General features: G+C 35.4%; 1 protein-coding gene across 1 annotated transcript; it reads right to left on the bottom strand.

The window, feature by feature from the left end:
- Positions 1-32,926: 32,926 nt before the first annotated feature.
- Positions 32,927-63,545, bottom strand: LOC150109654 (tRNA methyltransferase 10 homolog C-like). Its single transcript, XM_090409552.1, has 3 exons — positions 62,599-63,545; positions 56,113-56,212; positions 32,927-33,161 (listed from the first exon to the last, which is right to left on the bottom strand). The coding sequence occupies exons 1-3, from the start codon at positions 63,479-63,481 to the stop codon at positions 33,032-33,034; spliced, it is 1,113 nt and encodes a 370-aa protein (XP_090265678.1). The 5' UTR covers positions 63,482-63,545; the 3' UTR covers positions 32,927-33,031.
- Between the last annotated feature and the right edge of the window lie 8,544 nt (positions 63,546-72,089).

Below are 72,089 nucleotides of genomic sequence, written 5' to 3'. Positions count from 1 at the left end.
ATATTTTGAATAATTAGGTGTTATGTACAACCTTTATTATTAGCTGGATGAGGACCGCCACAATTGCCACACTTTGCTGGTGTTGTACGAGGCTTCTCACAAGAAACTGTAGGATCTTATCTCCACACTTTAGGCAGCGGAACTCTGCCTTTAAGTTTTTGTCACTTTTTAGGGCAAATGTGTGGTAAGGGATCAATACATCGTCTAATACTACAGAGTACTAACGAAATTATTAATTTCGTTAGCACTCTGTAGTCTGTCACTGACTCCCGCTGAATCAGAACACATTTCGTTGTTGTTTTCGCAGTAGTAAATTTGATGCGATTGTTTTTCATGATGCAGGCCCGTTCTGGCCATTTCTCCTTAGATCTGAGGATGACCGGAGGGATATGCTCTGTGCTTATGTTAGCCGATGCATCCATTGGTGGACATCAGGTTCATTGGCATCAATGACCTTTCTTCTTTTTGTTTCCCTATTTGCTACTTCAAATTCTTTGGATTTCTCTTCAGCATCCTAATGTGGGTCTTGTAGGAAGGACCGTGGCTGTTCGAAATCAATGTCTGTAGGACAATAGGTTGTGTCGGCATTAACTGGCAACTTAATGAGTTTAATTCTACGTAAGCATCTTGTTTCGAGTTCCAATCCTATCTTTCTGAACAATGTGAGCAGTTGATTATAATCAAGATTTGCAAATGATAGGTCTTCCATTGTTTCCGATATTTAAATTTAGACAAAATAAAAGATTAATGACAGGAAACGAATAGTTACAGCAATCGACTTTCTTTCAATTCATTGACACCATTACATCAGAACCTAGATTCGATTAACAAATATAGCAAAAAATAAATTGCACACTCGTACACCCACTAAGTTCGAAAACTTCAATCATTTATCATCACAATAATAATGTAAATGATGTATACGATGAAGTCCTTATAAGGACTGGCTTTTCATATTCCCCGTTATCTGTAGAGGACAGTGTAAGGATAAGGTGTTATTGAGCTATTGAAACTCTGATCATGGCAGGTAGGTAACAGTAACAGCCGAGCCTCAGTTAGAACTTCATTGCAATACGTATATTGACAATTGACATTTATGACTTTAGGGGTGAAGCAAGATGCTTTTCATATTCCCCGCTATCTGTTGTGGTTACTGTGAAGGTAAAATTTATGAGCAGATTGCTCGCCCTGAAAGGGCATGGAGATTATGCATCACTAATGGAGGCTAATATAGCTTTTGGTCTTCTATATTTGAATATGTCCGTTGGATTGTATGCTGCAGCTTGCTGAACCAAATCGTTGGGGGGTGTGGACGTCTTTAGGAAAAACTTGGATGCTAAGGATTGCAGAAAAGAGAAAATATAGGGAATATTTGTGTCTCTATGAAGTTGTGATTGTTTCTAACATACCATGGGGTGTTCAGAATCATTCTCAAGCACTTGTTCTGCACTCGCTGTATTTTGATAATGTTAGCATTAGAGGTGTGGCTCCAGGCCGGAGAGGCATAGGTGATTATAGGACGAATCGTCGTCAGGTATAGTTGCAATTTGATTCTGTTGCTGAGCTTGCTATTTCTATTAATTAGCGGATAGATCTGAGCTATGGCTTTAGATGCCTTTGTGCATGCAGACTTGGTGTGTTGGTTGAAAGATAGCTTTTTGTCGAGAATCACACCAAGGTATTTTGTTTCTGTCTGCCAGGGAATTTTAGTATTGAATAGTAACACATCTCCTGCAGGAGACATTGGCCTTTTCGAGAAAAGAACGGCTGAGCTTTTCTGGGGGTTGACTTCCAATCTCCACTTAGAGAACCAACCCTCCAGCTTTAGAATGTTTTCTTGAAGCTTTCTGGTAATTAAATGGGGTTTGAGAGATCTGGTTAGTATTGCTGTATCGTCTGCATACAGGGCCAAAATGGAAGTCATCGGATTGTGTGGGATGTCTGACATGTATATAGAGAACAGCAATGGAGCCAGTAGAGATCCCTGCGGCACTCCAGCAAAGATGTGGCGCTGGGAGGATGTAGAACCGTTGATTTTTACTTGCATTGTTCTATTCTGAAGATATAAATGGATTAAGTGAACCATTTTTAGTGAGGTACCGGCTGAGATAAGTTTGTGCAGGAGTCCAAAATACCAGATTTTGTCAAATGCTTTGGATAAGTCTAGGAAAACAGCGCCTGTGCACTGGTGCCAGTTGTAGCTGGTGGTGATGTATTCCACAATTCTGTGGATTTGCTGGGTAGTACTATGGTTGCCTGAAACCACTGTTCTTTAGGGAGGACGTTTAGCTCATTTACTGAGGTTTGGAGTCGTGAGAGGATGACCTTCTCTGCAACCTTACCCAGATTTGAGATAAGACTGATTGGACGATAATTTTGCGGTAGGTGTGGGTCTTTGCCTGGCTTATGTATAGGAATTACGTCAGCCCGTTTCCAGGTGGGAGGAAAATAGAAATCGTAAAATTGCATTTATTTTACTGGTCAGGTGCACTACTGCTTTTCGGGGCAGAAGTTTAATCACCCGATTAGTAATGCGTCTGGCCCAGGAGCTTTTTTGTTCTTTAATTTTTTAATAATGTCATATAACTCAGCAGGTGATGTTGGTGCAATATGGTCAGTGCTGGAGATAGGAAGTTTGAGTGAGTGTCTGACCTTGCTGTGAATCTCATATATGTGGTCAAAGTCAAGGTTTCCATACGAAGGCCTGCATTGCTCCTCTAAGTTGAGTGCTATAACTTCTGCTTTGTCTATATCTGTGTGAGCAAGGCCCTGGTCAGAGAATATTGGGGGAAGGGATCTGTCTTTGTTTTTGATATTTTTCAGTAGTCCCCAGATGGAGTGATCAGTAGGTGAAATGGAGGATAACTTTTCATCCCATACTTGGTCTCTATGGGCTTTCAGTGCATCTCTTACTGCCCCCATTTAATCTGTTTAGATTTCTTTTATCTTGTGGCGCAAACGTGTTATGGAATCTTTTCCTAGCTCTGTTTTTGTCTCTGATCAAGTTCATGATGTCTTCAGGCAAACGATCTGGCTTGCTGGCAGATTTGTAGGAGGAAGCTACCTTTATAGCAGAATTAATTTGTTGTGTGAGATTTGTAACTGCAGTTTCTACTTCTTTTGTGCGTATGTGAGGAACAGGTCCAATATAATCCTTCAGTGCTGCTGATAGTCTTTCCCATGCAATGTAGGAGTGAGAAGGAGGACATAGGTATTCTTGATTTAACAGCTGTAGTAGAATTGGATTGTGATCGGATGATAGTTCATTCATAGATATGATGCTGAACTGAAGTTTAATATTCTGAAGGATAGCTATATCCAGGATGTCAGCAGTTCCGAACGTACTGAGATGAGTTGGTTCGGTGGGGCCTGCCACAACAGCGTTGCTTGATCCTAAGTAATTATAAAGGATGCAACCATTCTTGTTTGTGGTTGTACAATTCCACGCAGGATGCTTGGAATTCAGATCCCCGGCAACAATGGTGGGCTCTCTGGTGCATAAGATGGCATTCAGATCAGAGTGAAGTAGAGATTTTTGGGGAGGGTTGTAAGCTGAGTAGATTTTCAGTTTGCCAGTGGAGCTGGTGACTACTTCCACTCCTGTGATCTCAAGGTTAGTGGTTGAAGGAATGCTCCCAGAGTGGTGCTTAATGTAGTTTTTAATAAAGATGGCAGTGCCGCCGCCTCTGTAGAGTAGTCTGTCATTTCTGTATAGGTGATAGTCCCTTATTGTAGGATTGTCTTAGGGTTTTAAATGAGTTTCACTGATTAAAATAACATCTGGTTGATACCTAGATGTGAAGTGTCGGAGTTCCAGAATTTTGTTTTTAAGGCCATTTGCGTTCCAAGCAACTATCTGAAGAGATGCTGGAATGAGTTTGTTACTATTCATTTATGAGATCTGTGAGGATGACCTGTGTTTCACGAAGAAATCTTTTAGTGGAGGTTTCAGTAGGGTTTGATAGGCTGAAATTTTGTAGCATGTTTGCTAGTGAGGCCGTAATAACAGCTGTTAGGTTTTTAGTTGCTGTTGGTTGATTATGTTCTGGAATTGGTCTAATTGTACGGGTAACATCGGCATAGCTTCTTGTTTGCTTTCGGGTGTCTCTATTATTGGAAGTTTCCGACTGTGGCCGCTGAGTCTCCGGTTTTGATGTCTGAGCCTCTGGTGTTCTTGTACTGAAGGAGGAGGGCTGATTGATTGCCTCCATCCGTCTGTTCTTTGGGTGCTGAGAACATCCTTTGTATGCAATACGTATATTCCTTATAAGGACTGGCTTAAAGGGGCGAAGCAAGAATGCTTTTCATCTTCCCCGTTATCTGAAGAGGACAGTGTAGGGATAAGGTGTTATTGAGCAATTAAAGCTCTGATCATGGCAGGAGGGTAACAGCAATAGCCGAGCCTCAGTTAGAACTTCATTGGCTACAACATTGCCATCCATTACCCTCCAAGGGTATTGGATTGAATGAATCAATCACCGCATCTCACGGTCGATTGATCCCTTCTTTAACCTCGTTCGCAATACGTATAGTCCTTATAAGGACTGGCTTAAAGGGGCGAAGCAAGAATGCTTTTCATCTTCCCCGTTATCTGTAGAGGACAGTGTAGGGATAAGGTGTTATTGAGCTATTAAAGCTCTGATCATGGCAGGAGGGTAACAGCAATAGCCGAGCCTCAGTTAGAACTTCATTGGCTACAGCATTGCCATCCATTACCCTCCACGCAATACATATAGGATTATAACACACTTATAACACACTTTTAAATAATTACGTTATGAAAATTAAAGAATGGTGTAATCATAAAAACAGTATTTAACATATTTGGAAGTTTTTATAATATTTGTTTTTAAATTTTTGTCTAATTATTTTGTAAAACTTTTGCTATACCCAGAAATATTAAATATATTATTATGTAAAAATTCAGTAATCATTTAATTCATTTACATAACGAAGTAATATATATATTAAAGAACCTTTCGAACAAAAATTAATTCATCAGTTTAGATTCATTATTATAACGCTACGTTGTCATCCGTGGGTTTGTTAAAAAGAAATTAAAAGAAAGAATTTCTGAATGCAATAATCCAGTAAATTCTGAATGATTAACATTAATAATCAACTTTCTGAAAGTTCCTAAACTTTGTAAAGCTATTCTAAACTGCTTAAAAATTGTATAACTTTCGATGTGTAAGGAAGCGAATGATAATTGAATTACGGTATTTCCTATTCTGCCATAAAATAGTGTTAATTAATAGTGAATATGTTGAGCACTATTTTATATCCCGAATTGACGTCTCAATGGTTTCATTTTAGCGACAATGTTCTGTTCTTTACTTGAAACAAATTTCTCATAGAAAATTGAATTGCGAGGTCTAGGTGATTTTTTTTTTTTTTTTTTTTTTTTATCGCGCAATTGACAACACGGTCGAACCGACGATGGCGTAGTACGTTAGAGTGTTTCCTGCTTTTTGCGTCGGTAGGATAAAAATACGTCCACTGATTGGTGTTTATAATAAGTGTATGTCTGTTGTATTCGTCACGAAAATGGAGAAGCGAAATTTTGAACACCATTGAAGATTAAATCTTCCGTTAAACACGACAGTGCCACCGAAGTGTACGATAAAATTAAGGGGAAGTATGGTCAGGATTCTTTATCACGTGCTAAAGTGTTTAAATGGCGTGGAAGATGAAGGACGTGTAGAGCGGCCTGTCACAGCAAGAACGTATGACAACATCGAGCAAATAAAGCGCTGCATCCGCGAAGATCGGCGTTTAGCGCTGCAAATAATCCAAGAAGCATTTCATATGAACCGTTTCACTGTTTCCAAGAATCTAATTGAGGATTTGAACATGCAAAAGATCTGTGCGAAGATGGTTCCAAAAAAAAAAATAATAATAAATTCTTTTTTAGATCGTCTTAATTACTGGGAACAAGAGCTATTTGTTGTTTTATTTTGTTTTTGAGTTCAATTGATACGAAACGACAAAGTTCGGAGTGACACACACAAAAAATTCTCCAAGTCATTAGAAGGCGCTAGTGAGCAAGTCTAAAACCAAAACGATGAATCTCACCTTTTTTTTCGGTACCCATGGCATGGTCTATGGCTACCGAAAATTGAAGCTATTTAATTTTTTTAGAAATTTGAATAAACTTCTCGCTCCAATTCTCCAACTCTTCGATTACCTTTCCTTACTACCATTCACGTGTTTATATTCTTCTTCAGATGCAAATACGTATGAAAGATAAATACAAAATTAGGCATACAATTGAGTTCCATTTGAAACTGTTGCTTTCACACACACACACACACACACACACACACACACACACACACACACACACACACACACACACACACACACACACACACACACACACACACACACACACACACACACACACACACACACATGTTCCAGATGTAATCCGGTATCAAATGTATTTATTTATTTATTATTCGTGACACCTCCAAGGAATCCGAAGACTCATCGCGGATTTACGTGAATCCTATCCAAGAAAGATTGTAAGCTGATTGTACATTATTACGATGGGTTACTATGTTAAATATTCCCAAAAACCTGCTCTCGAGACCAAACATTGCACCTTTTTAAGGCCACTTTAGGCCACTGTTATATATAACCATAAAATAATAATAACAATTATACACAGTTGTATAAACTACGAGTTATGACATTCCCTCAACAAGTGTTTGATAAGTTCTCCAAGCAAAGTTGTGCTTCAATAAATGTCTCCTTTTATTTGTACTCTGCACCTGAGGAGATATTCGATATGGAGGACGAAACTAGTTGAGTCAATTAACAACAGCAATGATCAGTTCTGTTGTGGTTTCCTTCTAGATAGAATAAAAATAGCCACATAAACAGTGCTCCATTCAACTATCGATAATGGTGTGCGTCAGTGAAGGACTTGTACCTTTCCCATGCAGAAATCGATTTTAAGCTGACCTATCCTAGCAAAACATTCATTGGTGTAACGAAAATTTTTGCAAATAAAATTAGCCACGCAATTCAGCGTTCCTATCGCTGTCGTGACAACCCCAACGTTTGCCATTATCGACGAATCCAGTCTCCCACTCTTGATAACTATTCAACGGCTTCATAACGCACCTTCTAGTCGGATAATTCCAGCAGTAAACTCTTAATGATAGAAGACACAAAAGGTACAGTTTTAGCTGGTATTGAAATAAATGTATTCCTGCTAGTTAGTGTTGCTAGTTCTACTGTGGATGTGTTACGTGTAATCACATATACCGTTTAGATATAACATTGTATCTACACAGTATATATAATTGGCTCCCGTTCATAATCCTATTCATAAAATAAATACATTTTTTAAAAGAAAATGCTATGATTTTTATGATCTGATTAGTGGTAGGTAGAAACTTTGTAGCAGAGAAGCCTGAATTCGAAATTATTGAAATACAATTAAATATTAAGTTATTAATATTGAACAAATTATTGACTGAATTAACATTTTGTGTATTTAAAATGTTGTCAATTAAAAACCGAATAATGTTGTTTTAATATGGTGATTTATAATACAAAATTAAATATAAGATTTTATTTTAAAATTATTATTATTATCAATATCTCAACAATCCACTTCCTAATACAGCAAATGTTAGACACTACATCATAAGACGCTACTTTTCTAAAATAATAATAATAATAATCATAATAATAATAAAATTTAAAAATAGCCAACCTCTTGGGTGTAAACTACGTGTATTTGGCATGATAAAAACTCGTTTACTTCTCTATGAGATTGGCTAACTCACCTTCAAAAGCACTGATCAAGTTTTTTCACATCCTAAACGGGAGTCGAACCCAGGCCTTTCCAACCCGAGGGCTTTGTTGAAACCAACTGCGTTAGGGAGTGCTATCTAACACAACCACCCAAATGAAATGAATTCATCATCATCAAATTCCTGCCATGTACCCTCAAGGGGTGTGCAGGATATGATAGTACTACATGAAAAAAATTACATCCTTACTAAGTTCCTATCTACAATTTTCCTCCAAATAAGTCTGTTACTTGTCAGGACTCCAACATTATCAGATCTTATATTTCTATCGTCTAAGGCACTTTGTACCGTATCAATCCACCTATATCTTGGTCTTCCTCTGGGTCGTTTTGCTGCCAACTTGTCAGAGAACACTTGTTTTGCTAATCTTTCTTCGCCCATTCTGTTTAAGTGACCATACCACTTGAGATTAGCTATTTTTTGCATCTTGTAACACGATTCTAAGATTTCACTACTTACGGCTATGGTAGAAAGTACTTCAGAGCTACTCCAAGGAAAAGCAAGTGTCGTAAAACACATTGTGGGTGGGATATTACTGGAGGCAGCACAATTTTCTTGGACATTGCTAAAGCTTTCGATAAAATATGGCACCAGTTTCTTTTCGAACTCCTCAAGATAACTTCCAATTACGACCGATCAAACATATGATTTTACCCTCAGCGAACGTGAGCTCCGAGTTAAAATGTAGGAAATCAGAACGTCTGAACGCAAAATAAAAGTAAACGTACCACAGAGAACCCTGATATCACCTTCCCCCAACACACACACACTACTGCTTTTCGCTATTTATGTAGCTTTCTTCCCACGAACAGTTGCAGTGACGATAGCCGTATGCATAAGCTAGTATAAATGCTACAACAATAATCACTCACGCTAATGTGTAAGAGGAGAAAATCCATATCTAGAAATAAGAATTAACTAAATTTATTTAGCCATTAAATTATTGGACCCAGGGCCTTATTCATGAGTATGCGAACTGTGCGGTGGCACAGGGCCCCGCAAAGCGCAAAAAATTAAAAAAAGAAAATCAATTAATATTTTTAAATTATTATATAAATTAATATTATAATTATTATATAAAAAATATTATTATATAGAAAAATATATGTATATAATTTTACAACCAACTATTGTTGTTATAGTAAGCGAAATAAGATCGCAGCGCTAGAGCGGTAGTATTTGAAACTACTCTAAGATATATAGAAATATCGTACGTACAACATAGTGTTAAATAGGGAAAAGTGCATTTAAAAACAGGTGTTTTTAGTAAATTTAAGGAGTTTTTTGATTTTAGTTTATGATTTTATGAACAATTAGGTATATATACGTACACTGTCATGGCAATTTGTTATGTAACATTACTTGCAAAACATCTTAAAAAATATATTTTGTAAACTGGTTTTTTGTTATCCGACATCAGAATTTTTCTTCAATAGAAGTATTCAATCTATATTAGATTTATTTATTTTCTAATATTATCTATTTTAGATATATTTTATTTATCAGGTAAGTAATTTTGTTTTAATTTATTAACTTATTTTATAATTAAATCTATCGTATTTAATTCTAGAGTATGACTAGTCGTGAGAGAGATTATTATGGAAGAAAATACCCAAGTGGGCATGAAAAACGAAAGCGAAAACAAGAAAAAGAAACGGCTGAGGAATGTCAAAGAAATTCACTGTTTAAATTTATGAAGTTGAACTCATATATTTGTTCAGATATATCAGTTGATAACGGGAGTTCTGAAATAACTACAAACAGTTCTTCGGCTTCAGCATTAATTAATAATGAGAGCCCTGAAATACTCAAAGGAGCGAAGAACATGACGCGTTTGGTCAAACAATGAGTATTGAAAATCATAAAGCTGAGCCAGCAGAGGAAGGTGAACTATTTACTATTGATGATCCAGCAACATGGTCCAAAATTTTGAACAACGCAACACTAACACAAATTGTACAACGTGATCCACCGTCTCCTTCGACTGAAAATGATTTTCCAAAAGATGACAACACTATGTTAGGACAATTGCAAACGGAGAGAAGCAAAACAGAAGATGGCTTGTATATTTAAACTCTTTCAACTCTATTTTTTGTTTTTGTTGCAAATTATTTTCTTCTGATGATAATTTTTTTATCTAATAATGGCTTTTCTGACTGGCGACATGGAGTGAAAGATTAAAGTCTCACGAACGAAATGCAGTGCACATAAAATGCATGTATTCATGGACACAAATGGAATGTAATTTAAAAATTCAAAATACAATTGATCTGGCAAAACAAAATGTCATAAAATTTGAAGCAGAGCAGTTAAGAAATGTTTTAAGACGAATAGTAGCAGCAATTCTTTATTTATCCGAACATAATTTAGCTTTTAGAGGTAATTTTGATACTTTGTACACAGCCCATAATTGTAATTTTTTTGGAATCATAGAATTAATTGCAGAATTGGATCCACTTTTAAAAGATCGTTTAATGCGATGGTCGGGGAAAAAAATTATAGGTAAGAAACAAAATGCGTATCTATCACCCATTGTGCAAAATGAATTAATTGTTGATGTGGGAACCAAAATTCAACAAAATATTGTAAATATGATACGACAGGCAAAGTACTATTCAATAATTCTCGATTGTACTTCTGATGTTAGTCATCCATCAGGAACAAATTTCAGTAATTTTTAGATTTTTACATATATTTGAAGCAGATATTGAAATTCGTGAACACTTTTTGACGTTTTTAACAACTAATGACAGTACTGGTAAAGGTATATATATGAAAATATAAAATCACTTTTGAATAAATTAAACCTTAAATTGTCAGATTGTAGAGGGCAAGGGTATGATAACGGAGCGAATATGAAAGGAGTATATAAGGGAGTCCGTGCTTAGATTTTAAATGAAAACGAAAAGGCATTTTATACTCCTTGCACTTGTCATAATTTAAATTTCATTTTAGGGGATGTCGCAAAATTATAGCAATAAATTTTTTTAGTGTTATACAAAATACTGTATATACATTATTTGCTGCCTCAACTTCACGTTGGGACATATTAAAGAAATTTGTTAAACAATTAACTCCAAAACCGTTATGTGATACAAGATGGGAATGTAGAATAGAATCAGTTAGAGCTGTACGTTTTTAAATGCACTAAAAGAATTATTTAAAACTGCATCGGATAATATTATTATAGTAGAAGTGATTTCAATATATGAACAAATAGATTCATTTGAGTTTATACTAAGCCTTGTAATTTGGTATGAGCTTTTGTCAAAAGTTAATGTAGTAAGTAAAGTATTACAAAATGCAAAAATTCCTATAGACGTAACCAACTAAGCATATTAAAGAGTTAGTGCAGTACTTTGAAGAGCAGAGAATATCAGGATTTGATAGGTGTTTTGAGATTGCTAAAGAACTGTCAAATCTATTGGAAATAGAAATTAAATTTAAAGAAAGTCGAGTACGTCGAAGAAAAGTATTTTTTGATTATGAAACGCCTGATTAATCACACATAGGCAATAACAAAGATAATTTTAGGATAAATTTGTTTTTTGTAATTTTAGATACTGCTCTACAATCTGTCAAAAAAAGATTTGAATGATATGAAATTCACCAAAAATCACTTGGATTTCTTGATGATATGAAACTAATAAGAAAAATGACAGAAAATGAATTAAAATTTTGCTGCAAACATCTGTATCAAAAATTAAATACAGATATTGATGAATCTGAATTTTACAATGAATTAATTATTTTTAGAAATATTGTTCCAGAAGATGCACCCATTAATATTTTAAAATTCATAATTGCAAATAATTTGTCGGATATTTATCCAAATATTACTACGACATTTAAAATATTATTGACCAGTCCAGTTACGGTCGCATCACCAGAAAGGTTCTTATAGTTCTTATAAGAACTGGGCGATGGACTGAGTCCTTGACTCTTTATCCCGTCATCTGAATGAAAGGTCATTTTCTAAATTAAAATTAATAAAAACCTATTTGCGATCTTCTATGCCTTAAGAACGTTTGTTGTCCCTGGCAATAATATCAATAGAGCCTGAAATTGCAAAAACTTTGAATTTTGATAGCGTTATAAATGATTTTATTGATGAGCACATTAGGTTAAATAAAATTTAATATATTAAGATTTCTTTTAAATCTTATAAGTTGTTATACATATATTTCATTCTTTATAGTAAAAATGGATATTTTTTCATATTTTATATTATTATTTATATTATTAAATAAATCATTGTTCTGCCGTATTTATATGATAATGTGTACTGACCTAATAAAATAATATATCATGTACATACAAACACGTTTATTTTTTAACTAATTTTTTCCCTTTACTTAAATTGATGCTAAAGAGCATACTTGTTTATTTATGTGCATAAATATTTTTCATATTTGATTTAATTAATTAATTAACAAGATATCCATTTAAAATTTCCATAAAAGTTACTAACTTTTAGGGGCCCCGCTTTTCCATTTCGCACAGGGCCCCGCAAAATGTAGAAACGGCCCTGATTGGACCAATATTCTTTCCAAAAACTTAATCTATAATTTTTAAGCCTCCCGAATTTATGGATTACCGAAAATACACAAACAGAACATACTACCCTTGAGATCTAACAGTGGAAAGTATTGATTACCCTACATATAAAGTGTTCAAACACTTAGCCCAAGAGATCTCTCATCACCTGCCATTTCCTCTCTTTGCTTGTCAAACTTGATCCTCAAAGATATTGACATTATAATTAGTTTTAATATAGCCTCCCTATTTACTAACGTATCCTTAAAAGAAAACTCAGAGTTTTCCGACTCGGCCCCACCCCGACATTCAGGCTTATTCCCTTTTATTATGCACTCTGTGTTATTTTACTTGGCAGGGAAGAAACCTACACGTGGATTGAGGGTGTAGGCACGGATTTTCCTTTCTTCGCGCCCCCTCTCTCCAATCTTTTCATGAAACATTTTGAAAATAGGGTTTAAATTCCACCCCTCTCAAACCCACTAATATTGCTAGGCCACACTGACGAATTGTTCTCCATTTGGCCAAATGACAGAGATATGTTAGAAATGTTTTTAGCACCAAGAATATGCTTCAGCATTGAAAAAGAAAATAATAGCTGGGTGCCCTTCCTTGACACTCTTGTCATCCGACTACCAAACGTATCCTTTTATTTCTACAGAAAACTTACCCACACAGGAAGGTATATTCATCATCTGTCACACAACCACCCCTCCCTGCAGCATGCTGTTGTAGTGTTTAAGAGTTTCTTAAAGAATGTGCAGCAACACCAAGAAGCCGGTATTCCCGAGATCGAAATCTACACGAATCGGCTTCGAAATTCTTTGGCAATACCGCCAACTAGCCTAACTGTTAATCCTCCAAGCGTTAAGATACAAGGAAAGGATCATTCGAAACAGGTAAGTTTTAAAAGCACTGTCAATGAACCAAAACTCAATGATAATCCTAACCCAATAAATTCCCATGCAGATCTCATAAAGTGATCGATAGAGATTAACCATAATCCAACTATCCAATAACGCTAACGTGATATATTTGCTTCGTATATGCAAACATAGGATAAACAGAATTCAATGTTTATCTGTATTTTATTCTCACAAAGTGCTTTAGATAGATGATGTATACTTTTGCATTATATGATAAATTACTATATGGAACTACTATCATTAGTTACATTGGAAACCTTTTAAATGAATTAGTCCAGAAAAATGAAAACTTATGGCATTTATTATGGCTCATGTACTTCCTTTGGACAAATAGAAAAACTGCGTGCGTTGATTCAATCGAATTCATCGTGCGACAGGAAATGAGGCCCAGCATTGAACCTATGGTCGATGATAAAAAGGTGTTTTAGCCTCGCAAAAGGGGCCACTATCAATTTAGAAGAATCTCTTATTAAATACAGGGTGTCCCAAAATTCACGCAAGAAGTAATTTTGATAGAAAACACAGGTTTTTAATTAAAAATTGTAATTTCTTATTGATTCATAAAGTATACAGTATAGGGTTATGCATGGAATAGCATATCGGGTAAATGGCCTCCACGGCTTTGCTGGCACATACGCACTCTTTTGTCGAAATTTTCCATGACCGTTTTGCATAAATTGGCTGAATTTCGTTGATACAGCGCTCAGTTTCCTCCTTCAAGGCGTGGGTAGTCGTGGGCTTGTTGGCATAAACCTTAGACTTCAAAAACCCCCAAAGAAAAAAGTCCAACGACTTTAAGTCACATGATCTGGACGGCCAATTCTGATCACCAAAACGGGAAATTACACGACCAGGAAATGACTCATGCAGTAATTGAATTGTTTCTCGGGCTGTATGGCATGTGGCACCGTCTTGTTGAAACCACATGTCGTCAACATCCATATCTTGCAATTTAGGCACAAAAAACTGGATTATCATGTCATGATAGCGAGCACCATTAACTGTTATTGCCTTGCCAGCCGCATTTTCGAAGAAGAATGGACCGATGATGCCTCCAGCCCAAAATCCGCACCAAACAGTGACAAGTTGTGGATGATGCATTTGTTTCTCAGCAATCACGTGTGGATTTTCTGAACCCCAAATGCGACAATTTTGTCGATTAACGAAGCCATCAAGATGAAAATGAGCCTCATCGCTGAAAATGATTTTGTTCGAAAAATAAGCATCCACTTGTTGTTGTTCCATAATTTATTCAACGAACTCTCTTCGCTGTGTGTGGTCAGTAGGCTTCAATTCTTGAGTCAATTGAACTGTGTAAGCATAAAGATGCAAATCTTTCGTGAGAATACTCTGTAGAGAGCTTCTCGAAATGCCCAATTCAAGAGCACGGTGCCGAATTGATGTTCCTGGACTCTCAGCAACACTCTCACGAACTGCTTCGATGTTTTCTGTTGAACGACTTATTGAAGGACTGCCAGAGTGTATAAGATCACTAATTGATCCAGTTTCCTTGAATTTTTTAATTAATCTTTTCACAGTTGATGAAGTTAAATCACTATTCCGACCATATTTTGTACGAAAATTGCGAACCGTAGCTGCCAAACCTTCATTATTTTTAAAATATTGCTCAACAATGAAAATGCGTTGTTCTTTCGTGTAGCGCTCCATTTTTAATAACCCTGAACTGTCAGCTGTCACGCTGTCTCTTTTTTTTCTTGTTGGCAACACTTTACCGCACAAAATGCGCTGAATTTAAATCTTGCGTGAATTTTGGGACACCCTGTATATGCTTTGCATCTTGTGAAATACCATATATCCATTTTATACTTTCCCGATTTATTTTTTAAGAATGCTGTTTAAACTGAAAACAAAAATTGTGTGGGCTTTAAGGTAAGAGTCCCTCTATTGGAATAAAAGAGACCTGGGTTCAATTCTCATGATGCGAGGATTATTATTATTATTACTGTGTAACACCTCCAAGGAATTGAAGATCATTTTGGATTATAAAATATTAGCGTGGCTAAGAGGATGGCTCACTAACAGATATCAAAAAGTAGTATATGGGGAATGTGAGTCTGTAAGATTTAAGGTAACGAGTAGTGCACCACAAGGATCAGTCCTTGGTCCACTGTTATTCAATCTGTACATTAATAATATTGGGAAGTATTTGACAAGCAACATACAATTATTTGCTGATGATGCAAAGATAGGTAGAGTAATCAAGAATCCAATGATATGCAGTACTCGCAGAATGATTTGAATAGGCTGGAATTGTGGGCCTGGAAAAATGGATGTCAGTTCAATATCAGTAAATGTAAAATCATTCACTTCGGTGTGATTAGATATCCAATGTCGTATTATATTGGGGGATGAGGCTAGGGATCTTGGAGTGTTAACAGATAAGAAGTTGAAGTTCAAGGGCCATGTGGAAAAGATTGCAAATCCAATTCCAAAGATAATTGCAATGCTCAAACGAACGTTCACATGTAAAGATATTATTTTGCCTCTTTACAAGGCCTTGATAAGACCTCACTTGGATTATTGTGTGCAGGTCTGGTCTCCTGATTTCCGTTGTGATTCTGATATTGTGGAGAGAGAGAGAGAGAGAGAGTGCAAATGAGAGTGTTAAAAATGATATCAGGATTGTTGAATATTGATAATGAAGACAAATTGAAAATTTGTGCACTACACATTAATGATATTGTGTAGGATTTTGCAGTGACACACAGCTATTTGCAGATGATGCAAAGATAGGTAGGGTAATCAGGAATGATGCTGATATGCAGTACTTGCAGAATGATTTGAATAGGCTGGAACTGTTGGGAATGGGAAAATATATATTCATTGTCGTATCATATTGAAGGGATTATTCTAGACGATACTGATCAGGCTAGGTATCTTGGAGTATTAGTAGATAGCAAGTCGAAGTTCAGGGGCCATGTAGCATATTGCAAATACATCTCAAAAGATAATTGCAATGCTGAAATGATTTTTCATGTGTAAATATAAGGATGTCATTTTGCCTCTTTACAAGACCTTGATAAGACTTCACTTGGACTATTGTGCGCAGGTCTAGTCTCCTGGTTTCCATTGTGATTCTGATACAGTGGAGAGAGTGTTAAAAATGATATCATGATTGTGGAATATTGATTATGAAGACAGATTGGGAATTTGTAGACTGCAGGCACTAGCCAACAGGAGATAGAGGGGTGATATGATTGAGACTTACAAACCTCTGAAAGGGTCATACAGGATTTCAGTTGATAGAATTTTTCAAATTATAGAGGGTGGGGAAAGGACATCCTCAGAAGCTGAGAATGAATGCTGCTAAGAAGGGAGTGAAGGCTAGATTTTTCTCTTAGGGTGGTGCGTGATTGGAATGGGTTGCCATTGGATGTTGTGAGTGCAAGCAGTGTGAATGAATTCAAGAATAAGTATGATAGCTGGTGCGTGTAGTATGTGACCTCCTTTTATGAATCTCTGACTCTCTGGAGGGGCTTCTTAATAATAATAATTATTAAAATTATTATTATTATTATTATACACTACAATCTTTATTCTATCTTTTCTCATTTTTATCTGCATATGCAAGTTTGTAAACTATAAATTTTAATTATATATTAAATATAACTGTATATGTGCGTTTTTCGCTATAAGTATGTTAATTTCTATTTCTCAATTTAATTAAAACTGCCAAAAACTGACACTAAAATACAAAAAATAAAAAATAAATAATAATAATAAAAAACTTAACCGCTAATAATTTCGTCTAATAAAAATGGGTGTCAGATAAAAATCGTTTAAGAACCTACGAGGTAGTTGGTTATTTATGCTGAGTGGAGCGTCCTACCATGGTGAATCGTTGGAGATATCATATCATATCATAGAATAATAATAATAATAATAATAATAACCAAGTGACCCCATATGAGCTACGAAAAACAGCATTACTTGGAACAGTCCATATTTTACGACGCTACCTGACAGACGATTCTTAGATTCTTGGGTAAAATCTGAATTGTTCTGTATCACCTGTCAAATTGTTGTTTCAGTGGTATCTTGTTTTGACTGTGTATCAATTATGTGAATAAATAAATAAATAATAACTAACAATGAAGATTCCTCGCAACATGTTGAGAAAACTGAACCCATGTTTCTTTTGGAATCGAAAAACACTTGTTCCGTCTTGGTTCTTTATTTTATTATTGTTTGCAAGTCAGATTGAAATGACATTTCCCTCCTTAATTCCAGACTGTTAGAAGAAAGTAATAAATTTGATTCTATTCGCTGAATAGACCAACTTTCTCGTTCCGTTCAAATAACGTAGTTGTGAAATTTTTATAGGCACCACCTGGCGTTGCTAATGGGTTTTAGAATAGTGCAATGTATATTTAAGCATGCAAGTCATGGTAGCGGAGTTCGTAGGAATAAGAAATTGAAGCACCCTATATATTTCCAACATTTAATCGAACTGCTACTTTATCAAGTTATTTTCATTGGTATATTATCTCTGTTTATTGTAGCCTCCATGTTCAAGCAACTACCTGATCTGTACACTGTATCTTCTACTAAAGATGTAGTAGAGGTAGAAATCGCAGAAGACGAGGACGAAGAATCTGAAGATGGTAAGCAGGCTAAATTTGATTTGTCATAAAAACACAGTAGCATAAAATCACATCATATATTATAAAATTCGTTAATTGTGCTCTTATGTGTGCAGTTCACCTCGTTATCTTTTCATTGATTATTATTTTTTCGCTCAGCCTGTACCAGTTTCTCATTAATCAGGTGTCCTCTTAATATGGGAGCCTTCGTAGCTCAGTCAGTATAGACAAAGTCCTTTGGTCAGGACCTGGGTTCAATTCCCGTCAGTGACGTGAGGAACCTTTATCTGGTCTCTTCCGACGAAAGGTGAGCTAGCTGGTCTCCTATGGAGATAGGGATTTTTTTTTCACCCGGAAACTCGGATTTTTTGTCGCCCAGAATAGGCAAATCGGTTTCATGAACACACACAAGGATTTATAGCCATGAATACTTACAATATGTGGAAGAGATAGGGTCCTTACCTAATGTTACGCTCGTAGTCAACTATTACATCAAGTTGCCCAACCTCTTGGATAAGAGATGACACATGAAGTGAAGGGGAAGAACCCACGAAAATACCAGCGATGTCAAAATTAATTTTTCTTTGAGACATGCGTTATTTTCGATTACTGTTTCATGAATGTTGATTTCAATTCCACGAAATACCTTGGTGTTATATACCTCCCTCTTATTTCTTACCAGATATGTGACAAAATAGACTTAGAGGTTGGCATTGAAATATTTGACTGAGAGATTATTTCATTTAAAGCTTCTGTAGCTCATAAACCTGTGAACTTATCAGTAGACTAATATTTTGTCCCAAATTCTCAGTTAAGTGAATAACGACCTTTGGTTTGAAAAATCTTAGTTTGAATACTAGCTTTCAGACACAAAGAATTTTCCACTGAACTTGCTGGTGGTGGTAATAGCAGTATTTTTTCCTTTCTGAAACTCCAGTTTATCATATCGCCAAACATAGGTGAGTCGGTGTAAGAATGGATTTCTGGTCACAGCTATGAGGTATGTGTATTATGTCTATTAATTAACTGTGTTGTTGCAAAATGCTCGGTGAACATACAATTAGCAGCCATGATGCACTGGCCTCATATGAGCCTCTGTAGGTCAGTCAGTGTTGAAGATGCCCTTTGGAAAGACCTGGATGTGAGTGCTCTCTAGAATATCGAAAGCCTTCATAAAGGGCTTTTTAACTGAAGCTAGGTTAGCTACTCTCATATGTCGATGGTGGTGTTTTTCATCAGGCAAAACACAAACTGCCCAGAAGAGTGCATGCACTTAAGAGACGTAATACACTAGCTTCATAACAATAGGAGCCTCAACAGCTGTTGGAATCGACCATCTTTGGTTGCAAAGGCCTAGATTCGAATCCAGTCTAGAATACAAAGAACCCTTATATAAATGTATTTCAAATGAAGGTGAGTTATCCAATCTTATACAGTGGTGAAATGTTTCGATCTAAAAAAATCAGGTAAAGCCAGAAGAACACACACAATTAGTAGACATAAAACCTGTTTTATCTGTAACCGATATCAAGCAACCAAACCTCCTGGAAACGTGGCTTTTAAATCTTACAGAAGCAGCTAAACCAGCCAGAGAATGCATACATGATATATTACAGTAGCCTCGGTTTCATATGGCACAGATACATATTAATCAAGACTAATTCATTTCAAATCAAAAGATCTTTAAATTAAGATATGTATATACACTGCTCGGAAAGAAGTCGCGGACACCATAGAGTAAGGAACAGCCATGGCACCCACCTTAATAAGATGTAGGATCTTCTTTTGCTGCAATGACTGCGGCAACACTTAGGTGCCTACTTTTTACAAACGTACGAGAGCGATCATTGGGAATTTTGGACCCTTCTTCCTCTAGACATGTAATGAATTATATTGTAGGTCAGAAGTCCCTTAACCACAATCAATACTCCAGTTCATCCAACAGATGTTCAATAAGGTTGAAATCAGGGCTCTGTGGAGGCCAGTCAAGTCTGGAAAAGGTCTTGTCCACAAACCACACAGTTACAGTAGCAGCCTTATAACATGGTGCATTGTCTTCATGAAAGAGACAATAGTCAGTTCCATAGAAACACTACAAAGTAGGAAGCATTACATGTCCAGAAATCTCTCAGACTTCAATGTTCATGGCAGCACAAACAGAGATCTGAGGACAAACCTGAAAACCAGGACCATACCATCACACTGTCACATCTGAATTTCACAGACGGGGTTAAGCACTCTGGTAAGAGAAGTTCACTGGAAATCTGCCACAGGCACACCCGTCCATTTGCTCGGTGGAGGATGTACTGTAATTTGTTGCTCCATACAGCTTTCCAAGTTTTCACGTCCCACTGCATATATTCTTCATGCCTTCATGCCATGCAATGTGGGGCTTGCATATTGTGGTCCTACTAGAAACCTATGTTACTAGCCTTAGTTCTGAATGTTTTTGTGCGGATTCGTGTTTCTTGTGCAGATTAAGTTGATGCCCAGAACTCCACATTCAACATGTCACTCGACGAATGGTGAGTTTTACATATTATCATTTGTAGAACCCTATGGTCATATTCAATGAGTGTGGAGGGTCATCCATTGCAGGTTACACATGCAGTTGCCTCTCTGCACTTTCATCTCAGTATGGTATCACTGATTGTTGACTTGGGATGGTCCGATTCATCAACAATTTGCTGAATGGATAGGCCTGCAACATGGCATCCTATCACAACATCTCTTCTGTCAAACTGTCAAAAAAAGTCGTGCAACTGCGTCTGGGTGAAAAGGCTGCACGGAAAGAACAGATGAAATTTGCCAGAGGTGTTGTGATAGGATGCCATGTTGCAGGCTACATGATGAATTGGACCATCCCAGGTATAGTGATTTCAAATTACTATTTGAAATCACTGATATTATGGTAACCATTTTTTTAACCAATGAATTATAACTGTCAATTGACTGCATGAATTAGCTGCTTGAGATCTCAAATGTGTATAACTGAATACTAGTGAAAGCCATATATTTTAAATTAGTTTAAATAATTAGATAAACACCCATTTAGCACAGCATGCCATTATTCATATAGAGCAGATTAGCAAAGAATACAGTTTTTCTATATAAATTTCAGAAAATTATTTTTATTAAAAAATTACTTTAGAAATTATTTTCTACAATTTATCAGTTTATTTTTTATGTGGGTGTTTATAATCTTAATGATAATAAGCATTTTAACTAATAGTAGTAAGCAATAAAGTTAGAATGAAACTTTGTATCTCGATCAGCTAATTTTTATTACTAATTAAAGGTCTAGGTAAGAACATTTTATTTATAAATATTAATAAAACTCCCTGCCTGTGAGCAAAGATTCATATTTTATGTATATTATATATACTTTTATATTATATATAAAAGATTTTATATTATATATTATATATATATATATATATATTTATTTATAAAAATAAATTTAACTGACTAGAACCCGAGAAATAAAATTTTATTTTATAAATGTATACATCCCGAGTAAGTCCTAATTTCAACAATATATATATATATATATATATATATATATATATATATATATATATATATATATATATATATATATATATATAATATATATATAATATATATATATATATAATATATATATAATATATATATATATATAATATATATATAATATATATATATATATAATATATATATACATGTCATGTCCAGATTGATTTGATCTTTACTGAGGTCTTATCAATGGGGACTAGCCTCATGGAGAATGGAGATACTGAAATCTTATTTTATGTAGTTGTAGTTCTAAACAATGAGCTCAATATTTTGTAATACAGTAATTTTTTGCTGAAAGAATGCTTTGTAGCAGCAAGCTTATAGCATTTTTTTTTTCATTTGTACATTTTGGCAAATTAATTTATATCATAAAATGTGATAGAAGCATTCATGTTAGTAAGAGAGCTCCAGTTGCAGCTCGTAAAAATTTGTAATGGTGGGAGTGCAATGCTACCAGCCCAAACTGCACGTAAATCATGCGTTATCCCCACTGGGTGGCGGTTTGGTGCAGTCTGCATTGAATGCAAATAACGGTTTTTAAATAAATATATAAAAATTTAAGACCGCCGATAATGAAACAGGAACTTTCATTTTACACTGGAGGGACTGCAGCCCTTATGGTCAAGCCACCACTAGGGATCTCAGTTTTACGTGTAAGACTGACCATCATAAAGCTGGTGGGATAGAACTTGAGATCAATATTCTGGAACCTGCACGAGTGTGCTTAAGATCCACAAAGTTCAGGTTCTTCACATAGCATGCAGAATGGAATGCCATTAGATGCTGTGAGTGTGTCCAATGAATGTGTTCAAGGATAGATATCATACCATATGCATTAAAATCAGTGTCTAAAGCAAACCCCCAGTGAGTCTTCAGATTCCTGAAGGAGCATTCATAATGATAATTACCAATTCATTTTCAAAAGACAAACTGTGGTATCTGGTAGATGCAAGACAAAAACAGCAGTGCAGCAAAGATTGATTTCTTGCCACAGCAATGCTCCCATTCCATGTGCTTTATTTCATGCTCCTTATTCCCCAGATATGGAACCCTGAATTTTTTTTCCAACACTCAATTTGTCAGAAAGAAATAAAATATAACAGTGTCATTACAATAATTTAAAATTTTGCAGGTGTACCTGACAAATTCAAAATAGGACGTTCTTTAAATTTCTTCAAAAGGCAAAGTTATTATTACGTGACACTTACAAGGACTCATTGAGGTAGGGCACCTATCCTAGAATTCTCCCTCTCCACCACTCAATCCACCAACTACAGCGAACCGCATCATCTACTGCCCAACATTACCACTAGTATTTTAACAGACAATCACAAATATGTCTATGGAGGATTCGAACCCGCAGCCTTTTTTCTGGAGAACGGATATGCTAACCTCTCGGCCAACCAGGTCAGTTATCCAGGCACAGCTACTACTTCAGAGAGAGGACAACATAAAATAGAGAGCAAATAATGTTTATTTTCCAGAAATACATTATTCTTCACGTTTAAGCTGAGTTCATATCAATCAATGGATTGATTTAAATTACTTAGTTATTTAAATGAAGGGGATATTAAATCCCACATTATTTCTAAGCCGAATAAGAAACTCAAAGATCGGAATCAAAGAGTTTCACGCCGAATATAGTAAACTATAAAAGTATCGGCGGATACTAGCCTATTGGCTCTTTTATTTAAGTACTTAGTGAGGTTTATCAGTCCCGACCTGTTTCATGAACTACACTTTTGCCAAAGAAATATCAGATCTTTGATGTTTCAATACAGTTCAATTTCTTTCAGGCTTCTCATGTAATTCTTTTTTGTTTGTGTTGTTTGTTTTTTTACTAAAATTTCACATACAGATGCAGCTTATTTACTGGGTTGCCACACTTTTTTTTTTATTTGATATTCACAATTTAGAGAGCATATCCTCTATATATGCCATAGAGTATGTGTCCACATAATGCAGATTATACTGCATTTAAAGTGCAGCACTGCACATACAACATATAAACTAAACATATAAGAACAAACATGCCATTCTCCATTAACTGAATTTCTGTACTTCAAATGACAAAATTAGATTTTTAAAATCAGTGTTATTTGAATATTTATTCTAGTAACACTACTTTACGGCAAATACCGGGTGATTATAAAATAACGTCAAGTGTTCAGAGCCCTCTATCGAGTAATGTATTGGATGAAACACACCAATATTCGGTAGACGCACAGTGGAACATCGTGATTCGATTTAACGTTAAAAAAAAAAAAAAAGTACCAAAAGTCGCCAACAGGGGATATTTTGGCGCTGTTTGCCGAGTAAAATGTATTAATTTGTATTATCGCGTTTCTTGTGAGCGATCATGCAATAAAAGGAAAGCCTGTGAAATTTCTCATCATTCGTAGACGAATTGCTATTCGATGCCTTACCTTACGTCAGCGTGCTTTGTTAGTCAAACTCTATTATCAGCGGAACAATAATGCCAGTGCTTGTCTTCGTGATTTTCAGCGTATGAAAAATTTATGAAAAGGACCGATTAGCGTAACAAACTTACGAAAATTGATTCGGCAATTTGAAACTACTGGAACTCTAGCAGTACAGGTAGGCAGGGGACGCAAACCAATCAATCACCAACAAGTTGCAACTGCTATTGTGGAACAGGATATGATGAATGCGCAGAGTACCAGCAGTGCACGAGCAATATCCCGGCCAACGGATATCGCATACACAACGGTGTGGAAAATCCTACATCAGATGTTGAAGTTTTGCCCCTATATAATCAGTCATGTTCAAGAATTGAGCCCTGGTGATGCGACTACACGAATCGGCTTATCTTTGAGATTCTTAGCGCGCATGGAAGTGGATGACATGGCCATGGCAGATTTTATGGAGTGACGAAGCGCACTTTTATTTGAACGGCGATATTAACACACGCAACTCTCACATTTGGGCTGCAACTAATCCGCACGTGTGTCTGCAGATGCCTATCCACTCACAGTGTGGTGCGGATTTACGGCAACTTTTATCATCGGTCCATACTTTTACGAGGAAAATCGCCAAAATGGACCAGTGACCTGTTCCGTCAATGCTAACAGGTATGCCAATATGCTACAGAACTTTGTTGTTCCACAACTGCAGCAAAGAAGATGTCTCGATTCGACCATCTTCATGCAGGAGGGTGCACCACCCCACATCGGACTTCAGGTATAGCATGTTTTGCGATATTTCTCTGTCAGAAGACTCATTAGTCGTGCATTTCCCACCGAGATCGCTTGATCTCAATCCTTGTGACTTTTGGCTGTGGGTATTTCTTAAAAGCATTGTGTATCAAGGACATGTACCTGATATTCCAACTTTGAAAGATCGAATAACGTTACACGTAAATTCAAATACTTCTGACTTTTGGCTGTGGGGATTTCTTAAAACCATTGTGTATCAAGGACATGTACCTGATATTCCAACTTTAAAAGATCGAATAACGTTACACGTGAATTCAACAAATCAATTCCGATATGTTGCGAGCCACTGTGGAAAATGTCGTGCACCGTATAAAGTTCCTAGAACATCAGAATGGTGGTCATATTGAACCTCATTTGTAATTAACAATAAACGTCATGAAATTGATGTGTGCTGTCTCTCATTTGCCATTTAGTCATTCATTAATCACACCTACTAAAATTAATTTGGCAGCGTCAAAATTTCCCCTGTTGGCGACTTTTTGTACTATTTTTTTTCGTTAAATCGAATCCCCATGTTCCACTGTGTACGTCTGCACGAATATTGGTCTTTTTCGTCCAATACATTACTCGCTAGAGGGCTCTGAACACGACGTTATTTTATAATCACCCAGTACATTAACTATGACTTTTCTGCTCTTCTCTACATGCTTTATTATCCATCTGCATTCCACACTATGTAGTGACCTGTTGCAGTGAACTCTGCTGCCAACTGGCAATGATTAATTCTGAATGTGATTATTAATTTGAATTCATTTTTATTAATTTGAAATACAATACAACCTCATCAGTAAATCAAATTGAAATATAGTATAAAACAGCATACAAGGTTTTCAAAATTTTTCGAAAGTTTTACTTCTAAAAAATCAGAAGTAAAACTTTACTAACAGAACAACAATAATGTCCCCAATTTCAAAAAAAAAAAAAAAAAAAACTTGCATTCGTGGGCAGTGACTCTCACTATAGCAAAATTATAGGGACCACAGGATTTGCCATAATAAACAATTTACTATACTAAATTTCCCTTAAAACATTTGGTTATGACTTTTCAGTGATTTGTTATAATGTTATTGCAATAGCAGAGGTTGATTGTATCTTCAAATTTAGGATTGCCAGATTTAATGGATTTATCCTATGGCTATTACATTGCAAGGAAAAGATACATATACAGTGTAGATAACAAATATAAAAATATATATAAAATTAGAATGCAAAATAGGCTGGAATTGTCTCATTTAGCTTACCTGGCGTTAAAATAGCTATTATTTTTGATCTTTTAAACTCTGAAGGTAGATGTCCAGTCTGTAAAATATCAGAGTAAAACTTTGATAGCCAAACACGTGCATATTTACCACAGTAGCATAAAATCTCAGGGTGCATTCTGTCGAACCCCAGAGCCTTACCCAGCTTCCAATGCATCCGATACTTCGGTAAGTAACAAAAAAGGGGAGAGAATAACAAGATTCTTGGTTGCACATCTCTTTCAAATTATCGAGATCTCTTTTAGCTTGGGTGTCATGGTTATTATTCTTGGGTGCTCTGGATCATGATAATATTCGATTTGCAACTTCATTAAGAAACACTTGGGATTCATGGTGTACTGTCGATTCATGATGTACATCGCCCAGTTTTTGTAGCAGACCACACTCTTTGCAGCTAGAGTGCTTGAAATCCAGAGACTCGACAGTCTCTGTCCACTTCAGCCGACGAGCATCATTGAGGCTATGCAATAATTCATCAGCAATATCTTGGTCTCCACTATCCAGAAATTCATCGGCAATATCTTGGTCTCCACCATCCAGAAATTCATCTCCTTTCATCCCATCCCGGAACATACTCTTTTCTGAAACTTCTCGGGATATATTTTTTGGCAACTGTAATAACAGCATTTATAAATCTGCTATAGTTCCTAGCTGTGGGTGATATCCAACCACGACATTTGTTCAGATCTTCAGTAAAGGCATTCCAGTTTGCTTTGCCGAAGTTCCAGCGAGAGCGAGGACATCAACAGTACTTGCAACCCCACTTCGATGAACACAGGTCGATGCTGGCTATAGGGAAAGTCCTCCAAGACTTTTCTTTTAGAGATCAGTGGCTCTCCGTTAATACCCTTAGAATCAAATCTGGATTGCATTCTTGATTCCAGGCCGCAGACTTAAAGGTACTCCTATCTTTTGTGTCAGATCAAATGGTAGTTATGATCTTCAGCCCAGTTGATGAGATTCACCATTCAAGTCATTAGTCCCATATTTCCAAGTTTCATGGTGGCTGTTGAAGTCTCCTATATAAATTGAAGGGTAGGCTTGATTCTTTAAAACATGTGTTGGCCACACCACACTCGGAGGTTTATATACATTGATGACTGTGATTTCTCCTATTTTTATAGTCACAGTATGGATATTTCCTTGGGTTGACATTGATATGAGACAAGCATTATCAATCTTGCTCTGAACATATGTGGCAGCACCTTATACTTGGAGTATTGCACCTACTAGTCATACATTGGAATTTTTCCCTTTTTCTGAAAATCCTGTTCCTTATCAATGCGCGTCACCTTGATAACAACTACGTCTATATCAGGGTTTCCCAAATTGTGTTCCGCAGAAAGTGAATAAGTGTTCCGTGATGTCAGTGACCAAGCCGTGTATTTTTAAACATGGAAGTAATTTGGGAAAGGGAATACCATTGTTTATGACCAGTCTTAAAAATTGCCTGCAAAGCCAATTACAATGGGAGATGTATCCTCTGTTCTCAAAACTGAACGAAATAACATCTGTGTTGCAAATGTTAGTGACCAATTAGCAAGGAAGCATAAAGAAAATTTTTCTACTGCAATTGAAGATCAAGGTAGTCTGTATCCGGTTCCCAAATCTAGTAATACTGAATACTTTCTTCGCAAGTTCATATTGTAGGGTGAAAGTGCTTGTTTTGAAACCGTAGTTTTTTAAAAGTAATAGGCCCATAGATTTAAATTTTAATATGAATAAGAGACAAGGGACTTTGTTTAATTTTGGTGTTAAGAAATCTCCTCTTGAAGGTGTTTGTGACGCAACAGATAGTGATTCATCCACCTCCAGCCTACAAAGTGATCTCCAGGATGTACAAAAGGAGAGGAAAACTACCAGCACACAGGAGAAAGTCTCCTGTGTGCTGGTAGTTGTCCTGTCCTGAGGAAACTACAATATGCTACAAGATTTCATTAGTCCAGTGATTGATAACCGACTTTAATGTAATTTAATATTTGTCAACATGTCACACCCAGCGGCATAGCTAGAGCTTTTGCCACCTGAGGCAGTCCCTGAGTTTGCCACCCCTCTCAGTACACACCAAAAATATTACAAAAAGTCAAAACGACATAGGGAAAATTTAAAAAAAACTATGTTTATTTTAGTTGTAAGTATAGTTGTTGAAAACTAATTATTAATTAAGTAATAAAATTACTAAGTTAACATAAATAGAAGAATCGTCGAAAAATAAAATTGCCACCCGGGGTGGACAAGTGAAAAGTGCCACCCGGGGTGGACCGCCCCTCTGCACTCCCCCCCAGCTACGCCACTGGTCATACCGTATACATAAGTATACTAATCCTCTTTATGATTATGCCATAATTAATTATTAATACATTACAAAATAACCAAGGTGTTGCGTGAAAATTTCAGGATTTGTGAAGTGTTCTGCCATAGGAAAAATCTGGGAAACACTGATCTATATCATTTTTTTTTTTAATATTTTAGAAAGGCACTGACATTTGGACCAGCTGATGCTTTCAATATTTATTTTGGAAGATACGGACTGAAGGTCCAAGTTGCCGCATCTGCTGGTTCTGAAAAGAACCTGAACTTCTCTTCTGGTTTGACATTTTGAATAAATGCGATGTAAACAAATAGTCAGGAGATCCTATAGGATTGTCTGACTGCCAGATATTGTAGACTATTTCGCTGTGAAAATCACATTGCCCGGGGTGCACCACTAGGAGGTTAGTCTACTTTTACACCCTGATTTAATGAAATAAATAGCTGACTTTTTTTTTTTTTTTGTGATTTGGCTACTGACTATTTATTCATTGGTTGATTGTTTAATTTTGTGTTTTCTTTCTCTTGCAGAGAATGCTGGAAATAATTTTTGTCAGGTTCTCTGTTGTCCACATGAGGGCGAGTCATCTGCAACAGAAGAAAAGACGTCCATAAAGAATGCTTCACGTCCACAGTATGCATGGTTTTGTGCTGTGGGTACCAGTTTCATGATTACAGGAACCATTCTGGCCATTGTTGTATTTAGTACTCCACCTAGTATACAAAACAAAGATTTTCAACTACTCCAAGAGACTATGATTGTAATCTTCGTAATGGGAGGCCTGTCACTCACTTTGGGTATCATTCAGTTCTTCCTTGAAATAACAAAAACATCTGCAAGTGATGAGAAGAACGAACTTTTTAGTGATGACAAAGAAGATTGTTCCATCATACCAGTCATGATGATGCAGCCACAAGCCACAGAAAAAGTGATACAACCACAGTAGATTATAAAGACTGTTATCAGTTAATGTGAGCACAAACCAGAGCAGTACTTCCCAAATTAAAACTATACCTACATGTTATATTATATATCAATGTTTCTTATTGTTCTCCTCATGTAACAATTTATTAAAGTATTTGGTATAAGCTTTCTCTTCTTCAGGAATTTACTGTAAAATTAAAATAAACTTGAATAAATTATTTTAAAGAATTTGTACATTTATTTCATTATGTTTAACTGATTCAAGACAGTACAGAATAAAACCTAATACTATAACTCGTAAATTAAAATAGATTTACATGTAACAGCAATAATTCCTCCACTCAGTACTAAGCTTGTTGGAACACGTGCAGCTGCTGCTTATCATCCCTTCACAGTACACCCAGAAACAAACAGAACAAGTTTCTTTTCCTCCTCCTTCATCCCTGCAGCTGCTGCACTGTGTAACACTCTCTCCCCTGCTATGTTTCCCAAGGAATACAATTTAGTCATTTAACACGTTCGCTGCCAACTATGAGTATACTCATAGTTGGTAAACCAGCCACACAAGCCAGCTACGAGTATACTTGTATGACGCTTACCGCTGGCAACGAGATTACCGTACTGACCTTGAAGAAGTGAAAATGCTTGGCTTGTGGAGCTAGCATCAAAACTGTGTTTTCTCATAGATGGTATATGCTCTGCACAAGCTAACTACGAGTATACTCGTATGACACTTACCGCCAGCAACAAGATTACCGTACTGACCTTGAAGAAGTGAAATTGCTCGCGTACGGGAACAGACTATGCCGAAGTAGCGTGGCAGCGAACGTGTTAAATCAAATGTAAACAAGTTCCTCCTCTCCCAACCCACTACCCATACATGGTACTAATGTGCTACAGAATGATCAACCAACCTCTTGTTATGGGCACAACATATAAAAAAAAAATAATAATAATAAAAAAATGTAATCTTGATTTTTTTTTTTTTTTTTTTTTTTTTCAATTCACAGGCTGACAATTCAAAATTTATTTCTGGAATAACCTTAAAATCAGATGAACATGCACTCCACTCTTCTATGACCCTTCCCTTCCTTAATCGTTATCGTCATCATAAATTGCTGCATGTCATCCAAGTCTTAGTAATGCCCAAAATAATGATTTGATCATTTCATACAGGTTTATCCAACTTATAGTCTATATACCATTTACACTTTGAATAGTTATTATTATTATTATATGGACACCTCCAACAGAGACCGAAGACTCATTGCTGGTGACCCAATCTATCATACCTCTCCTTGAACCCATTAACAGAAAAAGCACTCACAACTGACTGTGGCAACCCATTCCACTCATTCACCACTCCCCAAGCAAAAAATCTAGTCCTCACACCCCTACTGACCACACCTTTATTCAACTTCCAGGGATGACCCCTTGTTCTGGTTCCTCTAGCCAAATGCTGAAACATTTCCCCTGCATCTATCCTATAAAATCCTTTAAACAACTTAAATGTTTCCATTATATCCCCTCTTTTTCTCCTATCAACCAACTTCTGCAATCTCTCCTCATAGAGCACATTCCACAGGCTAATCACAATCTTGGTCACTCACTTCTGAATTCTCTACACTGCTTCTTTATCCCCAAGAAACCCAGGGGGACCAGACTTGAGCACAGTAATCCAGATATGGGCATATCAAGGCCTTATAAAGAGGAATTACAACTTCCTTATCTTTACTTGTTAATGTGTTCTTCACTAGCCAAGTAATCATGTGTGCTACCATAGCAACCTTAGCAATGGCCTCTAAACTTAACTCTGTCTACCACTACCCCTAAATTTCTAGCTTCATCTACAGTGCCATCAATGTGATATAAGGCTTGTAATCTATTTATCCCAAAGTGCATAACTTTACATTTCTCAACATTAAACTGACATCCATTATCTTTTGCCCATACTGACAGCCTATTTAAATTGTCCTGCAAGATCTCCACATCACTTTAATTAACTATTTCTCTACCTAATTTCGCATCATCAGCAAACAACTGAATATTTCCTTTCAGGTTATCTCCTATATCATTTATGTATAAATTAAACAGCAATGGTCCCAGCACTGAACCTTGTGGCACACCACTAATCACCTGCTTTCACCTAAAAAGTTCCCATGTGATCTATCACACATTCTTTACATAGCAAACTGAACAAAACTATTAAACATGACTGTAAATCATTCTAAACTGTCATCTCAAAAGAATATTAAAACAATTTTAAAGGATACTCTATAAAAAAATAACCTTGCTATTTTTGTGTGACTTTATCTTAAGTATTGCAAACCTCAAGATTTACAATCCTACAAAAGAAATTTATATTTCTATAAATTAAAATAATCTACATAGATATCTCTTTCCATCAATATTTACTTTTATTTTTTTTATACTGATCCATAGATGAGAGTAAAAGAACCTACAGCACATCAGTGCCATGTGTGAATGTGTAGGTGAGGGTTGAGAAAGAAGAAATCTACTGACATTTTTCTTATTGAGTCAGAGGTTGGGAAAACACTGGCTGTTCCAGAGTATAGAAATAGAATAAAAGAGAAAGAGAAGAAGCAGGTTTGATGTGTGTTTATGTTAACAGATGTATTGAAAAGCTATTGCAAACATAAAGTGGAAGCATGGTGGCTGCAGTTTAGTGGAGCAGGTCTGTGGAAATACCTATAAAAAAAGACACATCTGAAACAGTGGGTCCATGAGATAGAGATTAAAGTGAGTTAGTAATGGGGAAGAGGTTATTTATTTCTTAAATCACTCTTCTCTGGATGGTGTCAAGAATTTGTAGAGAGATTTGTGCACCAAACATGTGAACAGGATTCTAAGGATGGAGATATTTGGAATTTGTATAGAGTTAGTAGTTGTGGGTGAAAAGTAGCATCAGAGCAGAAAACAATGCCTTTTTTTTTTTATAAAGGCAAATGATGCTGCTGATGGCATGTGGTAGTGAAATGAGAAATTAGAGATAAGCATCAGTCCAAGGAGAAAGATCTCTCCCAGTCTGGTGATGTGTGTACTATTTAGAGTAAGGAGAGGTGAGCTGAGATCCCTTTTGCAAAAAAAAAGCAAAACTTCATTTTGGTGGCATTGAAGGTGACCAAGTTATCATGTCCATTGAAGGATGGTACAAAGTTTAGGTTTAAAGTACTAGTGTTTAGGGCATTAGTTGCAGATGATCTTGAAGAATTATTATATTTCCATATTCAAATTTTCATGCATGTTAGCAGCAATATTCACATATAACTTTCTACAAAGAACTAAATGAGATCAGGATTTTAAAGCTTAATTTAATTTAACTATATTAAAATTAAATATTTACAATCCAACATATGGTTTAGAATTACCTAACACACTTAAGAGGTACACATTCAATGCAAACACAAACTGAAATAATCTATAGGGAAGAAATGGTAAATGACAAGTAAGGGTATGTAAATTTTAAAGCATCCTTCTCATAAGATTAAAAAACCCAAAAGAGAAAAGTACTGTCTACCAAAGAACACATACCTCATTAAAATTAATATTGGCAAAACAACTTTTTAGACATCAACATATCTAATGTTGGACCCTAATAAGTTATTTTGCTTTTGGCAGAGAATGTTTTCAGTAAACTGTGGATCTTCTATCCTGTTTAAAAAAGTAATTATATGTGACAAATTTTTTTTTTAAAAAGTGCAAAAAAAAAAAATCCATTCTAATTCCATATCAAAAGTACAGGCATTTAATTTTCAAGAACTTTACAGGTCACGTCTGAAATTATTTAACAGCTTTTGTATACAGTAGTATTTAACCCTTTTCTTTTATTAAAATTCCTGTTTAAGAAATCTTTCAGGAATACGTTTGAAGGCTTGGTTCCAGTCACCCCTATTCTTCATCTCTAACATTACTTGAATTAGAATATGCAGTTTCAAAGACTTTGAACCATAATTCCATCTGCAAGATATAAGTTATATTAATTTTTTGCATAATAAAAGAATTAAAGTGTATGTATAAAAACATACAGTATATTTAAGCTTTTATTTTGCATAGTCTCTATCCTAGTGAGTATTATAAATGAAAGATGCCAAGTAAAATTATATTCTCGGTTTTACCTTTTATCCATGCATTAATAAAAAACGTTTGCACCTGAAGTCACTTTGTGACTGGCTACTTATATATAGAGGCTAAGGCTTCACATCAATTGCTTAGTATCTCATAATGCAATGCATATATCCTTATGGATATCTACAATGCTATGAATTATGGGAAGGACCACTACCCAGACTGGTAGTGGTTCTTTCACCCTTTATTGAGTTGAAAAAGTAAAGGATTGCTCATCATAGGCCTAGAGTAGTTAGTACAGGAGTGCAAGAAAGCCTGATTAGGAGAAAGAAAACATAGATATATAGCATGAAAGATAGAGAAAAGGCCTCAGCTCTTTTATATCACCATACAGCCAAAGGATATCAGTTTTCCTTTTTTCACCAATCTCATATAGATTAACAACCAAACCAATGAAAACTAAAGTGCAAAGATGACTGATACCCAGGTAGTTAGCCCCATCTGGGTTAAATGCGTTGAGGGCCTTTTCTTGAGGGATAGATCTTCAGTCATCCTTGCAATTGACTATAAGGCCACAGTGAATTAAGAGAATGAAACTATTTAAAAAAACCTCTCATAGCAAAATATACAGAATTTTATCTCCCCATGGTGAATACTGCATAATGTGGGTGTTCTACGCCATTTAGTCATAAATTTGATATCTCCTAGGATTCTTCTTTCTAAATACAAAAGTCATATCTCCATATGCAAGTAGTCAAAAGGCATCAAACCTTATTACTGAATTAGAGACAAATGTTGAAAATGTTACTAAATATAAAGAGCCAAAGGCTCAAGTCGGAGATGTAAAATTATTTAAATTAAGGGGATATTACATCCCACATTGTTTCAGAGCCGAATAAGGAACTCAAAGATAGAAATCTAAGAGTTTCATTCTGAATAAACCAGGTATTTGGCTTACGCTTGGACTCGCTGAACATTATATAGTTTCTATATTCGGCATGAAACTCTTAGATTTTTATCTTTGAGTTCCTTATTTGGCTCGTGGGATGTAATATCCCCTTAATTTAAATAGTTGAAAATGTTTTTTACTTGGTTACGCTATAAATTAAAGATGCCAAGAAATTGAATTCTTGGTTTCATCTTTTATCCAAGTGTAAGCAAACAAAGTTTGTACATGAAGTCACTTCACAACTGGGCTATTTGCATATAGAGGCTAAGCTAAGCCTTCACATTAATGACCTTAGTATCCCAGAATGAAATGCACATATACTTATGGACATGTATAATGCTATGCATTATGGGAAGGACCACTACTCAGACCGGTTAAAATGACTTCGTGTGCAAACTTTGTTTGCTTACACTTGGATAAAGGATGAAACTAAGAATATAATTTCTTAGCATCTTTAATTTGTAGTATAACCAAGTGAAAAAACTTTCAACATCTGTCTCTAATCCAGAGTATTTTGACAATAAGGTGACACCTTTTGACTACTTGTATATAAAGATATGATTTCTGCATTACTTAAACCTTGGTATCACTTCTGGGTCTGGCTGACAATGCACTGATGGAACCTCAATAAATGTCAAAACTGGTCTGGATATTGGTCCTTTCCCATAATGCATAGCATTATACATGTCCATAAGGATATGTGCATTGCATAATGGGATACTAAGGCAATTGAGCGAAGTCTTAGCCTCTATATACAAGTATCCCAGTCGCAAAGTGACTTCATGTGCAAACTTTGTTTACTTAGGCATGAATAAAGGATGAAATCAAGAATATAATTTTATGGCATCTTTAATTTATAGTGCAACTATGTGAAAAAATGTTCAACTAGTGAGTACTATCCACCAAGTATGAGCAAGTCATGAGGGTAGTCATGAAAGTGGAAAGTCATGAGTGGTATGATATAGGCATCTGTTTTAGCATAATTACCGTTTAACTTATGTGTAAATAATATTGGAAGAAGTTTAACTGGAGATATTTAATTCTTTGCAGATGCAAAGTTAGGGAAAATAAAGAAAAAGGTTGATGTATCACTCCCTAATGGAGTGATACAGGAACACAAATTTGAACAGATTGTAGGGGCAATGAATAAGTTACCAATTCAATATTGCAGAATGTGAAGTTTTGAAATATTAAAGGCAAGTAATGGATGCTGTATATTCAGCATATATATTTAGAGAGTATTGAAGGGAATGGAGAAGATAAGAGATGAGGTTGATAGTAGACATCATCAAATTCCTGATATGTACCATCAAATATTGGATAATATAATACTACTACATGAAAAGTTTACTTTTTCATGTAGTATATGAAAGGCTTATACAGCATATAAATGCTACAGTCATAAAGTGCTGAGTTTAACATATTAAATTATAAATTATATTAAGTTAAATGCTACTTTCCTTCATAATGTGAGTCGCTAAACAAATGATGAATAATAGTAGAGAAAGTATGTATCCTTGTCTAACACTTAATTTTACATCAAACTATCTCCTTCAATTCTAATAGCTGACTTACAACCTAAATAGACTATGTACTGCTTGATATAATGTCAATTTATGCCATATAACTAACAGAGACAGGGACTATCGGGGCTCTACTCCAATTATTTGGAATATATATATATATTTTACATAGTGCAGCCACTGTTATTTATTTAGCATATGGCTCACACATGAGAGCTATATTACATTAATCCTTAATATATATAAACATAATAATAGACATATGTACTATAATAATACATAATACAGTCATAAAAGAGACACTGAAGAATAGACTATAACTGTATATCTAGGTTGATTATCCAGTCAATTGCGCTTGGGGAGCATGGGTGATATCCGACAGGTTTCCATTGTTGTATATGATTAACTGTCTGGCGGGGAGGATCCACAGTCGCACCCTCGGTGAGGCAATCATGCCCCATTTGTAAAGGTGGTCTGCACATCTGCCATGATTGGTGCAGATTCTGTTAAGGGTAGACCAAGTTTTCCGAGGTAGGTCAAAACCCGAAGGAATCTGTGTTGGGTCCACTAATTCATGGAGGTCTCCTGTTGAAGGACTCTTTCCACTTCTCCTTCATGTTAAAACTTGTCTCCACAAGATTTTTTGCTGTGAAGATTGGAGGGTGCCTTGACTTCAGCCTATTTATTTCTAGGGGTTGGATGTCTTTGTGGATTGGGAGATCTTGGATTTTCATGATTTTGCTGTATTCCTGTAGAAGAAACTTTGATCTGCAAGAGGTGTGGTGGCATGTTGCTTAGCACTGGGAGCCAGTAGGCTGGGGTTGAAATAAGGCATAATGGTGTTAAGCTGAGCAGTGTTCAGATGCAGAGTAATCAATACTAAGAGCAGTACAGAAGCATTGCTGCTGAGGCACCCCAAGTTGTTCTGCACAGTTTTTGCAGTACATTGCTTTGTGTTTTTAGCTTGGATGCTGTATTAATGAGATTTGGTTTAAAAGATAGAATTCTATCCAAAGTGATACCCAGATATTTCGGGAATCTGCTGTAGCATAGCAGTTTGTGGTTAAAGTAGACCACCAGGTCTTTGCTAGCATGGTTATTGTTCAGGTGGAAGTATGAAACTTCTGTTTTGCTAGGATTTGGGTGTAATGTCCATTTGCAGAGGTATTCATCTAGGAATGCAAGATCATTTGTTAGTATATCTTCCATTGTAATAAAGTTGGTGCGTCTGGTGGTTAGAGCAATGTAATCAGCATAACAAAACTTCTTGGAAACCGTATTAAGCAAATCTGCAATGTATACGTTAAAAAGGAGCGGAGCCAGAACTGACCCTTGTGGTAATCCATTATCCAGTGTTCTTTGTTTACTTTTGTTCTCATCCATAAACACTTGGAACAGGTGGTTGCTTAGCATGTTTTCAATTAGTTATGCTACTGTTCTGCATGGGACTGCATGAAGTAACTTGCAGATTGTGCCTTGCCTCCAGACTGTATCATAAGCTGCAGTAAGCTCTACAAAAGCTAAGCTGTTTTCAAGCATTGCTAATAGTCTGCCTCTATATATGCGGTGAGTGACAGAACCTGATCACAGCAGCTTTGTTTATGTCTGAATCTGCCCTGTTCCACTGGGGCTTGTTCTATTATCTTAGGGGCAATTCTATTGAGGATGAGCCTTTCTAGGAGCTTATAATAGGCACTAAACAGGACGATTTGTCAGCAATTTTCTGGTTTGTTGTTGGTTTTTCCTGGTTTTAAGATAAGGATAATTTTTGTCCTCTTAAACTCTTTTGGAAGTCTACCAGTCTGGAGGATGTCAGAGAAAAAGCAAGCGAACCACTGCTTGGTCTGACTTCAACAGGAAATCAGGATGAATTCCATCGAAATCTGGAGCTTCGCCTGCAGCCACTGTAAAATTTTTATACCTGCATATTGAGTATTTCTAATAGAATGTTATCTATTCTAGCTACATTTCCACATTTTCAGTGATGATGTACTCCTGACTACATTCCTCTTGAATATTTTCTACCACTATTCTGCTACTTCTTGTTTCATTCAACAATCTCTCAAAGTAATTACTTCAAGCATTTAGGATATCTTTATCTTCATTTTTCATGTCACCTTTGTCATCTGATTCCTTTCAGTACTGTTTCCCCCATTTCCAAGTTTTTTGATGGTCCAGAACACTTTCCTTATATTTATCTTCTATATTCTTACCAAAGTCTTTCCATGACTTTTGTTTAATTACTTTTACACAATGCTTTGCATTCTTACAATTTTTTCTGTATACTGGAGCAATGCTGACTTATATGATAGGAACTTTCAATATGCTCTCTTCCTTTCTATGACCTCCTCTTTAATTTCCTCAGTCCACTATGAGTTCTGATTTTTCTATTCCTTCAGGCAACTTCCACACTTCACTGGCTCAACCAATCAATGTTTTTGGAAAATTTTAGTCGTCTTCAAACATTAAATTGTAGGGATTTTTTCTATGCTAATAACAAAGTTTTTCTTTCTTCCTTATCTAATGTTTTATTAGATTAATGATTAGCTGATTAATGTCTTGAAGACATTAATCAGCTCTGATAGAAAATATCAATTGGGGCATCATGTGCACAGTATATAGCAAATATGGGGAGTGTCTGGAAAATTCTGATAACACCTACAACAAAAATAATATTAAAGCAACTGATATAACCACAAGAAAGAACAAACTAGTACTGGAGTTATGAAGGTTACTTATGTTCTTATTCTTATATCCTTGCATGTTCTTTCTTGTGGTTATATCAGTTGCTTTAATATAATTTTTGTTCTAGGTGTTTATCAGAACTTTCTAGCCCCCCCCCCCTCCATATAAGTATGAGGGTGGTCTGATAAGTTCTTGGCCTCGACCATAGATGGCAACACTATCAGCAAGATTTTTTTTTCTACATTGGTACATCTGTCATAAGCATCCATATGAAATTGCAAGTCATTCTATCCAGTAGTTTGTTTCATACAGCTGTCTGAAGCAAAAGTGCTGTCTGTACCCCTTAAAATGGATAAAATTGAGTATCATGCAGTTATAAAATTCTTTGTAAAAGAAGGTTTAGCGGCAAAAGAAATTCATTCGAAGTTCATAAAAGTTTATGGGCCCTCTTCTCCTTTGTTTTCGACAATTAAGAAATAGACTGCTGAGTTTAAACGTGGCCGTACCAGCTTTGAAGATGATCCATGTGAAGGACATCCAAAAAGTGTAACAACACCAGAAATCATTGATGAGTGCACAATATGGTATTGGATGACCGGCAAGTCAAAGGGCATGAAATTGCTGAGACTATAGGCATTTCAAAAGAACGTGTAGGATATATTTTCATGAAGAATTGCAAATGAAAAAGCTTTGCACAAGATGGGTGCCGTGCTTGCTCACAGCAGATCAAAAATGCACTCGCATGAAAATCTCTGAACAGTGCTTGGAGCGTTTTAACAAGAATAAAACTGATTTTGTGCATCAATTTATTACTCTGGATGAGACTTGGATTCACCATTACACACCAGAATCCAAACAGCAGTCAAAACAGTGCACAGAAACCAGTTGTTCAGCACCATAGAAGACAAAGTTGGTTCCATCAGCAGGAAAAGTCATGGCATCGGTGTTTTGGGATGCTAAAGGCATTTTGTTTATTAATTATCTTGAAAAGGTAAAACAATAACCAGGGAATATTATTCTGATCTTTTAATCAGACTAGATTAAAAATTCAAGACCCGGTTTGCAGAAGAAAAAAATCATCTTTCATCAGGACAATACACCCACCCACAAAGGAGTTTTGAAAATGGGAAAATTAAGGAGATGATCTGCACTATGAATTGTTGGAACATCCACCCTATTCCCCAGATTTGGCTCCCTCTGACTTCTATCTCTTGTCAAAACTAAAACTCTTCCTCGCTGGTCAGTGTTTTACTTTGAATCAAGAGGTGATTGCAGCTATAGATGGGTATTTTGCAGATCTTATTGAGAATATGCATTATCAATAAGACTAAGACTAATGCATATTCATATGGAATATGCATTAGTCTTAAAGAAGATTATGTTGAAAAATAAAAATAATTTTGAAATTATAAATTCGTTTTTTCATTGTTAGGCTGAGAACTTTTCAGACCACCCTCATATATTCATTACTCTGTCATACATCACACTTTCTGCAATGTACATATTTTATTCCAGTTTATGAAATTTATTAAAAGTATTTTTCCTAGAATTGCAGTACAGAATTAATCTGCATGAATGATTATAAGCACGACAATCATAACATATGTCATAAATAGTGAGAGAATAACAATCGATTTCAAGCTGTTTAATCCATATTTCTATATATGGTTCGATTTCTGAAAAAAGTAAGACTAAATTCAACAAAATTTAATTAAAATTATCAAAATTTGACCATAACAACCTAATATTTAAAGGATATAAGTTGGCGTTCTTGGATGAATTTGAAGTAATAGATTGAAAAAAAAATTTTTACAGAGGTTAATTTATATAGTTTTTTACAATTGACAGTAGCACCAAGATCTAAGTTTTCATAGGTGGCATTAAAATTTTGCTGCCTTCTTTGACTGTTTGTTGAGGTGATCAGGTATTTTTATCCATATCACTGTTGTGTCGTCATCCTTTTTCATGAACAATTTACCATCTCTTAAGGTGTCCAAAATTATGATTATCATTTCCGATAAATGAATTTTTAATCAAATCAATGCATTCACTGAGTTCAATATTTACCTGATGCAGATGTACCACACTCATAACATATGTAATAGACAATCTATCATTTTTTTTAAATGTACTTTTCTCACAATATAATTTCATTAACAAAATAAACTGGTAATTATAAAGACAAAAATTAACATTGGCACAATCTATTTAAATACTGTAGCACATCCATACATCTTATTCTTCCAACACCTTTACCCCTTAAGTAGGTACACAACTGTAACATAATGTTATCCTAGGCTTATTTTCACAGCTTACACCACAAATTAGCTTAGTGTAATTAAATGCTTGAAAATTTTACATAACGAAAATGCTTTTTAATATAATTATTTAAAAAATACAATTATCTTACAAAGACAACTTTAAGATTGAATCACGTGACTGAGTGCATCACAAAAAACTAAGTCTAGTTCCATACGGAGTACTATCTCCTTTCTTGTTTTCATGAATTTTATTATTTGCCTTTCCTATTAAATTATTATTTATGGGGAATTTATATAAATTCATCCTTCATGGTGAACAATAAATAAAAGAAAACACAAACTGAGTTGTGATAAGCTGAGGTGTGGTTTACATGTTAAAGGAAAACATATTTCTGCAAAATTATGTGTAATTTATAATAAGAATTAAAGAATGTATTACTTCATTTTGTCATTATAACATTCACTTTTTAAAATATCACCTATAACAATATTTATACAAAGTAGACCGATGCCCTGGGTGAATAAAATTGTTTTGCAGCCAGTTTTAAGTTGTATTTCTGAAGCTCTGTATTTCTACAAGGACTAACTTTTCCGTTTTGTGTCAAAAAAATTCTTTCACTTCTTCTTAAGTAGAATTTTCTGTGGGACTAGGTACTAACATGTCTCATTGTCCAATTCAGCATTCTGTTGTTTGTCCACATTACTCTACTTGAAATTTCCTACCATTCAAGAAGATTACTGTCATTCATGTTTAGTGTCAGATAGCATAACTACTCCTCGCTTTTTCTGATAATTATGCCTGAATATAACATCTTGTTGGTGAGATTCTTTTCAACTACAAGATATGGTTCTTCTGTTATTCAGAAGAATATCACCTTTTTATGTCTTTTTTGTTTTGGCAACACCAATTTTATATCAGCATGTACTTCTCTAATTTTTTTGTCCATCCACTTCTTTTCCATTGATAATTTTTATGTTGATGGTGCCTATTTTGAATCAAGTTTGTTCCAATAGCTGTCTTTCCACTATTCACCATGATGAAAACAGCAGTGGATCTTGTTTAATTAGTTGACATCCCAAATGACTTGACACTTCAACTTACTGTTTTGGGTTTAAGCCAATAGAGAAAACAATTTGTTGGTAAACTACAATTGTAGCCTTGTTTGTTTGTGTTCAGTATCCAGGTAGATACATATTTACAAGTTTGCACTATGAGAATGTCAGGACATCAAATCAGAAGCCCTAGTTGAATCTCTGCATTCCTTAAAAGGCTATATTGGAGGCCTTCTTCCTGTTAAATAGGTCTGATCCTTTAGGACACCACAATGGTAGAAAGGATCTAAGTTTTGGGAACATATTACAAAATCTGTGAGGACACATTACAAAAGCAAAATAATGGCAATGATGATTAGGAGAACATTAGCATGTAGAAATGTTCAGGGAATAGTGACTAAGATGACAGATCTCTGGAATAATAGATATGAAAACATACTGATAGAATTCATCTGCAGAGCTTGTAGACAGGAAAAGAAGAGATATGATTATGACATAACTGGGAAGGTTTGTGCCAGATTAACTTTTCTGAATTAATCTGGAACAAAATTCAGCATCTGAATTTAATATAGCACTCCTCGCTTTTTCTGATAATTACTGCCTGAATATAACATCTTGCTGGTGAGATTCTTTTCAACTACAAGATATGATTCTTCTGTTATTCAGAAGAATCTCACCTTTTTATGTCTTTTGTGTTTTGGCAACACCAATTTTATGTCAGCATGTACTTCTGTAGTGCAACTGGAAGTACAATGGGACATTGTGCCCTTTGACTGGAAAAGATGACTTCAATTTTCTTCATGACAACAGGAATCTTTATATGAGCTTTTTCATTTGAAGGTAAGTTAGCTGATCTCATATAGAGGTAACAGGGTTCTCTCTTTTGGAAACTCAGGTTTTTCATTGTGAACACAGACAAAATATACTATAAGTTAAAGATGCAAAGAAATTATATTCTTGGTTCAATCCTTTATCTAAGTGCAAGCAAACTTTGTTTGCTTGCACTTAGATATCAAACATGAAATATCTTCACAACTGGGCTACTTGTATAAAGAGGCTAACGACTTCATATCAATTGTCTTAGTATCCCATAATGCAAAGTACACACATATCCTTTCAAGTGTGTATAATACTATGCATTATGGAAAGAGCCAATACTCAAACTAGTTTCAGCATTTATTGAGGTACTGTGAAGGTGGGGGGAGGATACCTCTCCCCAAAAACTCTGAACAATACAAGATCACTCTAAATTTCAATGAGTAACCCAAAAGGATCACTCTTAAACTCATCAAAAGCTCATCATTGGCTCAGTGACAGACTAAAGCCTAGAAGAACCACTCTACTCCTTGGAATTAAGCCCAAAGATGAACATCATTAAAATGTCATTGCTGGGAGCCAGATCCAGAAGGGATACCAGGAATGCCGAAGTCAAAAATTTCCCATATACAAGTAGGTGTATCCCCTTATTATCAAATTTCTCTAGATCAGAGATAGATGTTGCAAGTTTTTTCATTTGATTACACTATAAATTAAAGATGCCAAGAAAATTTTGTTTGCTTACAACTGGATAAAGGATTAAATGAAGAATACAATTTTTTTTTTTTTTAATCTTTGTTGAAAATGGTACCTAACTAAAATGTGATTAACTAAAATGTATACCTGATCTATAGGTTCAATACTGAGAAAGTATTTCATGGTTTTTAATTATTGCTAATTTTCATACTAATTTTGTCATGGCAATTACATCGACTCTATGACTATAGTAAACAAGCTTGCAGAGACCACAGGAATTGTTTATCATAGTGAATTTCCTTTAGAGGAGCACTGTCCCTATAGCATTGGTAGGGCTTTTCAGTATTTTGTTATTATAGTAAATAAGTCTGCTATAATGCACTTGCAATAGCAAGAGTATGCCATATATAATTTGCTTAAAGAACTGGAACAAATTTATTTAAAAAAATCACAATATATTCATGGAGGAAAAACTAAGAGAAGAAAATAGAAAAACAGAGAGAAGTGATAAATAAAACTAAGATTGACATTCCCTATTCAAATAGCAAATTTAATATTACTTTCCACACACTCACCAATAAGCTCAGTCAGTAATAATGACCTTCTGAAAAGGACCTTCCTGAATCCTGTACAGGATGGTCCTTTATAAAACTTTATAAGCTACTCTATCTCTCATTGCATTTAACAGAATTAACAGTTCTATCATAACATCCCATCATTAATAGTCCTGGCAAAATTAACAGTGCTATCATAACATTAACATTTTATTTACATTTACATTTTATTATTCAAATTAAAAATAACATGCAAAACTTCACCTATCTGTTTTCAAATCGTGATTAACCAAAATTGTGACAATAATAAATTATGTTTTATTTAAAATCCTGCTCAGTACAATACTGGCTATTATGTAATCCCCACATCATCCTTTCAAAATTTAGCCATTATGTGACATTTTTTGAAGCAGGGGAATATACATAGAACAACACAATGACTGTCACATGTATCTGCTCTCTCTCTCTCTCTCTCTCCTTTTGTTCTCTTCAAGTGAGATGTTTGAACATACACTCATAGCAATACCTAGTGAAATACCCCCCCCCTTTTTTTTTTCTTAGGAAGGCGAAACCAGGGATGAGAAGTGTCTGTCTTTCAAACTGAGAGATTGTTATCAAAAGACTGATACCCTATTTTAGTGATTGCTCTCAATGTATGAAAATTTCTAAAAATATTTTGTATGAGCCAGTTGAAAATCTGCAAGTATTATGTTTTCCCCTGATCATGCATTGTATATTGTTTGAAGTTTTAAAATTATTATATCCTATAGGTGAAAAACAACCACTTCAAGGCCTTATCTCACATTCAACAGAACATATCAGATGTGTCTAAGCTGTCAAATATTCCTGTATTTTCACTGTATTCTATTATGCAATGAGGATTGATTATAGGCTAATTAATCTCTCTCTCTTTTCTGATGACTTCATGAAATTTCAAGATGGGTAGTCAACATGCAAACTCCTCTTAACTATTTTTATTATCCTAGAGAAGACATAGAACATGTGACGTACCTGTTGGGAAATTTCTTCTGCTTTGTGTAATATTTTTTCTAAATAGCAGATATGGACAGAAAAGTGCCTGAGTTGGATGAATTATATTCATGATCGATGTCAATGATGACACGTACTCCCAAAATTCAAACATTTTATTTTAAGTTGTTTCAGAAGAGACATTTTAATATAAACATGCTAAAAAATACTCAAACTCTGCAAGGATGTCATCCTTAAAATGCTCAAGAAGATAACTTGAGATTAGCATTGAAAAGATGAATTATTCTGTAAGAGACCATAATAGCCTAACACATAAAGAGGAAAATGAGATAAAATATCACTTTCCTTAATAATATGGTTCATAGAGATTATAAATAATAAATTATAAAAATCATAATAATGAAACAATAAAGCAAAATGATATTATATCTACTTGGAAACCAATAAACAGAGGAGTCTGTCAAGGATGTCATTTATCGCCCATATTATTTAATATATATATAGAGAGAGCGAGACAATATTATCAAAAAATGGAGAGAGGTAAATACATGTGGCTTCCAAATTATTGGACATACTAAAAATAGACACACTGCTCTTTGCTGATGATCAGATCATCTTCAGAAAGACTGAAGACAAGCTGCAGAAATCAATCTATAATTTAAATATTACACAACAGTATGGCCTGGAAATATCAACAGAGAAAACTAAAGTTATGGCTTTTCATGGAGATAACCCTGTCAGAAGTAAAACAGTAATAAATAATAAAATAATTGAGCAAGTTAATAATTTCAAATACCTAGACTGTAAACTATCTTACATAAATGAAATAGATATTGATTTTAAGATGACAAACTTTATAAAAATCACTGGAGTAATTAACAGAACCTTTAAACCTAATTACATACAGAAACACACAAGACTTAGAGTCTATAAAACAATAGCCAAACCCACACTATTATACAGAAGTGAGATCTTGACCTTCAGAGAAAGGGATACAGAGAGAATTCAGGTAGCAGAAATGAAATTCCTCAGGAAAATAGAAAAACTCACCCTATTAGATAAAAAAAAGAAACAGCAAAATAATTAAAAATCTTCAAATCAATTCCACAACACACTCAATGATTATAGGAAAAACTAGAAATATAGGAAAAACTGGCTAGAACCAAATAGCAAAAAGCAAAAGATTACCAAAAAAAGATTTTGACATATAAGCCTAGAGGAAAAAGGAATATGGAATGACCAAGAAGATGGACTGAGTCCGGAACAGGCCACTTGGCCACGATGAATATAAATAACAATGGAGATTGTCCACAGCCCTGCTTTATACCTGATTTATCATCAAGCCTCTTGCTGCAAATCCTTCAATTCTGTTAATTTGTAAATAAAGTAACAAAAATACTACTCTATATGATATCTCCATTTACAAACATGATTTCGTGTGAACAGTTTTTCTCTTTGCACCTTATCATATGTTTTTCAAGATCAACAACGCAAAAATACAAATTCTTATTATGTTCAGAAACTAATGAAGATATTGAGTATGAATTAAACCTTGGAAATATCTAGAATAAAGCAAATCATTAGACAGATAAAAACAGCAACTAGAAAAAAAGTTAAAAAGTGATTAGAGGCATTGAAAAGACATGAATGGTAAACAGCAAAAGAAGAAACAAAAAAGCACTGAATTAGGTAAGATTGCATAATGATAATCACATAGGTAAAATCAGTTATAAAAAGAAGGATATTATATGGTGTATAGAGATTCAATTATTAAATATGCAACTGATGACAATATCACTGCTTGAAGTTTTCTGGGTGCTAAAATCAGAATTTAATTAACATATTTAAAAAACAGAAAAGAAAACTAAAAGAGATGGTAGTTCTGGTAGAAACAAATGATTTGTTTAGTGATAAATATGGTATAAGAGGAGATATGAAATGACTACTGGAAGAAGCAAGAGTGAACACACAGTACATTACCTAGACATGATGATATGGAATGAAATTAACATGGTGATTTTATGGCCTTGGTTGACCAAGTGGTTAGTGCCTGCTCTCCAGCCAAAAGGCTGAGGGTTCAAATCCTGCCGTGGGCATGGGATTGTTTGTGAAAAAACTAGTGGTGGTGGTGGTGGTGAGCAGTAGGTGGCATTGGTGTAGTTGCGGTTCATTGTAGTTGATGGATAAATGGATTGAGTGGTGGAGATGGAGAATTGTAGAGTAGGTACCCTCCACTCGATGAGTCTATGGGCTCCCTGGAGGTATCACATAATAATAATAATAAGGAATGAGTCTGAAGGAAGAAGAGATTTATATAAGAGGCATTAAATGCACTTGAATACTTTTGGTAAAAAAATAGGAATAATTATAATTCATCCACCAGTTAGCAAAATTTTGGAAAAAATTACAGTATAAACTATATTGGAGGATAAAATCATCAAAGTTAATAAAAATCAATAGCTTAAGTTTTTATTTAATGTCTAAACATTTGACTGAGCTACTTTTTTGCAAAAACAATTAAGTAAAGATGCTTGACTTTTTCATCTTGTCATGAAATTTGGATCGCTGGCAATCGCTTTATCAAGATTTCAGCTTCGTTCCAAGATTAAAGCTTCGTTCCATATCAGGATCAGCATCAAAAAAATTTTCTTAGCATACTCAATTTGATTGAAAACTAGCTCAAGTTCTTTTGCAATTAGCTTCTTAGTCGTAACATTCTCTTGTTCACACTCCTTATCTTCTTCTTCTTCATATGCACGCTGTTCTTGTAGTTGAAGGTGATCATTCTCGCTTAAATGTTCTGAATGGGAATCAAGCAAGTTTCTCACATCTTCATTATCCAATTCATTAAATCCAAGTTCTTTTCCACCTGTGCTAATTTCTTCAATAACGTTAGATCTTGGATTTTGCACATGATAAACTAACATAGGCTTGAGTTTAAAGTCACCTTCTGCATTGCCTCCTAATAAAAGTGTAAGACTATCTTTAGATACTTTATATTCTGGTTGAGATGCTTCAGTTTTAGCTAGGAAAGTTTTTGTTGGCATATGCTTCCAAAAGAAACCAGTTTCGTCGATGTTGAATATTTGCCAATCATCATAATAATCACCCTCCTGAATGATCCTTTGCAATTCTTCAGGAAACCTGGCTGCAGAATCTTTATCAGCACTAGCAGATTCCCCAGTTATTCTTACATTATGCAGTCCACTTCGATTTTTTAAACGGTCAAACCATCCTAAATTCGCAGTAAAGCTTTCACATTCCTCTTGAAATTTGGTCTCTTTCAATGAGGTAAAAATATTGAGAGTTTTTGCCTGAATATTCCTTGTACTAAGAGGTATTTTTCTTTGGCTATAATCCTCAATCCAGAGTGTAGAAGATGCTCCATCTCAATCATTAAATGGCTTCTATTTCAGGGTGTATGAGTTGCCAAGGAGAAATAGTACCTCTCCACTTGGACGGTCACACGTAATTGTGGTTCAGATGGATTGGTTCTCACTGGACACCCAACTCTCACTTATGGCTCCAAGAAGCTACTAAAGTGGCCACACCCCAGTATACTGTGTTGACCCACAGGATAAAGTAAGTGAGGGTAGCCAGATATGGCGATCTCAAGCAGTGACTGTATTCGGTGAATTGGCTGCAAACAGTGTCTGTACTCCATGTTAGGAGCGACTGAATTCAGGTCAAGGAGTAGTGGTTGACACTTGATGAAACTTAACCACTGAAACCGAATGAACTCTAAACAACCTAAAGATACATACCGGCTCGACCGTCGCCCAGTCAAACAAGGGTTGCACCCACTATTAGGGAACCAAGGCGAAAAATATGCTATTGGAACAAAACATCACCTAGTAGATAGGAAAAACATAACAAGCATAGGAACATGGAATGTAAGAACTCTTCACCAGGAAGGGGCATTGGAAATACTACTGCATGAATTAGACAACTACCGATGGGAAGTAAGTGGACTCTGCGAAACCAGATGGACTGGAAAAGTAGAATTCCACCATGGACAGTAAAAAATCTTAACTTCAGGTAGGGAGGACAACAAACACCAAGAGGGAGTAGCACTTATATTAAAACCAAAGGCTCAAAACTCTCTATTGTCTTACAATCCTATCTCACCTAGGATAATTAAAGCAAGATTTAAAACATCAATTGGATCACTATTATTCAAGTATACTCACCAACTTCAACATCATCAGAAGAAGACACTGATGATGATGAAGAAGACACTGAGTTCTATATAGATTTGCAAAAAGCAGTACAGCAGACATCAAGTCAAGATCTCCTAATAGTAATGGGGAACTTAAACGCAAATGTAGGCAAAGACTGGGATACCTGGCCAAGAGTAATCGGGAAGTTCGGGTATGGAGAAGGCAATGAACATGGAGAAAGACTGCTAAACTTCTGCTCAAATAATAGACTAACAGTAACCAACACTCTCTTTAAACAACCAAAATCCCAAAGAAAATGGACATGGATATCACCAGACAGACAAACCAAGAATATGATAGAACTATATTATTGTAAACCAAAGATGGAAATCAAGTATCCTAAATTGCAGATCCTTCTCTGCAGATTGTGGATCAGACCATAAGCTAGTATTAGCAAACCTAAGAATAAAGTTAAAATCTGGAAGCACTTTTAGAGTGAAAATGAGACTGAATGTAAAAAAACTACAAGACAACAATATTCTAAGAAAAATGAAGGAACTACCAAAACAGAATATAAACATCGAAGAACATTGGTGCAAATTAAAGGAAATAATATTACATTCGGCAGAAAAAACAATAGGTTACACAGAAAGAGGAAGTAAAAAGGTTAAGCGATCAAAGGAAAAGCTTAAAACTAAAACATAACTATAACAGAAATGAATATAATAGATTAACCAGAGAAATTAGAAAACTAGTTAAAAGAGACAAGAATAACTGTTAGAAGAAAAATGCAAAATGGTAGAAAAGCTATTAAAAGAAAATAATTTGCAAAATGCAAATAATTTGAAAAATGCAAAATGGTAGAAAAGCTATTAAAATCAAAAAATAAGAAAATAAAGAAAAATATAATCCTTCATGGATTATATAAACAAATAGACCAATTTAGTAAGACACAGACAACAAAAATTATAATGACCAAAAACAAAGAAGGACAACTAAATGAAAGTAAAACAAAAAGAATGGCCAGATGGGAAGAATACTTCAAAGATTTATATAATAAAAACAGCTCCCAGGATATTACGATTCCAGCCACTGAAATGGAAGAGGAAACAAATACCTTTACCAAAGAAATAATAGCACACAGCATAGCAAAACTCAAAACTAGGAAAGCACCTGGCATTGATCAAATACATGCAGAATTCTTAAAAGCAGAAAAGGAATAACTTTTGGAACAATAAAAAACATCATTTGACAGAATCTACAAAAATGAAGCAGTGCCTATTGATTGGACCAAATCAGTTATAACTCCTATATAAGATGATAAAACAGAATGCAATAATTACAGAGGCATTAGCCTCCTCAGTATTCTAAGTAAGGTTTTTATGAAAGTACTCCAAAAACAAATTAAGTCATATATAGAACTAGCAGGTTTTAGACCAGGACGAAGCATAATTGATCAACTATTCACCTTAAGACAGCTAATAGAAAAGACACTAGAGTACAACCAAAGTTGTTACATACATTTCATAGACTTTCGTCAGGCATTTAATTCAATCCATAGAAGAGAACTATGGAAGAATTTGGAATTCCTAACTAAACTATAAGAATAATAAAGAATCTGTATGAGAAATCTGAAAGTGCAGTATGAATGCAGGACACCTTAACCAACTGGTTCCACACAGAGAACAGAGTAAGACAGGGATGCAATTTGTCACCAGACTTGTTCAATCTTACACTGGAAGAAGCAACCAGTAAGGCCTTAAAAAATGAAGACTCCAGAATCAAAATATATGTGAAAAATGTAACAAATTTAAAATTTGCAGATGACATTGGATTACTTGCAAGCACAGAAGGAAATCTACAGCAAATTTCTGATAAAATAAAGGAAGAATGTATAAAATTTTGATTAAATATAAATATAGACAAAACAAAGATTATGTAAATAGGAAATAGAAGCAATCTGAATACTGAAATTGATAGTAAGAATCTAGAGCAGGCAGAAAACTTTACCTACCTTAGAGGAGTTATTGAGTACAATGGTGAAATTATAAACAGACAAATCAGTCAAGCATCCCAAACTTCTGGACAACTTAATAAAATATGGAAGCCAAGAGACATCAAACAAGTAACAAAAGTAAGAATCTATGAAACAATGGTCCTCCCAATACTCCTCTATGGAAGTGAATGTGCGAATCTCAAAAAGGCTGAAGAGAAAAATATTATTAACTACTGAAATGGGTTGGCTAAGAAGATTACTTGGAGTATCTCTGCTGGATAGACTAAGAAACAAAGACATAAGGAAATGACTAAAACAAGAAATAACAATAATAGACAAAATCCGAGAAAAAAGACTGCGATGGTTTGGCCATGTGACCAGAATGGGAACAGAAAGACTACCAGCTAAAGCCCGCCCTGAATACAACAATGGAAGGTAAAAGATCCAAAGGGCAGCCCAGAATTAGATGGATAGACAAAAAGCGATGCCAAACAGGACAGAATTGTTCAGACTCTCCAGGGACAGAAGTGGAAAGAGTTCCATTGGCCTCATCATCCACATAGATGATGGAAGAGAGAAGAAGAAGAAGAAGATTTCAGTGATCTGAATGCTTAAAGAAGCAGTAGCAACTTTTCATTGCTCTTATTCAATATAGTCTGAACTGTAAACTCAGTATATCCCACATCTCGCACAGTCATTGTATTACTAGCGCCACTTTCATGTCTCTTAATGATTAATCACTAGCTTAAAGGGACTAGCTAAGAAAAATCACTAGCTAAGAAACGAAGACATAAGGAAATGACTAAAATAGGAAATAACAATAATAGACAAAATCCAAGAAAGAAGACTGCGATGGTTTGGCCATGTGACCAGAACCACCTTGTGTAAGTCTTTTCGTCCACCAAATTCACTCAACACATTCACAAATTCCACATCATTCCTCCTGCATAATTTCCCCTCCTTCTCAACTCAACTTTGTCATGCCATAGCAACAGACTCACTAACTCTTTCGTGTTCTCCCTCACTATGCTTGTCTCCTTTCAAATCATTTGTTCCATTTCACGCAATAGTGCTAATTGATTATCGCTCATATCGAATTCACGTTAAGCGAGGTTTTCCTGTATTTTATACATTCTCATACTCAAATGCCTCACTGGAATATGTGGACTCACTCGAATGTCTCCCCAAACCCAACAGTTCTTAGTTTCCCTAATTTTACACCTTCAATCTCATTTCATTCAACAACACTTTTTTAAGACTCAAAAAACATCTAATCCATTCAAATGCAAACCATTCACCTTATGTAAGTCCTTTCATCCATCAAATTCACTCAACACATTCACAAATTCCACATCATTCCTCCTGCATAATTTCCCCTCCTTCTCAATTCAACTTTGTCATACCATAGCAACAGACTCGCTATCTCTTTCACTATGCTTGTCTCCTTTCAAATCATTTGTTCCAGCAAAAACAATCAATTTTCTTTCATTTTGCCCTTCTGCATTCCAATGCTATTGGAATGCAGAAGGGCAAAATGAAATTAACATTGTTAATCTCTGCACCCATGAAGCATGATTTCATCACTCTGTTGTTAAGCACATCTTATAATGGAATCACCATATAAGGCACATTCCTTGCTTTTCCCTTCTCATTTAGTTGAACATTTCTTTCTCTTTTCTTGCACCTCTTCTTTATGTTTTTGGTTGAACTACTTGTCAGACATTTCTGCATTTGCTCCAGCTCATGTTTTGTCCTGTGTCGCATTCCATGTAAGCATACTATTTCCCTCATTATGGCCAACTCTTTATTCTTCACATCTTTCATAATATAATTCTTTTAATCATCACTTTTACTCTCTCTCAATTTTGTCATCTTTATTTATCTCAATCCTATCTTCCATTACACTATCACATACAATTTCAAATACTTTCAAGCATATTTCCTGTTAGGTCTACTGCTTCAATCTTTTGCCCTGATCCATACTTTGACACTTGCTTTTATAACATTTTTGGCACACTCTTGCTTTTGAACCAAAGTCCATTCACCTTTGGTAATGAGTACATTTCGCAGACATGCACTGTGTAAAATAACTAACTATCCAGGTTATTATTATTATGTGACACCTCCAAGGAGTCCAAAGACTCATCGAGGGGAAGGCACCTACACTACAACTCTCCGTCTCCACCACTCACAAACTACAGCAAACTACATCATCTACACCAATGCCATCTACTGCCCACCACCACTAGTATTTTCACAGACAATCACAAACGATGCCCACAGCGGGATTCCAACCCACAGCCTTTAGGCTGGAGAGCGGATACGCTAACCATTCAGGCCAGCTATTTATCCAAATATTATCCAAATAGTGATTGAATAGCAATGAAATGTCATAAAAATTATGCTGTACTGATGTGGGAAATAGCTAAGTGTCTATTCCATTCAGAAGTGGTTACATGATTAACTTCAAAGCAAAAAATTATGATCAACTGAGGAGAATATGAAGTTCTATCCCATGGTATTGATTGCTAGATGGAAAGGATATTGGCAGTGCAACGAAAGTTAAATGTATGGATATTCCATTAAAAAAATGCATCGATGATGCAATATTGGAATGTAACCCATGTGATAACTTCCTTAAGCAGCATGTAACAGAAGGAACTTGAAGTCAAAGAATATTAATCTTGATCATAGTGTCAGAGAAGGTTTTAGTAAAAGACCCAACTCTCCTAGCTCTGGGTAGCAATGGTTATCATGCAGTACTGATGTGGGAAGTAGTTAAGTGTATGAATATTCCATTAGAAATAGTTGCATGATAGACTTCAAAGTACAAAATTATGATCAACTAACACATGTAATTTACAGACAAAAAAAAAAAAAAATTAGTGGTGGTAGTGGGCAGTAGATAGCATAGGTGTAGATGAAGATGATAGTGGTGGTTCAACCTACTTCTACAACTCTACAGATGGAGAGTTGTAGAAGTAGATGTCCTCCCTCAATGAGTCTTTGGACTCCTTGGAGGTGTCGCATAATAATAAATAATAATAATAGGGAGAATTCTAAGTTTGATTCCACAGTATTGGTTGTATTGATTGCTATATGGGAAGGATATTGGCAGTGCATGGAGGCAGCCAATGTGCAATATCAGAATGTATCCTATAGTTCAAAGAACAACAGTATGGGAATGAAATGGATATACAATCTTATTAAGCAACAGATTCTTCAAAAAAAAAAAAAAAAAGATAATGTGGAAGGAATACCATGTGCATAAGAATGATGTCACTTATGCAAATTATAAGGAGAAGGCTAGAAAAGTTGCAACTACTGTATGGAAAGCTAACTGTAAGTATGTGAAAAGAAACTGGCTCTGCAAACTAATAAATCTAAAGGAATTTTAACATTATTTTGTAAGTAAAAGAAAGAATGAGTATAAAAGAATAACTCTCGTCAATGTGGATGCAACATTGACCTCAGTGCTCTTTCTACAATAAGGGAGAAATTCCAGTGTATGAGGAGGAGGTACTAGAAGTGTTGTACAAGCTGAATATAAATTTGGCCATAGAGACAGATGGGGTATCAGCATGCATACTGAAAGTATATTCAGCTGAAGTGGCTGTTATTTTGACCTGACTGTATAATTTGAATCTCAGTGGTGAGTCGTGTGGTCTCAAGAAAGGCCACATATCACTCATACAATAATAATATTATTATTATATCACTGTGATTATCGGTTGCAAAATAAATATTTGGTTTTGACATCCCCTTTTTGATCTAAACTCAGCTCATTCTTTATAAATGTTTCCCTTCAACAAATTTTTGTATCATTTTCTTAAGTACGCTTACTTAAATCTCTCCTGGAACACTGAACAGAGTTCCTTTATTATTTTCACATTCGGTTTTACTTCCCTTTTTCACAGATTGGTATGATGAGAGTTCTACTACAATCATCTGGGGTTTGGACTACTTAGATACTGTATACTATATAGTAGTATAAAAGCTACTGCAAAGCTTTTATACTACTATATTTCAATGTTTCCAACCAAATATTACCTACTCTGGCAGCTTTTTTGACATTCATTACTTCTTTGATAATTCTAAATGCCTCAAGTACTGAAACATATAGGCAGACCTATGTGCTGGTTAATATCTACCCATGATGTAGATATAATGGAAAGAACAGCACAGAGGGATCTAAACAGCTCAGGACATCTAAGCATGCTATTTCATCTCATCTCATTTTCCTTTTACCCTCTTTTACCTTGCGGTGTAGAGGGTTTATTAATCATCAGACCTCAAACTGATTACAGGATAAGGTGGTCAGTCCTACACCATGGTGTATCCTATGTCCGTAGTGTTGAATTCTCAAGGCCGGTTTGCCTGCTTTGCAGGATGAAAAACCCCAGGATAAACTGGGGGGAAAACCCTACTGTCCATGCCCAACACCGGCTAACTTGACTATAGCTGAGGAAGATCCTTTAGCTCCTCACGTCTCCGACGGGAATCAAACCTAGGACTCTCATTCCCAGGCATATGGTTGCAAAGCATACGGCCACTAGATTAACTGCATGGATGCATGTTATTTCACTATCACAAAAACTTCATCAGGACAATATAAAGCTATATTGTCCTGATGAATGGCATACATACAGACAGCAGAAACTAATTAAATTTGGAGCATAGTCTTGGAAAGGGCATCCTCTATAGAGGAGAGTTAAAATTAGTTTCTCACATCCATATTTATTTATTTGTTTATTTTACTTGCTGTAATGAAATGCAGTGGTTTTTCTCCATTTCATTTTATAGTAGTGTCCATGGTATAGTCTGCAACACCTGACTGTTCATAATAACAGCAGCATTTTTTATGTTACTCTAGGCAGATATCGGTTATTCTTCCAGTGCATCCACTTTAAAAAAATCATAGCATCATCACAGTAGGAAATAAGAATGATGCATACTTATTGTTTTCCACTCTAATGATGTCCTAAGGTATTCTTAGCAAAGTATTAGTAAACTTTTTAAGCTAATAAACTTAATTTTATTTTCAATTATGTATCTTCTAAATTATATTCCCTCATAAACTTACTATGCTATAATAAATAATATGTTACTATAAATAAAACTTTGATAAGTCAAAACCAAATTATCAAATTCATAACATACAATAAATACTTATCCAAGGGAAGTTTTGCAGCTCTTATGTTTTCTTTCTTGCTCTTAGCCAGACATAGTTGTCGACCACCTGCTCTGTCAGCATATCCACCTAAAATAATGATGCTATAAGATATCAAAATATAAATAAACAAAATCAAAATTAACATGCATAAAATGTGACCAAGTAGCATTCTTATTGCCCATCATGAAATTGTATTCAAAGAAAATTACTGCTCCATTTATTAATTTGATTTATGCTTTCAAGTCCATTCTCACTTTGAGATGGCATTCATAACTTTATCAAGGCAACAACTATTAATATCGATTTTATAAGACTGATATTAATTATAGGTGGTTTAAATAGAAAATAGAAAAAAGCAAAAGTCCCTAAGGACTTCAGTCTCAATCAGCATACCCTGGCCTTGTGTATGACATGTCAATATTATAAAATGATATTGTCAATGAACTGTAAATCAGGAGGGATATATTAATGTTCTCTTTCAAATATTTAAAAGGATTGGAGAAATAAAATCCTCTTTCTAAATTTATTGTTGCATATATAAATTTGTAGAATGACTTAACAAAGTGCTCATGAGTTGTATTTTTTTTAACAGAATTTCTTGTTTTAACTATCTTAATGAATCCTAGAAGTCAGCATCCAAATATGAAATGGCAAATGACTGTTACAAGAGGTACATATTCTGCTGCAATTTTATCGCAAACATGTGTCCTTAATATTGAAGATGCACTGAGAAATTCAATGGAAAATATCTTTAATTTTTTGTCACTGACATCTACTATCGTTTTAATGTGCACTTCTTTAATCTGCTTACACATACTTGAATATGACTTTTTCACCGTGTAAGGTGAGCCCTCATAGATGCGGTCACTGGACTCACAGTGATTGTTTCGAACTAATTTAATTCTCTAGTAACTAGTATGGCTACGGCCCTTGGTTACACATAAATACACAAACTAACTTACTTTATCAATAAAACCAGTAAATTATTATAAACTACAAAAACTATCTGAAATTTATTTTACTCTATTTGTATATATAAGGAAACACTTATTAACTGTAACAAAATAAATAGCCAAAAATAAGTGTAATTATCAAAAGAAAATGATAGTAATACTTGAACTGTATTGTATAATATTGTACCAGTGGTGTAGCTGGAGCTTTTGCTGCCCCTCTCAATAATACTACAAAAAGTCAAAACGACGTATAGGGAAATAAATTAAAACACAATGTTTATTTTTGAAGTAAAACTTTAATTTCAACATTCTAAAATGTTATTTTTCTTGCTTTTCTGTTAAAAATCATTGATGACATTGTCGAAGTCTACTTCATTGTAATATAGGTAATTCTTAATCAATTTTATTTAGAAAAACTCCTCTCACAACTAGCAACACTTATAGCAATTGTGAGGAAAATTCGCTGTAGTATTAGAATAGTTGGAATTGAGTTCTCAAGACTATTTTAGAATTAACTGCAAAAGTTCATAAATGCCCGGGGCATGCTGCTCCCCCCCCCTCTAGCTATGCCTCTGTATTGTACACTGAATTGTAAAACTTGAATTGTATTGTACATTGAATTGCAAAACTTGAATTGTATTGTATAATACCGTACATTGAAGCATAAAACTTCAATTGTATAATACTGTATAGTGAATTGTACAACTTTGAATTGTATAATATAAATATTTTGTATATGTGATGGGAATGATAATAAACTGTTAAAATGATAATAAACTGTAACAGCTAGATTATGATGATGGGCCGAAGAAGATTCACATTTACTCATCCTCTTCTGTCACTGGTTGGCTGAGTCTTCCATGGATAACACAAGCTCTCCAGAGGTCTGTATCTCTTGCTACTGTAGTCCTAACAGATAACAGTTAACCATTTTTGTCGCTGGTAACTTAGGCTTTGTTCACTGTAATAGTTCACATTTCTATACCATACATGGCTACTGAAATGATACTAACTGAATAATATAATTTAACTTTTTAACTACTTTGAGGGAGTATTAAGTTAAATCTTTGATCATTTCTTCATTGATCAACTAAGACAATTTTATGTTAGGTTACCTGTTTAGATTTTCAGGGGGAAAAAAATTAAATTTTATGACATATTCAAATGCTGGGACCATTCAGAGAAATTTGGTTTAGGCTGTTATTTTAACTGATTTTCATTATCTTGGTTTTACCTGCAGTTACTGTCATATTTATATGAGTTTATTTAAATTGCATTTATTTGAAGCCCCTGCAATATGATTTTTTTAATGAGTGTTTTTTATGATTAATGTGTTTTTTAGTATATTATATTTTACTGGATTTATTATATTTAGAGCACTTATTAATATATTTGTAGACATACTGTTAAATTACACTGACAATATAAATGAAGAAAAATTGACATATGAAATTTCTGGATGAAAGGGAATTATTAGACAATCAACCCAAGGAGTCAAGAAACACTTATGAAAAAACTCTGACAGGATAAGAAAAACAAGAACAATAAGTGACATGAAAGTATAAAAGTTTGTAAGTAATTAATAAATAATAATAAAGTAGGACTATTAAAATATAAGAAAAAAGGGGTAACATATGGTAAGTATAGTGATTTACTAATTAAATTTGTGTGCTAATCAGTCACTACTTTGAACTTCCCAGGAGCTAAAATAAAAGATGTGACAAATGCAATAGAGAAACAGAAAAAGATGGTAGTGCTTGTAGATACAAATGATTTAAGTACTGATAAATATAGTATGAGAGAGGAATGACATGAAATGACTGCTGAAAGAAGAAAGAAAGGAAAGCAAGAGAGCAAAAATTGTTACTTTATTACTGAGATACAACAGTACTAATTTAAGGAGAATTATGATAGCAAATGATTCAACATATAAGATGTTAAAGAAATGGATATGAGGTTTTGGATTTGTGGAATCAGTTTGATGGTAGAAAAGACCGCATAAGAGGGATGGCTGGCCTGTATTTGAATGAATTTGATATAGGGGTCTGCAGAAATTGTGTATTCAGGTGAGATCTAATGCAGCAAGTCAATGAAACTACATCACCATGGGAGGAATGCAGAGATTGTGTATGTAATGCAAATGTGATAATGATACAAATGCCAATGAGCAGGGTTACGAATCTGGTGAAGGGGATCAGGCCAACCTGTGGGCTTAAGGTTTGGACTTTTTAAATGTACCTTGGGATGGAAAAGAGAAAGTTATCACTTGGCCAAGTAGACTGCAGGTATAATTATACATAAAAAGCCAGGAGGTAAACTGTTCCAACACTCACCACACTCTCAGGCAATGCATTCCAATCACCCACCACTCCCCATGCAAAAATCTGCTCCTCACCCCCTTGTTCACACCCAACTTATAGATGACATTCCAGAGATGGCATCTCATTCTCCCTATTTCCAGATATTCTACAAAAAATATAATCCATGCTAATCTGGTAACTACTCCTTACCAACTTATATGCCTCAATCATGTCTCCCTTCTTCCTTCTATCCACCAGGCTCGGTAATTGCATTCTCTCAATCTGTCCTCACATCCCAGAAACCAACTTAGTCAAACATCTCATCATCCTAAGATGAAAAGCCAAACGGCTATTTTTTTTTTCTGGTGAAGTTGATCAGTTTAACTAATATCTCATCATCCTTTTGAAAACATGGCAACCAAATTTGTGCACAGTAATCCATATGAGGCCTGATCAAAGTCTTATACAATGGAATCAAAACATTCTTACTTCTACATGCAGGGCTGGCCATTTCGGGGGTGCAGTGGGTGCAATGCACCCGGGCCCCACAATCGAGTGGGCACAGTCGGTACACATTTGCGGAAATGTATTTTTTATTTTATTTTTTTTCTTCTTCTACTTTTGCTTATAACTAAAGGGATTTCATCGACAGGATTTTAGGGCCCCTGGTAATAATATCATCTCTGTGTTTCTCTATTATATTAGTGTTTTGTGTTCAGTAAACGTTATGTTAACCTGTTATATTTCGAATGTGTGTTTTTTGTTTTCCTGTGCCAAAATCATTTGCAAGTAAGAGGTTTTACAATACGTTTATTTCGAATCCTTTAATTTTTACCTTTGAAAAATATTTTAGGGCCCCAAAAGGTTTCTTGCACCCGGGCTTCTTTATAGAGAAGGCCGGTCCTGCCTACATGTCAGTGTTCTTCGCATCATTCCCATAATCCGCTGTGTCGTCCTCACAATTTTAGCAAAATGCACATGAAATTTCAAGTCCCTATCCACCACAAACCCTTCATCTCCTCCACCTCCTCCAAAACATCCCCACCAATCCTATACTCTGCATCCCATCTTAGCTTCCCAAACTTTTAAACCTTACACTTTGCAACAGTAAACTAACATCCTCACACACTTGCCTATTTGATAGTATATTTAGGTCTTGCAAAACTACAAAATCTGCTCTATTTCTGATCACTCTTCCCAACTATGCATCATCTGCAAACAACCGTATATCACCATTTAAGCCCTTTCCAATGTCCTTTACATATAAATTAAGCAACAATGACCCAAAAACAGACCCATGGGGCATCGTATTAATGACTTTCCTCTTTAGATATATCACTCCCCCATACACAACCTGTTCATACCTATCAGTCAGCTAATCTCCAATCTAATGCGCTAATCTACTATCTCACCCCATCTGTACTAGTACGTCATGTGGTAATATATTGAAAGCATTTGCAAAATCTAAATATAGTACTGTATATGCATCCCTCTTGTCCAATGTATTTGTCAACTTATTATAATAAGTAAGCAGATTGCTAAAACACAATCTTCCTTTAGTAAACTCATGCTGTACATTAAAGAGAATTCTACCACTGTCAATCCAGTTCTGAATCCTTGTCCTCACTAGCTTCTCCAACACCTTGACCACAACCCCAAGCAAGCAGACTGGTCTATAATTCATTAGCCTTAATCTTATCACCTCCTTCATAAGGCAAACAATTTTGTAATCTTTCCATTCCTTTTTTGACTTGGACTAATCTAAGAATCATGTTAAAAATATACATTAAAGCTGTTGTTAATTCCCTGGAGCATTTCCTCAAGAAATGTAGTGATATACCATCAAGTCCCATGGACTTGTTGACATCAAGTTTACTCAATTCCTCATATACCTCCTGCTCACTCACCATCAGTGGTTCCTTCCCCATTTCCACTACTCTCAAGTTTGGCATTGTTACAATCATAAGGATGAACTGCTCATTTAAACTTCTACTATATTCTCCTCAGTGTTTATCATTTTCCCATTATCATCCTTCCATAATCATTCTTCCTTCTAATGGCCACATATCAAAAAAACCTCCCTAGGATTTCCTTTAGCATCATTTGCTAACTGCTGTTCATAATGCACTTTTACTACCCTTACTAAATGGGTCACCTTCCTACTTTGCTCTTTGTACTCCTCATGTAATTGATTATCTCCACTCATCTTGGGCTGCGTCCACAATGCCTTTTTCTTCCAGATTGCATGCTCCACCTCTTCAGTTATCCATTTTACACCTACCTTATTTAATCTCTTAACCTTTGGAATAATGTTGCTGGTTTGGTGGGATTATGCTCACAGAAACCAATGAGGCAAGGGATGTTGGAGTTTTTAAAGATCATAAGTATAAGTATGAAGTAACTTCACAACTAGTCTACTTGTGTATAGAGGCTGTTGTACATTGGACAAGTGGGAAATGCATATAAAGTAGTATATTTAGATTTTGCAAAGGCTTTCGATAGATTACCACTGACAAACTAGTAATTAAATTGGAACACATGTGATCAGATAGTAGATTAGTGCACTGGATTGGAGAGCGGCTGACTGATAAGTATCAACAGGTTTTGTAGGCAAACCAGCTCTATGAACACCCACGAATTACAGTCAGCAATACTGACCCAGCCATAGGCCTGATTTGTCAGCTATGCCAGTTCCAAGCCTGGATAAAACTTGGGGAGATTGAGATGGTGCCATACCTCCCCGTAAAAAGGAACTCGCAGCCATTGTATCATCGTTTGAAAGTACTACTACTAATAATAATAATAATAACAACAGGTTTTTGTATGGGGGAGTGATATCCCAGAAGAGCAAAGTCAGTGGCATGTTCCAGGGGATCGGATGCAGTCTATAGGATTGGTGGAGATTTTAGAGGAGTGTTAGAGATGAAAGATCTGGAGGTGATGATAGATTGGGATGGTGAACATTTAGCTAAAATTGTGAAGAAAACACAACGGGGTATTGTAATGATTCAGAAAACATTGATGTGCAGAAGTAAGGATGTTTTGAACCCATTGTACAAGGCTTGATCAGGATTACTGTGCTCAGATGAAGGACCTCTATGGAACACAATGAGTACCTTAACTCTATGGAGCTGTGTTGATTATTAATAATAATTACTTTTTTTTTTGAAACAGTGGTATCTCTACATGAAAGGAATAGTTCCATGATAAAATAGCTTACCTATAACGTACACGGCATTGTGATCATAACGATTTAACACCTGTTTTGCATAAGGAGAAAGATAGACAATGTCATTTTTTGGAAATAAATCCAGATAGCTTTGTTCTGTAACCATCGCATATCTTAGAATGTCTGACCATGCCCGTGTTCTGAAAATGATATTATCTGATTTCACATTACACATATACATATGAAATGGAATTTCATTTTTCTTGTTAGCAAAACACATTTGTTCAATTTGTAAGGCGCAAGACTGCTGTTCCTTATAAGACATGTATTCTTCATAACCCCAGTCAATTACAATCTTCTGTCCAAAAAGTACTGCATTTGCTAACCTGTGGTTGTAAAAACGAATAACAGACGATGGCCTTATTCTCAAAAAGAAAGCATTATTCCACAAACCATGTCTATGAAAATCGAGGGCCCCTGATACAATTGGCTGTTCATGTGCTTCGATAAACCGCTTTGATTTAATTTCTTTTTTTAACAAATTTCGCTGCTCGTAATTACAGAGATTTCTAAAATATTTTCCTCTGGTAGAAGCCTTATTCATCTGCAATAACTTGAACATGTCCTTTTCAGTTAATTTTGATGGCACTTCTGCTCCTGTATATTTTTGTACTTCATATTCCATACATATAATTTTTATTTTACGTTCTGTATCGATATCACCATTAATTAGCCTTTGAAAATGGGAAACGTCCGCGATGAAACTTTTATCCGGAGAGCAGTTAGCAGTACAAAACTGTTTAATTGCTGATTGAGTAAGTATGTGATCATTTTGACATAATCGAAGCAAACACTGGCAAGGATGGCTCATAAAAAATGAAGAAGGCCATCGACTAGAAATTATAGTTACACGTAAAATATTTCGCGGTATCATTCTGGTAAGAAAACCAGACAAAAATTATTTCTGGCACACCACATTAAAATAGCATAAACACACGGTTGATGCCATGTTTGCAAACGCTGGGCAATTACCTATAAATAGTTTCTTAAAACTATTCTTAAAAATAGCCCAAATATCGCGTCAATAAATTAATACAAAATAATTTAGAAAATACATACAAAGTAACTTCGCCAGCAAGCGATAATACCCATTTAGGAGTGGTAGTAGACAGAGAGTTAAAGTTTAGAGGATATATTGCTAAAGTAACACATAAGTAGAGATAAGGAAGTTGTTATTCCTCTTTATAAGGCCTTGATACGCTCACATCTGGTCCCCTGAGTTTCTTGGAGATGAGGAAGCTGTGGAGATGATTCAGATGTGAGTGACCAAGATGGTGAGTGGGCTGTGAAATGTTCCCTATGAGAACAGATTGAAGGTGTGTGGATTTCAGAAGTTGGTTGATAGGAGAAAAAGAGGGGATATGATAGAAACATTTAAGTTGCTTAAAGCATTTTATAGGATGGATCCAGGAGAAATGTTGCAGCACTTCACTAGAGGGACCAGAACAAATGGAGATCCCTGGAAGTTGAATAAAGGTGTGGTCAGTAGAGATGTGAAGACACTAGATTTTTTGCGTGGAGAGTGGCGAATAAGTAGAATGGGTTGTCATTGAGTTGTTATTAAGCTTTGTTATTCTTTTAAAGTTGTGTTCCAAGTTTCACAGCCATAAGTTAATGCTGTTGGGATGTGACTATTGGAAAGATGGGTTCTTATTTCCATATCTATGTTTTAGTATGTAATTGTTGATTTTAATTTGTTGAAGGCCATCCAATCAGCTCTATTGCTCCTTGCTATTTCATTTGATATGTCGTTATTCATTTTTATGGACTGTCCGAGGTAGATGTAATCAACGTTTTCGATGATGTGCGATTCTAAAGTAATTGTATAATCTTTACAGTATTTGTTTTTCATTCATCATATTTTGTCCGGATGTATTTCCAATTGAATTTTTTGGCAGTTTTGGCTTATTTCATTCAATATTGATTCTAAGAATTCGGGGGAATGAGGTATTAATACCACCTCATCGGCGAATAATAGAAGATTTATCATTTAGGCGTCAATGTTTATTCTACCTTTCATGTCAGTTATTCGAATGATGCTGTCCAGAATAGATGTGAAGAGATTAGGTGATGACATCGCCCTGACATACTCCTCTACTTAAGTTAATTTTAGTCGGGTGATTTCGAAGAGTAATATTTGTTATGTCTTCTTTGTAAATATCTTTATGAGCTGGATCTATGCTATTTCTACTCTTTGTTTTATTAAAGCTTGGAATACTTTAATAAAACAAGGAGTAGAAATAGCATATATGATCAACACATGTTCAACAGTGTCAAATGCCTTTTTTAAAATCTATAAAAAGAAAACAAATTGGCATCAGGTATTCTCTGCATATTTACAGATCTTAAACAACCACATGTTACAGAATTTAAAAATCTTAAACAATTACAGAACGCTTATTTATTTATTTATTTATTCGTATGGAGTTTCCTCCCTTTTTCTCCCCTGTCCCTATTGGGATGAATTGAGCCCCCTCATGGGGGATTAGGTATTTATGGCTGTAGATCCGTGTGTGTGTGTGTTCACAGGGCCGGTTTGCCTGCTTGCGGGATGAAAAACGCCAGATAAACTGGCGGAAAAAAACCCTACTGCCAGCGCTGAAGACCGACTAACTTGGCTATGGCTGAAGAAGATCCACAAATTCCTCACGTCTTCGACGGGAATCGAACCTGGAACAGTCCTTCCTCAGTCATATGGTTGCGAAGCCCACAGCCACTAGGCTAACCGCGTGGACATTACAGAACACTAAAATCTGAACAGAGGAAGCCAGAATTCTACACACATAGACCAAAATTACTTACAATTTAAAAATTAATGCTTTGGAGAATTTGCATTGATAAGACTACAATTTGCATATTATTATTAGTAATAGTACTAATTTACAGGTAATAGTTCACAATTACACTAAGGTATACAAGATAAATAATATATTACATGTTGTGTTTTTCATATAGCGACTCTTCAGTCGTCCCTCCATCTGATGGTATTTATAAATAGTCATAGTCTTGTGCCAGCTATTTTTGAGCAGCTACTGGTGGACACTGAACTGAAATGTTGCACTTTGCATGTAGCGTCTCTTCAGTCGTCTCTCCATCTGATGCCATTTATAAATAGTCATAGTCTTATACCAGCTATTTTTGAGCGGCTACTGGTGGAGACTGAACTTCCCCTCAGACTGAACTTCCCCACTAAAATGGCCTCGCCTACTGCCTATAAGAAAATAAAAGTTTTAGTTGATTTTAATAATAATAATAATAATAATAATAATAATAATAAAATCGAAGAGCCTGTGTAGCTCAGTGGATGTGGCGTTTGCCCACCACCGCGCTTGGCCGCACGAAGGAAGTCTTGGTTTCGAGTCTAGTCGGCGACTAGAGGAAATTTTTCTAAGCCTTTTTTCGACCGGTTCCCGAGTTAGTCGATCTCTGGCATGGGCAAGCAGGTTTTTCCTCCCGGAAACTCGGGTTTTTCGTCCTGTAAACTCAAGAAAATCGACCATAGAACCCACATTATTTCAGACATTAAATATATATTGTGTTAGGGTTAGGCACCACGAGATGGCGGCACATTTGAGCCGTCTCTCTTCACTGCATACCGCTTAATTAGTGATAGCCTTGGGCCATCTGTCTCTGATTAGGTACCAGTGGAGATTGAACTGCCCACTCAGTCTCCAAAAGTTAGATAGGGCTAATTGGCCTCGCCTACTCCCGTATATACGGGAATAAAAAAAGGCGTTAGCTGATTTTTTTTTTTTTTTTTTATAATAAAATCGGCCTATATAGTTCAGTGGAAGTGATGCTTACATCCTCTGTGCTAAGCCGACAGTCTCTCTTCTGAGACTTAATGTTGACTCTAGTCGCTAACTGGGGGAACTTTCCCTAAGCCTTTCGTCGTCCAGTTGCGGAGTTAATCCACGGGCAAGCGAGATTTTTTTTCCCCAGAAACTGGAGTTTTTCGTCCATAAATTCAAGAAAATCAACCGCAGAACCCACATTATTTCAGACAGTAACACATCCTGTTAGGGTTATATATTAAGAGATGGCAGCACCTTTTGCGGTCTCTTCATCGGTCGCCACCGCCTATAATTATTGATAGTCATGGGCCAGTTATCTCTGATTGGCAACCTACGAAGTTTGTACTGCCTACCCAGTCTCCAAAAGCTTGATAGGATTAAAAGGCATTAGCTGATTATTATTATTATAAACGATCTGATAATATTGGAGTATTTACAAATGATATATTAATTTGGAGGAAGATTTTCGATAGGAGTTAGCAGCGATGAAATTTTTTGTGTATTACTATCATGATATTCTATACATCCCCTGAGGGTATATGTCAGAAATTCGATTATGAAGATGATGATTGATATTTTATAATTAGTCGTTCAAAATTTATACTCATACATACTACTGTATTCACAATATATGCATAATGCTATACTAAAATTCTAGTATGACTATATATTGCCTTTAAGGATTTATATACAATTAAGATATTATTATCTTTTTTGTTCATTTCAGAGATTCAGTATACAATGCTGAATGAATTCGTTTATTTTAAAAATATACTTTTGATGGAGAGATTATTATCATTCAGATTATTTCACTATCAGATTATTTCCGCTGCTTGGAAAGAAAGAAAGAAGTCAACTGACATTATAGTGTGAAGAACAAACAGCCATGAAGTCCAGGTTAAGATGGAAAACTACCTTTTGCATTGATGACTTCAGAAATCCTACGAGGAACACTTTCCATAAGCGCACAATTCCGATCAATGGGAAATTGGAACCATTCTTCCTGAAGACATGTAATGAGATCTTGAACTGTTATGGGCGTGGATTTCCCTTGACCTCAATCAATGCTTCAGTTTATCCCACAGACGTTTAATAAGGCTGAAATCACGGCTCTGTGGAGGCCAGTCAAGTGTGGTGACGATCATGTCCGCAAACCACTCAATTACAGCAGCAGCCTTATGGCACAGTACAGTCTTACTGAAAGAGGTAAGTTCCATAGAAACTTGACAAAATAAGAAAACAATTGCATTGTCCAGAATCTTCAGATACCTCTCAATATTTGTGGCTCCACAAACAGAGGTCCAAGGCCAAACCAGGAAAAAAGAGGATCATATCGCCACCTCCGAATTTCATAGTTGGGATGACGTCCTCTGGTGTAAGAGACATTTTCTGAGTATCTGCCACACTCATCCATCTGCTTGGTAGATGGTGCAACGTGATCCGTTGTTCCATAACACAGCTTTTCAACCTTTCGTGTCCCACTGTACGTGCTTTGCCTACTGAAATCGAGTCTGAGTGTTGGTTCGGATGATGTGGAGCTTGCATATTGCGATTCTACCATGGAAACTGATGTAATGAGCCTCGAGTCTGAATACTGTTGTGCAGATTCCTTCCGGTTGATGTCTGAAACTCCGCATTCAACGTGTTGGCCGACGAATGGTCATTTTTACACTTCGTCGGCCAACACGTTGAATGGAATTGGGCAATTCCAGGTCAGCCTTCAGTAATAACCTACGGTGATGTTCCGTGAATTGTGATGGGTCATCCATTGCGGATAGCACTTGCAATTGACTCCCAGCACTTCCATCTCACTATGGTATCACTGATGGCTGAACTGGAATTGCCCAATTTGTTAAGAATTTGCCGAAAAGATAGGCCTGCAACATGGGTCCTATCACAACGCGTCGATCAATCTCCGTCAATTCTCTTCGCACAGCCATTTCACCCCACACAAACAGTTGCACGGCCTTGTGAGCATCATCTTCCTCCAATTTGGACCGGCTGCAAATGCGTCGCTCGTTACATGGCACGATGCATCTTGATCAATTTTGTGAACTGAAAAATATTTGGTTCCAAATTTCAGTAATAATAGCTATGTTCTTAACATTACTATTATCCAGTTAAAACTAATAATAATGCCGGTTAAATTAAGTATTGTTGATGTGGCGTACGAAGTGTTATCATTCATGAAGAGAATGGAATTAGCGTACACCGTTTACGTTATTTGGAACTTTGTGTGAAAGCAGTGTAGGTGTTGGGTTTTGTAGTTTCTGTGATTTGTGAAACGCATATACAGTAGCGAACAAACCAATTCGAACACATATTTTCAAGAAAAATTTTCATTTCACTAGAAAATAAGTACAAAAATTAAACTACAACTTGACCTAATAATTTATATTGCCTGTGTTCTTTATAAGTTCATTAATTCGCTTAGGCACTGACTCTACTTATGTAGGGCACATTTTTCTTATCTTTTCTATTATTAATATCAGGGGAATTACTTGGCCACTGAAGCAATTGGATGTGATGTTTGAGGAATTCTCACTTTTTTTGGAATGTGGCATGGAGCGACATCCTGTTGAATGATGAGTTATTTGTCTTTCTGGATCTGTGAGACTACGCTTTTCTCCAATATTTTAATGTATTGGTCACTTTTCATCATACCTTAAACATAAAGAAGTGATTCTGGCCCATGATGTGTAAAAACAACCCCAGAACATATTTTTAGCTGGGTGTTTATGAGCTTGTTGATGGCTAATAGGAGAAGTCTTTTCAGCTGCTGATTTGCAAACATAGGAGTGCTTGCTCTCCATGGACGAAGAAATGACTCTCATCTTAGAATATGACCTTCTTCCACTTCTCAACAGTCCAAACATCGTACAGTTTTGCCCACTGCAGTATCTTTTTTTCTGCATACCCTTCGTCGAAAGTTTTTTCTTTTTTGGTCTGTCTGCCTCCAACAATCTTCGACGGATTGTCATGTCAGAATCCTTAATTCCACCAGATGTCGTCTCTATTTAAGACTATAGCAGACAATCTTGGATTCATTTTGCTGTTCCTAACTAGTAAATGATATTGAGTAAGTGCAGTTTTCCTTTTTTGACCACATTTTCCGTTTCTGTAGGAAAAAAAGGTATCTCTCTCTCTCCCAAACATGTTTAAAATTGCATTAACAGCATCCAAATCAACACAACACTCATTGGCAATTTGTCTTTCATGGATGTGTGTGTTGAGAAAGAGCACATATTTTTGAATGCTTTCTTGGTGATGTAATCATTTTATAGCTATACAAAATGAATAAAATACTATGATGTCAACTTGTTTACACTATTAAAAATGCACAATCTTATCAAAAAAAAACATAATAGAGACAATGAAAACATGCAGGACTCAATCAAAATAGTGAATTAAACCAATACCGAAAATAGTAATCTGAAACCAAAACCAAAATTATTTTGAACTGAAACAATAAAATAAATCAGCTAATGCCTTTTATTCCCTAATAGGGAGCAGGCAAGGCCTTTATACCCTATTTAGGTTTTGAAGACTGAGTGGGCAGTTCAATCTCCATTGGTAGCCAATCAGTGACAGCTGGCCCATGTCTATCACTAATTATGGGCGGCTACTGATGAAGAGACCACTAAACAAGTGCTGCCATCTCTTGGTGCCTAACGCTAACAGAATATGTTACTGTCTGTGATAATTTGGGTTCTACGGTCGATTTTCTTGAGTTTACAGGACGAAAAACCCGATTTTCCGGGAGGAAAAACCTGCTTGCCCGTGCCAGAAATCGACTAACTCGGGAATCGGTCGAAGATAGACTTAAAAAACGTTCCTCCATTCGGCGACTAGGCTAGAACCTAGGTCTAACTTCGAGCGGCCAAGCGCAGCGGATGCAAGCGCCACTTCCACTGAGCTACACAGGCCTCAATCCAAACACAATCAAAAACTTGTCAAAAATATGGCATGTTTGGATTGATTTGCTCTCTACTGTAGATGTCATCTGCTAATTTGAGTGTGTTGATATACAGATTCGACAGTTCATGTTTTATAAATATAAATAAATACAAATCGGTTAATGCCTATTATTCTCCTTATAGTGAGTAAGTGAGGCCCTTTTTGCACGATCTAACTCCTGGAGACTAGGTGAGCAGTTCACTCCCTACTTGTAACCAATCAGAAATAACATGTCCAAGACTGTCACTAATTTTAAGTGGCATCCAGTGAAGAGACACAAACAAGTGCTGCTATCTCGTGGTCCTAACTCAATATGTTATTTTCTGAAACACTGAACTGTGCAATGTGTTCTACAGCTGATTTTCCCCACTTTACAGAGCGAATAATCCGAGTTTCAAGGAAAAAACACTCATACAATGCCAGAGATCCACTAGCTTGGAAACTGGTAGAAGCAGGCTTAGGAATATAAAACACGTTCTCTAGTCAGGAAAAAGAATTTAACTTTGGTGGTTCTTCAAGCATCCTAACGTTGTGGTTGCAAATGACACTTATAGTTCTGTAATTGTTATATGTTTTAAATTTTATGACAGGTTATTTAATCATGTGGGTATGAAATGCTCTCTTGCAGCTCATCATCATCACGATCATGCCTAGCAAGGATTTAGGCCTAGAGTGGCCTGTTCTCTCCATAGAAGTCATCGTTGAAGCTCAAGAGGAATTCCTGGTTTTCTTTTTCCTAATGGTTTGTAATTTAAGGCTTGTTTTGGTAATCTTTCTGTTTTCATTCTTTCAATGTGTTCCACCCATTTGTGTTTATATTTTTTTAATTTTTTATATTACTGCTTCCTGGTTTAATTCTTTCATAATTTCTTCGTTTCTTTTGTGATCAAATAGAGTATACTTTGCAGTTTTTCCATAAACTTCATTTCAGCTGTTATTAATCTTCGTTTGCCTTTTTGTTTTATTGTCCAGATTTCACTTCTGTGCAACAGGACTGGTAGGACTAATGTATTGTATATTTTTAGTCTGGTTTGTTTTTGTACATGGTTTGGTTTGGTTTAAATATAAAGTTAATTACACCTGTTATTTTTAAATATTTTGCAATTGTTAGGTTTATATTTCTTTTCATTTTCCTATGTAATCATACACCCTAAGTAGTTAAAAGAATTCACCTGTTCTAAAATCTTGTTATCTCTTGCTATTTTAGTTCTTATTGGATCTTGTCCTTTAAAGGCCATAGTTTTTGATTTTTCTGATGGTATTATCATTCTATAATCTTTGGCTATCTCATTTAAATTTAAAATATTTTTCTGTAAATTATCTTCAGAATTTGTAATTATTATTTGGTCATCGGCAAAGAGGAGAGTGTTTAAGTTAACTGCAGGAGAAAGCTTAATATCTTGATGTAAATTTTTATTCCATTTTATTATTATTTAATTTAGATAAATATTAAAAAGAGTTGCTTAAAGTGATATCCCTCGGTCTCATGATTTAATTTTATTTGTATTTGATTATTTTCATATATACTTATGATAGAATATTATTTGGTATTTGTCTTTCTTTTAATATGTTAAATAAAATGCTTCTTTTAACTTTCTCAAATGCTTTTTTCAAAATCAATAAATGTAATATGTGTTTCTAAATTGTATTCTCTTATTTTCTCTATTATTAATTTTAGGCAGAAAGCCGGGTCTATACGTATTCGTCCTTTTCTAAATTCATTCTGTACTT

This window comes from Typopeltis vanoorti, chromosome 2, assembly GCF_054136105.1.
Source record: "Typopeltis vanoorti isolate ZY-2024b chromosome 2, IOZ_Tvanoo_1.0, whole genome shotgun sequence".
Lineage (NCBI taxonomy): Eukaryota > Metazoa > Arthropoda > Arachnida > Uropygi > Thelyphonidae > Typopeltis > Typopeltis vanoorti.
Note: the sequence above shows the minus strand (reverse complement) of the source record. Positions and strands in the feature narration are given on the sequence as shown.

Bases quoted from the DNA above. Each gene is read 5' to 3' on its own strand.
- LOC150109654 (XM_090409552.1), bottom strand. From the start codon at position 63,481: ATGATACCGCGAAATATTTTACGTGTAACTATAATTTCTAGTCGATGG. The intron at 56,213-62,598 runs GTAAGCTATTTT...TCATTATTTTAG, and splicing joins CAATGCCGTGTACGTTATAG to GTGGATATGCTGACAGAGCA. The intron at 33,162-56,112 runs GTATGTTATGAA...TATATCTTGCAG, and splicing joins CCCTTGGATAAGTATTTATT to ATGGAATTATGGTTCAAAGT.